At 44.1% G+C, this 55,022-nt stretch overlaps 6 protein-coding genes and 1 pseudogene across 13 annotated transcripts; 3 read left to right on the forward strand and 4 right to left on the reverse strand.

The window, feature by feature from the left end:
* The first annotated feature begins 1,497 nt into the window (after window positions 1–1,497).
* On the forward strand, window positions 1,498–10,177 carry LOC133922617 (SUPPRESSOR OF ABI3-5-like). Of its 3 annotated transcripts, none has more exons than XM_062368014.1 (16): window positions 1,498–1,726; window positions 3,047–3,176; window positions 3,373–3,413; window positions 3,636–4,383; window positions 4,478–4,549; window positions 4,637–4,729; window positions 4,808–4,887; window positions 5,789–5,942; window positions 6,403–6,487; window positions 6,568–6,659; window positions 6,734–6,802; window positions 6,884–7,054; window positions 7,444–7,612; window positions 7,761–8,696; window positions 9,043–9,233; window positions 9,830–10,177. In XM_062368014.1, the coding sequence occupies exons 2-16, from the start codon at window positions 3,129–3,131 to the stop codon at window positions 10,007–10,009; spliced, it is 3,129 nt and encodes a 1,042-aa protein (XP_062223998.1). In that variant the 5' UTR covers window positions 1,498–1,726; window positions 3,047–3,128; the 3' UTR covers window positions 10,010–10,177. The 3 variants fall into 3 exon arrangements, with proteins under 3 accessions (XP_062223998.1, XP_062224001.1, XP_062224000.1); XM_062368017.1 differs by having other exon boundaries at window positions 5,792–5,942; XM_062368016.1 differs by having other exon boundaries at window positions 3,103–3,176.
* A 1,592-nt stretch (window positions 10,178–11,769) lies between these two features.
* Window positions 11,770–13,787, forward strand: LOC133923248 (E3 ubiquitin-protein ligase WAV3-like; annotated as a pseudogene).
* Window positions 13,788–14,009: 222 nt separating this feature from the next.
* On the reverse strand, window positions 14,010–17,026 carry LOC133922618 (tubulin beta chain). Its single transcript, XM_062368018.1, has 3 exons — window positions 16,527–17,026; window positions 15,213–15,482; window positions 14,010–14,881 (listed from the first exon to the last, which is right to left on the reverse strand). The coding sequence occupies exons 1-3, from the start codon at window positions 16,918–16,920 to the stop codon at window positions 14,205–14,207; spliced, it is 1,341 nt and encodes a 446-aa protein (XP_062224002.1). The 5' UTR covers window positions 16,921–17,026; the 3' UTR covers window positions 14,010–14,204.
* A 5,588-nt stretch (window positions 17,027–22,614) lies between these two features.
* On the reverse strand, window positions 22,615–27,068 carry LOC133922619 (thiosulfate/3-mercaptopyruvate sulfurtransferase 1, mitochondrial-like). Of its 4 annotated transcripts, none has more exons than XM_062368019.1 (12): window positions 26,883–27,068; window positions 26,640–26,726; window positions 26,306–26,365; window positions 26,171–26,233; window positions 25,790–25,914; window positions 25,354–25,516; window positions 25,213–25,272; window positions 24,874–24,932; window positions 24,430–24,511; window positions 24,279–24,342; window positions 23,199–23,266; window positions 22,615–23,123 (listed from the first exon to the last, which is right to left on the reverse strand). In XM_062368019.1, exons 2-12 carry the CDS (start codon window positions 26,706–26,708, stop codon window positions 23,013–23,015), a joined length of 924 nt encoding a protein of 307 aa, XP_062224003.1. In that variant the 5' UTR covers window positions 26,709–26,726; window positions 26,883–27,068; the 3' UTR covers window positions 22,615–23,012. The 4 variants fall into 4 exon arrangements, with proteins under 4 accessions (XP_062224003.1, XP_062224006.1, XP_062224005.1 ...); XM_062368022.1 differs by having other exon boundaries at window positions 26,640–26,748; XM_062368021.1 differs by having other exon boundaries at window positions 26,640–26,787.
* Window positions 27,069–28,208: 1,140 nt separating this feature from the next.
* LOC133922620 (biotin--protein ligase 2-like) lies at window positions 28,209–37,682 on the reverse strand. The gene is made up of 9 exons (XM_062368023.1): window positions 37,223–37,682; window positions 37,056–37,117; window positions 36,516–36,664; window positions 29,831–29,951; window positions 29,563–29,718; window positions 29,322–29,367; window positions 29,022–29,088; window positions 28,869–28,945; window positions 28,209–28,691 (listed from the first exon to the last, which is right to left on the reverse strand). Exons 1-9 carry the CDS (start codon window positions 37,639–37,641, stop codon window positions 28,646–28,648), a joined length of 1,143 nt encoding a protein of 380 aa, XP_062224007.1. The 5' UTR covers window positions 37,642–37,682; the 3' UTR covers window positions 28,209–28,645.
* LOC133922621 (uncharacterized) lies at window positions 30,297–32,919 on the forward strand. The gene is made up of 3 exons (XM_062368024.1): window positions 30,297–30,378; window positions 31,573–32,439; window positions 32,547–32,919. The coding sequence occupies exons 1-2, from the start codon at window positions 30,336–30,338 to the stop codon at window positions 32,163–32,165; spliced, it is 636 nt and encodes a 211-aa protein (XP_062224008.1). The 5' UTR covers window positions 30,297–30,335; the 3' UTR covers window positions 32,166–32,439; window positions 32,547–32,919.
* An 11,904-nt stretch (window positions 37,683–49,586) lies between the features above and the next one.
* Window positions 49,587–51,845, reverse strand: LOC133920695 (protein G1-like1). 3 transcript variants are annotated; one of them, XM_062365296.1, is made up of 2 exons: window positions 51,718–51,845; window positions 49,587–50,732 (listed from the first exon to the last, which is right to left on the reverse strand). In XM_062365296.1, exon 2 carries the CDS (start codon window positions 50,673–50,675, stop codon window positions 49,920–49,922), a length of 756 nt encoding a protein of 251 aa, XP_062221280.1. In that variant the 5' UTR covers window positions 50,676–50,732; window positions 51,718–51,845; the 3' UTR covers window positions 49,587–49,919. The 3 variants fall into 3 exon arrangements, with proteins under 3 accessions (XP_062221280.1, XP_062221279.1, XP_062221282.1); XM_062365295.1 differs by lacking the exon at window positions 51,718–51,845 and adding an exon at window positions 51,196–51,571; XM_062365298.1 differs by lacking the exon at window positions 51,718–51,845 and adding an exon at window positions 51,091–51,158.
* Window positions 51,846–55,022: the final 3,177 nt, after the last annotated feature.

Raw genomic sequence — 55,022 nt, forward strand, 5'->3', positions numbered from 1 at the left:
CTTGAGTGACGAGTTGGAGGAATTTGATGCCTCCCTGTGAGGGGAAGGTGAGTGGTAGAGTTGCGATCTCCCTGCTCTCGGTCAAACCTCTGGCCCTGGATCACGCCACAGAGTTCGCGTTGGCGAAGAGAGTCGTGCAGGTCGGTGGGTTGATTGTCACAACGCGATGGGGTCTCCGAGCATTTTCCGTGGAGGGAGCACGAGATCTTTCCTGCCGTTGGGCATGCTACGAGTCTTGGTGGTCGCGACCTTCACCAGCCTTTGCGACGGATGTGGCGTTTGTCGCCACGGTTTGGCGTCGGGTTGTCTTTACTAGGAGGGTGAGGTCACGCAGCCAGGGGCTACTGGTGAACCCTCCGGTACTGTTACCGGCGGATGGTTAAGAAGCATTAGCACAGGCTACAAATTCTTGTGTGGATGTCTGGCCTCATAGTCAAGATGTCGAGTGTGGAACGACAACATATCGTGAGGAAAGGAGCCCCCAACGCCCACATGGTGTGATGGCCTAGGTGACGACACCGCCACAAACTGCACCCTATGAGGGAGTCCCTCTGGACGGTGTTGTAGTTACAGAGGCTGTATCGGAGTGCCTCCGTGTTCGGTGCTGGGCTGGTTTCCTATGGGATAACAGTCATACGTCATGTGTATTCTTTTATGTATAGTATGAAAGTATTTACAAATGTGTTTTTCTCTTCTTACAAGTCTGCTCCTCTTCTATTTATATAGCAGGAGTGGTGTACATATAAGCAGATCGTGCTAACAACGTGACCGATCTAATCCTGACGAAACAAACTGCCCATAGCTAGGGTAGGTATGCAGACCCTACACAGATCGATCGGCCTGCCTTGTCCCGTCGCCCCACGCTGCATGCTCGTCTACGATGTCATCCCCTCTGTTGTGCAGTGCAACGTCTGTCTGTCATGCTATCCCATAGCATTTAATGCTACGTGACATGACACTGCCTATCTGCACCGACCAAGACTTCATTTGCTGGAGGGGGTGACTAGGGAAGGAAAACACTTGAGTAGATAATATTAAATGCGACTTGATATGTTAAGATGAAATATCTACCCGTGACCAGTGAGCCTGGTCGCAGAGCTTACCTCCACGAGCAGAAAGCTGATCGAGAGAGTCTTACCTGGTCACGCGATAGGGTCACAATCTTTGAAAAATTATCTACCACCATGGCACCATCTGACACCCTTTGTGCAGACTCTTCTAGCAGTGGACCTTTTATTCTATATATCAATATAGTTATACTAAGATTAGAAATAATTTAAGTAGTAACTTTGACTTTTTTTCTTTTAAATAATGTTGCGCATATTGCGAGGATGCCGGTGATTCTACCGTGCACTCTATAATAATAATAATAATAATAATAATATGTATATTGCGCTAGTGAAATAATTCGAAAACACTAATTTTCTATAGAAAAAACTGGGAAAATATTGTCTTCGGGCCCAAGAATGTCAACCCAACGGTTACATCAACCCAAGTCCCCTCTGCCTCTCTCTCCCTCTAGTAGAAAAAAAGACCCAATCCCATCCTCCTCTTTTCCGCCAGCACCCACGCCGCCGAACCGCCTCCGAAGCACACCAGCCACCCCACTCGCCGCCGCCCCACCACCCCTCCCGCCGTCCTCCTCCTCCCCCTCCCCCCTTTTGCAGCATCGGATTTGCGTGGAGTGGAGAGATCTATCAGGACCTGGGATTGCTTTCTGCTGTCGGTAAGGAACCCTAGCTTGCTCGGACGGATTTTCCCAGTCGATTTTGGTCCTGGGAGATCTCTTAACAGCTTTGAGCTGTCAAATCCAAACCCTTCGCTCATTGGTACATGGTGGAGTGGAGTACTAATCTGACCCACACATCCACCCACGGTTCAGTCGGTTCTGGTTCGGTTCGATTAGGTCGTCGTCTTCGTTGTGCGCGACATCGATCGATCGATCCATCCATCTCAGTTGGCGCAATATGGGTTTGCTTGCAAACTAAAGTCAAAAGTGAAGTTTATTGTTCCGGCACTTCGATTTGCGTCCTTGCCGTGTTCCCCAACCAGGGTTTCATACTGGTATTGCTTTATGCGGGTTAAATTATTGGACAATAACGGCTGATTTAGAATGCGTCACTTTGCTTTCTTAGATGTGAAGTCAAATGATATATAATAGCCCGCTGCTTTGGTATTTAGATGCTGAAACAATTTAAATTGTAAATACTTTTTGTGAACCTTGTAGCATGGACACCAATTAATTTACATATGTTTATCCTTTTGCTCATTCTCTATTAAAAAAAATTAAGTTCCAAGGTTTAACATGAGGCATCCGCTGTTTTCTTCTCCGTGACAGATTCACTGATCAATGTTTCCCAAGATAAACTTATTATTGTATCGTTAGCTGTGCCCCCTTAACCCTTATCCTTTGTTTGGTAGGAAACTATACTCCAAAAACATATACGTGGCAAAATGGAATGCGATTAGTGCATGAAAACAAGGGAAACTAAAACTTGCCCAGCCTCAGCTAGCCATGTGTTTTTTCAATTCATAGAATTCTGAAATCCTTAGTTTTTATAATTCTTTGGGACACAGACATAAGGTCTCGTATTTTTATGTCCAATATTCGCATATATAGCATTACTCCTATAAACTAACATCCCCTCGGATAAGTTCCATTGCCAGTAAGCTTGTCCTTGTTGCTGCGATACTGGCATACTGCTGACTTCATGCTCTCGTGCAAACATTTTTTATGTATACTTAGGGCCCCATTCAGGATTTAGGAATTTCATAGGAATTCTTGACAAAGCGCTCTTTTTTCCTACGAACTCCCTCCATTCCAAAAGAGCCTAAATATTGTGTTGCTGTTACAAGATTCCGTACTATAAGAAATAAGTTGAAAAATGAGCAATTACTTCTGGTGACAGTTGGTATATGCTTCACAATGCATGCTTGCTGAATTGACTAAAAGCTCGAACATGAGATGATTATAGTGGTGGCCATATGCCTACAGTGGTTTTGTTTCTATTTGCTTAACTCTATGACACCATGTGTTTCTTTACAGGGTAAACTGAAAAAAATCTGCACCCAAAAGTCTGAAGATCACCAATAACCTTGCAGGATAACACTAGTGCTGAATTCCAGAAATGGATCATGGGCGTTATGCTCCGCAGCATGGATGGGAGAACACCAGTGTAATTGCAGCCTTTTCCTTTCCTAACTACCAAGGATGATGAAAATAGCAGATTTATTGGCCATGTGGTTGACCTTCGTGTAACCAGCTTTAGTTGTAAAGGACTTCAAGAAGAGGCCAATTCTTAAATGGAATGGATTTACCTGCCTGTTCTGTAGAATTCGTTTCTGACTCAACCTATTCTGTTGAACCTACAGGCACCTGATGGGTATGGTGTCATCAGTGAGCCAGATTTTAGGTAAGTCATTAGGCCATCCTGGTGCCATGTCAGCTGTGGTATTAATGTCCATAATTTCCTGCGATGTCTGTTGATTATTCTGTTTATTTAATTTCTCTAGAGAACCAAGATATGCTTTGTTACTGGGGTAAAAGTAATATCTTTTGTGATTTGTGACATGCATTTTCAATTTGTAGTGCTTTGCCATATTACCATATTGCCCACTATTAACTCAATTTGCAGGGCTGGTGTATCCTACAATGGTAGGAGATCTGTGGATGAAAGCTTTCCTAGAGATTCATATGGAAGGGGTGCATTCTGTCAGGATGTACATGATAGAAATATGTATCCACCACCACCCTCTGTTGGCAATATGTGGTCTCAGCCTCGGAGAATTCATGACGAAGAATATGCATCTGCCAGAGATCACAGAAGGCACGACACCAATTATCGCAATGATGGAAAGCACCATGAGTTTGATTCCTACAGAGGAGTTGATAGACTCCTTGATAATTATCATGCTTCTGACAACTACCATGAATCTGGCAGTCACCGTGATTTTGGTGTTGATAGGAAGAAAAGGATTGGAAGTAGAGACCGTGCGGAGTTTCATGGTGAGTTTGAAGACCGTTACCACAGCTCTCACCAAAGCAGAGAGGACAGCTGTGAGAGAGATCATGAGTATGGGCGTTACAGTTACGATTCAGACTACGAGAGGGGCAAGAGAGATAATAGCTGGAGAAGGCGCGACTCATGTGAGAGTGAACGTGAAAGAAGAGGGTTAAGTCGTGAAAGAGATGGAAGTCCATACATGCGCCATAGCCGTTCTCGATCACGGGGGCATGATGACCGATCAAGATCACGGTCTAGATCAAGATCTCCTCGTGCCAGAAGTCGTAGTCGGAACCAAAGAGATGGCTTTTATGATGATAATCGCTTTGACAGAAGAAGGGAATATGACTGGGATGAAAGAAGGCGTGGTGATTCAGTGGTATGGCCATACATTTATCTTTAACTTACATGCATTTGTGGCAGCCAATGTTTTGAATTTATGTAGCCATGACTTCTGGCATTCATGCTTGCAGGCCCCATCAGCCACTGTTGTTGTCAAGGGACTATCCCTGAAGACTAATGATGACGACCTATATCAGATTCTTGTACAAGTTCCTCTTCATAAACTGTTACACTGGTTGAAAGTGCATTTTCTGGTTCGATTTAATCATTTGGGGTCTGATCTCTTATAGGCTCAGTGGGGCCCTCTACGCAGTGTCCGTGTGATCAAGGAACGAAATTCTGGCATGTCTCGAGGATTTGCTTTTATTGACTTCCCTACTGTGGTACTAACCAAACAAGTGTTATTACATTGCCCATCCAAACTGTCACGTACTGTTAACAAAGCTGTATTCTTTCCACAGGAAGCTGCCCGTAGAATGATGGAAGGTACTGGAGAGAATGGCCTCGAAATTGATGGTAGGAATGTGTTCTTCGAGTACAGGTATGTGTGCTTTCCTATCTTTTGAAATATTGCAAGTCCTCTCCTATAGAAAATTGTTCACTTGCATGTTTAACTCAATCTCTGCTACAAGTGGTATACTCGTCGTAGTGTGCCGGTGAATAAATAAGTAAGCAAAGCATGATCGTGTCATTGTTTGGTTACATTAGTCTCCTAAAATTTCATGCATGTGGAATTGCTGGGTTTTTTTATCCTTTGTAGCTATATTTTTCACTCGAGCTTGCTCTTCATTTATCAAGTTCTCGGGAGGCTCGGCCAACTCTGTAACTGTATTGGCAATTTTAAGCTAATTGTATTAGCAATCGATTGATCCTTGTAGCAGGATAGCCTATGACCAAATAGGATACAGTAATTTTCTAGTTAGTTCGATGGGACATGACTACAGGAGATTGGATTGAAGCTAATTCAAATTAGAGTTCATCAATAATAAACTTAAGAAAGCAGTTGTATGATAATCTGAACAAAAGGTGGTGCTAAAATGAGGTTGCTTCATTATGTTTGCATGTGGGAGTGTTTTTGGTCCTTGTACTGCAACAAGCTTCTGTTGCAGGTCAGCTAGTCTACTGTTATCATGTTAATTATTGATAAAATTGCAGTGCTTCAATTACTTGTCCTACATTTTCCAATTCTTTTCTTTTCTAGTCCTTTTCCTATAGTGTATTACTGAATTAGGGTGATACTTCAGGGAGGAATGCTGGTCAAATTGAACAAATCAATTTCTTATTCTTGAATAGGTCCTCTTCGAGTAGCTTTAGTCTCATACAAATTTTCTTTTTGAATTTGTTTACTCGTAGTCCCTTTGTTGCTTGCATCTAACCTTTTGTGGCCAGGTATTTATGTCTATTGCTTCCACTGCAATTAATTGTAGCTGTCTTTAATGCAGTAGTAAACCAACTGGTGGGATGAGTGGGCCTTCTCTTGGACAAGAAAATTTTACAAGGCCTACCTATGGGCACAGGACTGTTGCTGCACCATGTGATTGGATATGTGCTATATGTGGATGTATGAATTTTGCCCGCAGGACCTCCTGTTTTCAGGTACTTGTAGTGCTACACTTCATCGTATCAATTTCTCTTTCGCTTCCCCCCTCTGCCCCCTTCTCTTCAATTTCACATCGCATCTTGCAATCTTGTGTCCAACCTGCTGCATTCTCTACTCGGGCCGGAAGGGGGCATGAAAGAGAATTGACTTGTGAGGGGCTATTGTACCAAATTGAGTTATATGGGGCAGTGGAAATGAGAGCGAGTTGTACTTTGTCGGAGGATAGGGCAGGGTAGGGTGGTGCGGGGTGGTGTGTTGGATTTTCTCCTATTTTTTATTTACTTAAAGAACACTGCCATAGTACACTGTAGTTCTACATTTCTTAGATGTGCGTTAAAATACCACGAGTCTACTTTGGTTCATTTTTTACTGAGTTAATAGCGGGATAACTAATCACAAGTTTTTGTGCTCTTGAAAACGTTCTGGCTAATCGGATGTTTATTCGTATTCTCATAGTGCAATGAGCCTCGTACTGAGGATGCTCTTCCAGCTGATGCAACAGGTCCTACTCCGCTGTTTGGGAGGAGGGGATCTGAACTAGGCAAGTTTTGTGCTTTTATTTATTCTGGAATTTTGTGAAGTATGTACTGTGTTGTCTTATTTAGATGCTGTCATTTGCAGGTCCAACTCATGTTTTAGTTGTTCGTGGCCTGGATGAAAACGCTGATGAGGAAATGCTTCGGTACGAATTTGCTAAGCACGCACCTATAAAGGTGGGCAATAAACTAATTGCTTGATTAAGTTTCCTTCCTTTTTGTTGACAGAATAACATGTTATTTCTCTGCAGGATATCCGCCTTGTTCGGGATAAGTTCACTCATGTGTCTAGAGGTTTCGCCTTCGTGCATTTTCATTCAGTAAGTATTGGTGGATAACAAAGTTGAGCTTTTCTTTCTTGATGTCAGTTCCTGATAGTTTTTGACATCCAAATATGACAGGTGGAAGATGCTACGAAAGCTCTTGAAGCTACAAATGGGATTACACTTGAGAAAAATGGTCAGGTTTTGCGTATAGCGTATGCTAAAAGTACACATGTACCGGTGTCAGGGGCTTCTCAGTCGAACAGCCTTGCTGTAGCTGCCATTGAGGCTGCATCATTTGCTCAGCAGGTCCGTTATAGCTTCTGTCATGATGATAGTTATATCACCATGTGATTATGTGGTTACTGTTTGTATTTGATTATTACTTCCTCCATTCTTTCTTATTTGATTCTTCACAATCTGTGCTGTCATATTTCTAAGATTTGACCATCATGAAACTGTGAAGATTGGGCATTTGAAAAATATCAGTATATTGTTTCTAGAAGCACTTTATAATGCTATAATTTTGTTAGTTCCTAATGATTTAAATTTATAAAAAGTATTTCAAAGTCAAATTTAAAAGGTTAAGATGTCAATGTTTCATCACATTCACATTCTCATATTATACTGTAGCCTGTAGTCTAGGCAGATTGTAGACATGTCGCGCATTGGTTTACTCCCTTTGCCTTTTGGACCAGTATGATGCCATAGGTTGGGCTCCAAAAGAGTACAATGCTGATGACAAACTCAATAGCGATTCGGAATCTCAAAAAGAGGGTTCTGCAGCACAGTCAGGATTTGTTTGGGATGAAAAGTCTGGTTACTACTATGATTCTGCCTCTGGATTCTATTACGATGGAAATACTGGTAAGTCTACAAATCTATTGCGGCAATTTGTTAAAACTCTTACTATTGCTAACGATTTCCATATCAAAGAGTTCTGTTACAAATCCTTTGCTGTCGGGGAATGTTTTCCGTTTATGTCTCAATATGTATAGCCTTGTGTTTGTTGCAGGCCTTTATTATGACAGTAATTCTGGAGTTTGGTATTCATACGATCAACAAACTCAACAGTATGTCCCTTGTAATGACCAGAGCAATACTGAGGCGGCTGGGGATGTGGCCAATGAAAATACAAAGTCCTCAGAAAGTAATAGTAGGAAAAAGGTTGTGATTTCTGCGCCTGCAGCCACAATTAAACAAAGCGAGAAAACTTCATTGCCTGAGGCTGTTCAAGCTGCTGCAAATGCTGCACTGGCTGCAGAAAAGAGAGAAAAGGAGAAGGCAAAAGAGATTAAGTTGGCCTCAAAAACTAGTCTCTTAGCTAATAAGAAGAAGATGAACAATGTCCTAGCTATGTGGAAGCAAAGGAATCAAGAAAGCCAGGCTGCACGAATTGTCCTTGATGACAAAGAACCGTCAAACTCTGATGATCAATCTAACAATACACACAGTGGAACTGGATTCTCATTGAAAAGCAAGCCTAAATCTGACTTTGGAAATGCTAAGGATATGAATTCAGCTGCAAGTTATAATTCTCTTGGTCAAGGAACCGCAACCACCCAGATGCTGGATTCTGATGTAAAGCCTAGACCTGTCAGTAACAGCTTAGGAACTACAGTTATGGGTGTCATAAGAGGTTCTGCTAGAGGAGTAATCAAGTCGGATACTGCATTTCATGCATTAGCTGATGCTGGAAGCACCAACTCCTGCACCACTTTATCCACAAGCATAAGTGCGTTAATGACAAATGCAGAGACACCTACAGCTTCTACACCCTTCAAAACAGATATATCTGCCTTAGTCTCTAATACTTCATCTGGAGTTTCTGGGAGTGGTAAACGTCGGTTTTCGGAGGCACCGGGACAACCCCAATACAGAGATCGGGCTGCAGAAAGACGAAATCTGTATGGATCATCACTTGGCAATGATAGTGTTGGACTGGATTCAAGTAAGAACACACTTTTTAACTTTTCACTGTGTACAATCGTTGTCATTTTTTCATTCTCATTTCTTCAGCACAAGATTTTACTAATAGGAACTTACTGTCCACCCAAAAGCATAGTTTTCATCAATATTTTGTTATTCTCATTTTTCGGCAACTTTGCTGGCAGTACGTTCAGTTTAGTATTAGTGTGTCTATAGGCCTGACTTTGTATTACTGGAATTTTTTTATTACACTACTGATATTGCTTGGATTATGAATTCCTGGACGCCCCAAAACATTATAGGGATGATATTTTCATTTCGCTTGTTCGAGATTTGTATTAATTTTCTGGAAATTACTTGTTGTCAAGCTGGTGACTATCCATCCCAAAAGGGTTCAAGTGAGATAGGATCGATGCCATTTCCTCCTGGGGTGGGTGAACGATCTAGCGGTGAAATTGGCAACAGTGAAAACTATGAGGTTATCACTGCTGATAGAGCAATTGATGAAAGCAATGTGGGCAACCGTATTCTGCGCAACATGGGTTGGCAGGAGGGACTGGTAAGTTTGTCTGCCTCATATTGCTCAATTTGTTGATACTTTTGGATGGGTTGACTGCATTTGTTTCCCCTGTACATTTGATCATTTATGCCCCTGTACATTTGCTGTCGCAGTTGCAAATGCTTCTGTGTTTGGCATGAGTATAATCAAAACTGATTTATGCATGACCATTTGTTATAAGATATCAAATTTGTTTTCATGCAATTCTTGACTGTCCTGTCTTAACTGATGTAGTTTGGAGCTTGGTAAGTTCAGTATCGATTATTGAGTTTGTCTTGTAGATCTCTTCTCAGAATAAATTAGTGAACGATATACCTGTCTTGACTAGTACATTCGACTCTATGTGCTTTCCTTTGCATCTAGACTCTACTTGGAAGGTTAAAATTACTGTATAGGAATGAGATATTACCTATATTATAGCTTGAGGGAGAGAATCTCTAGCAGGTACGAATAGTTAGTAATTTACCGTGACTGCAGGGGAATCAGTTTTCCAATATTTCCTACATTATGGAAACTGCAAAACAATTGTATTTCTTCTGACGTGAGTGTGCATTGGTATTGTTTTTGTTTCTTGCAACTACTCTGCAAATATCCAGGGTCTGGGAAAGGACGGTAGTGGCATCAAAGAACCAGTGCAGGCAAAATCCGTTGACGTCAGGGCTGGGCTTGGAAGTCAGCAGCGCAAACCTGATCCGTCGCTGGAGGCCCAAGCTGGGGATAGCTATAAGACCATCATCCAGAAGAAGGCCATCGCAAGATTCAGGGAGATGTCCTAAACTATTTTCTTAATTTTGCTGTCGCATGTTGTAGTTCATTTACTTGTGGTATTTTTTATCTTGCTTGCACTGTTTGCTTGTGCTTTGTTCAGAAGCCTAGCCGCTAAGTTGTGTATTAAATCCCCAAGGAGCACTTTGTTTATCTTATCATGTAGCTCGATACCTCTATAGTTTTTGGTCTGGCTTGCGCTCTTCTTTATGTGTGTGTTGGATTAGCAGAGGTACTAAGATATGACAGTGCTAGAGCTTCCATATGAATGGATATATCTGATTGTATCACAAAATGTTCAATGCATAAAGTTGCACCAGGGCTAGGGCTTGTGTTTATCAATTTTACTAGATTTGTCTTCAAAGAATTCGTATCAGTCTTAATGGCCAGTAGATGACAAAAAAAAAGGTTGTTTCTGGTGGCTGTTGTAAGCGTAAGGGCCCATGGGTCACGGTGGTTCTCGATTCGCCGCAGATAAAGCCCATTCCTAGTGCAAATGCACAATCCCACCAACGAAACATCCTAGGTCTAAAGGGAATGCTCGATTTTACCGCCGCGGGCGCCTGCGAGAGCTCGGGCGGTGTGGCGTGCGAAGCCGCAGGAGTCACAGCTTGTCTGCTTGTGGGCCGTGGGTGGTGAGGGGGGATGGCGACGGCAATGGCGCGAGACCCGGGTGGTCACCTCAGATAAATAAACAATCTAAAAAAAGAAGGAAAAGGTATAAACAATCTAAAAAAGATTTCACCCGCGTGACAGGCTGGAATACTCGCCACTATACTACAACGACCTTGCTGTTTGCTGTAGGCATGGTTACAATTGTTACAAATAGATAATTAACATGTGATCAATTAACACATTAATTGTTTTTCAGTTAATAAACCAAAGGGCAATTATTTACTATTGAATGGACATGTTCATGCCCTTTAAACATATATATATATGTGTGTGTGTGTGTGTGTGTGTGTGTGTGTGTGTGTGTGTGTGTGTAAAACAACAACCAATCAATAGAGACTACTCACTCTCTCAAATCACTCTTAACAACAATATTATATAATAAAGTTCGAACCACAGGCAACACAGCGTGCAAGTATCAGTGCTACTGGTAATGTATCCAGTCAAATGTTTTTCTCCAAAAACAAAGTAGCACGACAGCGCACCAAAAAACAAATAGGTTATACATCCGATCGACACAATCGGAGTCCGTATCTTTGCTCATGCCTACCTTACAAATCTGGTAACACTCCCTAGATTTTGCTAGCATTTGATTTTACATCAAACTTTGGCAAGATTATCTTCCCACTTGTAACATGGCACAACGGACCAAACAACTCTAGGCTTAGGAACGTAATTATGGAAAGCATGACATCAAACGGAAGGAAGGAAGGAAGCGAGACCGGCTCCACTTCCTTCCACTTAACCGAAGATGAAGCCAAACGAAAGGAACCCGTAACATACTCGGTTCCAGCCGGCCGGCCGGCCGCTTGCGTCTCCCACGCCTACAAGTGCGCGGCGGCAGGGAGGCACTGCCATACGAAACCATGGCGAGCAACATGAGCAGCCGGCGCGACGACTGCCACCGCGACCGCTGCATCGGCGACACGGAACCCTGGACGAGCCGATGCGACGGCTGCGGAGACACCTGCTCGCACGGCCTCATGCGGTGGAGCCGTACGGCGGGAGGGGACCCAGTCTCGCCGCCGGACAGCACGTTCTCCTTTGGCTCGCCTGCTGAGCCGTCGCCGCCGCCGTCTCAGACGGCTCTAGTCGGACAACCCCTTGGGCTCGTTGCGGCCGTCGGGCCTGTTTGGACAGCTACCTGCGGCGACGACGGTCAATCCCTTCTGCTCGCCGCAGACCTCGGGCATGTTTGGACGGCCGCCATCCTTGCAGAATGCAGCCCTCCCAGAATGTAATGTTTCAACAGCCGCCACAGGCGAGGACGATCCCCTTCTCCTTCACCTTACCTCCCTTGCAGCCACCGTTGCAGAATAGCCTGTTTGGGCACCAGCAGCCACCGGTGACGGCGAACCCCTTCTGGTACGCCCCCGCGCCGCGGCCGTCGTGCGCGGTCTGCGGTGGCGTCGTGGGCTGCGGCCAAGCCACCGTCACGTCCGAGTGCAACCAAACGTCCCCCCTGCGCTGCTTCTCCGGCGGAGTCTGCCCGTTCTGCGGGGCGCGGTGGAGCGACGCGGGGACCGTGACCCCGACGCAGCCGCTCGAACCCTTTCCAGCGACGCGCAGGGGTCGACACGTGTTCGATGACGACGAGCCGGTATAGCCGCAGCTGGACGGCGGGGGCACCGTCTTGGAAGCGGCGAGCCATGGAGCACTCGTCCTCGAGACGCACTGCGAGTACCCGGCCGTCGCGAGAGAAACGGTCCCATACAGCTTCGCGGTTCTGGTGCACGCCAAGGCCCCCGCGGCGGCCGCTGAGGCGTCGGCGCGCGCGTCGCTCGATCTCGTCACGGGGCTCGACGTCAGAAGAAGCATGCATGGCGCCAAGCCGGCGCTGATGAAGCAGGCCATGGGCTTCGTCATCGACAACCTGGGCCCCGGCGACCGGCTCAGCGTCGTGCCCTTCTCGTGCGACGCGCGTCGGGTCATCCGTCTGACACGCATGTCCGACGCCGGGAAGGCCTCGGCCAAGCGCGCCGTGGAGTCCCTCATCGCTGACGGCCAACATTGGAGGTGCTCGACGGCCGCCGGCTCAGGAACGCCGTCTCGAGCGTCATCCTTCTCTCGGACGGTCAGGACAACTATGTTCTGACTCTGGGCGGCGGTCCCGGTCGCGGCAAGAGGTACGAGGACCTCGTGCCACGTTCCTTGAGGAACAGCGCCGGCAACCGTTTCTCGGCGGTGCACACGTTGGGGTTCGGCACGGACCACGACGCGGTGGCGATGCACACGTTGGAGTTGACCGGCGGCAAGTTCTCCTTCATCGAGAACCAGGCGGTCGTGCAAGACTCGTTCGCGCAGTGTATCGGCGGACTCCTCTCGGTCGCAGTGCAGGAGGCGCGCGTCGCCGTGGAGTGCCTGCTCCCTGGTGTGCGCATCCGGCCTGTCAAGTCCGGTCGTGCCACGTCGACGAGGACGGCCGGGCCGCATCGGTGGACGTCGGCGAGCTGTACGCGGACGAGGAGAGGCGCTTCCTGCTGTTCGTGGACGTGCCAACCGCCGCCGGAGAAGATAGCGGCGTCACCCGCCTGATCAAAGCGAGCTGCATTTACAGGGATACGGCGACCGGGCGGTCGGTGGACGTTGCCGGCGACGATACCGTGGTGCGGAGGCCGGTGGAGGTGGTGGACATGGAGCCGTCCATGGAGGTCGCGCGGGAGCGGTTCCGCGTGGAGGCGGCCGAGGACATCGCGGCTGCGCGGGCGGCGGCGGAACGCGGGGATACTGGACCGGCGGCAGGAGATGTCGGCGATCGCGGGGCTGGCCGGCAACGCGAGGTGCGCGGCGTTGGTGGTGGAGCTGCGTGAGCTGAGCGCGCGCGTGGCGGACCGGCGGGAGTACGAGCGGACGGGTCGCGCGTGCCTTCTTGCCGGCGTGAGCTCGCACGCGCAGCAGCGAGCCGCGACGGTGGAGCTCTTTGGGTCAGCGGTGCCCGGGTTTGGGTCGGCGACGCCCCGTTCAAGTCCATTCGTGTTCGGGTCGGCGGCACCGTGGTTCGCGTCAGGGTACGCGACGCCGGCGATGCAAAACATGGCGGCGTCGTCGAGGAAGACACGTGAGCAGCAGCAGCCGGCGCCGACGCCCATGGAGTTGGGAGTACCTGACCCCAAGTAGGGCAGCACAGGACAAGCGGAAGCTATAGCTAGGATCATCTGGTTAAGAACCTGAAATTACGGCGTAATACTTGTCATCTGACCAAGTGCTAGTTTCGTCAATCTCAAATTTTAGGTGTATTTGCAGATGTGCTTGCTTGGTTACACGTCCGATATGAATGAACTGTGCATGGACCATGGAGAGAACTCGTTTGAATCCAAATTTTGCTGCTGCGTACTACTGTTTGAGTTTTGTAAATCTTTTGCTTCTGGACAAATTCAAAATTAACAATTCCAGGATCTAGTAGTAGGTCCACTGTCAAGCTTTGCAACATAAACACACGATCAATATAGAGCAACTAGAACCAACAAACCACCTAAAGAAGATCTAAAGGCACCACAACACAACGCACATCTAGTGAGAAGCTAGGCAGGTGGCTTAGGCAGCAACCTCTTCCTCCTCGTCGTAGTACTCTTCCTCGTCCTCGTCGGCCGTGGCGTCCTGGTACTGCTGGTACTCGGCCACCAGGTCGTTCATGTTGCTCTCGGCCTCGGTGAACTCCATCTCGTCCATGCCCTCCCCGGTGTACCAGTGCAAGAAGGCCTTCCGCCTGAACATGGCCGTGAACTGCTCGCTCACGCGCCGGAACATCTCCTGGATCGAGGTGGAGTTGCCGACGAAGGTGGATGCCATCTTCAGGCCCCTGGGAGGGATGTCGCACACGCTCGACTTCACGTTGTTCGGGATCCACTCCACAAAGTAGGACGAGTTCTTGTTCTGCACATTCAGCATCTGCTCGTCCACCTCCTTGGTGCTCATCTTCCCGCGGAACATGGCGGAGGCCGTGAGGTAGCGTCCGTGCCGGGGATCGGCAGCGCACATCATGTTCTTGGCATCCCACATCTGCTGTGTCAGCTCGGGAACAGTGAGGGCGCGGTACTGCTGGGATCCCCTTGAGGTCAGGGGTGCAAAGCCAACCATGAAGAAATGGAGACGAGGGAAGGGTATCAAGTTGACTGCAAGCTTCCGAAGGTCAGAGTTCAGCTGGCCTGGGAACCGCAGGCAGCAGGTAACACCACTCATAGTTGCCGAAATAAGATGGTTCAGATCACCAACTGAAGCAAAAGAAACAAATCAGAGTCAGATTCATATCTCACTGGTTGAAACAAGGCAGAAAATTTTTAAACAGATGTCAAAATGCTAAGTAAAAAGCATGGGTCCAACATATTCATTAACTCAATCAAGTAGTGCCAGATTGCAGTAAATATGCAGCAATGAAAAAGGACCATCTAAATTCATTACAGCAGCAGAAGAGATAAATTGGTATCACAGCATTTGACATAGAGATGACTACAATCCACTGTTTAGTACCAAGATCTGAAATCAATGATCAATAAATACTGAAGTTGAGTACAGGTACTGAGCAAAGTAGCTATTCAAACTTACAAGTGGGTGTAGCAAGCTTCAGAGTGCGGAAGCAGATGTCGTAAAGAGCTTCATTGTCAAGGACCATACACTCATCAGCATTCTCAACAAGTTGATGAACAGAGAGTGTAGCATTGTAAGGTTCTACAACCGTATCAGACACCTTTGGCGATGGGAAAACTGAGAAGGTCAACATCATCCTATCTGGGTACTCCTCCCTGATCTTTGAGATGAGCAGGGTACCCATACCAGAACCAGTGCCTCCTCCCAATGAGTGGCAAACCTGAAATCCTGCAACGACGAAGATGTAAACAGTATTTTGGACACAATTCCACAGCTGAAGCATAAAGCAAAGAATAACAGCAACTATCTATACAAATGACATATCTAATTTCTCCAGAATTAATTTTGCTACCAAATGTTGTATACATCTAGCAAAATGGAACACGCTAACCAGAATCAGAAGCACTTGTGCAACTGTGAGATAAACTGTAAACTACTCGACTAGCATGACAAATGAATGTCCTCCAAAGAACAATCATGAAATGGTAGGAAGCTCATCAATTTGCAAGGTTTCTATACACTCGTCATACCCCAGAGAGATGGGGCATAATATCCCTAAAGACAACAAGTCACAGTTGAAATAAAACTTAAGCCCAGAAGGCCAGAACCACCAATACTCACACCTATACATCATACCATTCTGGTTTTCCATTACAAAGTGCAGTGAAACTATTAGACCCTCATTGTTTCAAGTTAGATGGCCAACAAGCCATGGACGGGTAGTATCATAAGTCGAGTTACAACTCAGAACAAGGAATGGTGCACATTTGCAGCAACCAACAAAGTTTCATAACAAGCCAATAAATTATACCAAATAGATGCAGAAACGCCAAATTGAATGCCCTGGACCTATAACTGCAAGCGGAAGATAGCAAACCTCCTAATAACTACCACCAGAACCACCTGGACAATTACTCCGTACTAATCTCAGTGGTTTAAACCGCGTAACTGGGCTGTGAAACACTAATCCGTCAAAGCCATCCAAAAAAGTTTCCTCAACAACTGCACAAGTAGAATGCGCAGTGAAACCTAAACGCAATGTGATGAAGAAAAAATGGTGATCGGTAAAGGCCCAGATCTACAAGCTTAGAATAAAGCAACAATCTCCTACACACAAAAATTGGCTGGATCTACAAAAAAAAATCGCAACATTGCAACTTATCATTCTAACAGGGAAAATACACTAGATCTGCACGCAGATAACCCCCAAATCACGCCCAAATTACCGAGATTTGTAACAGAACAGCCAGATCTATGACGAGGATGCTATACCTTGGAGGCAGTCACAGTTCTCGGCCTCCTTGCGGACGACGTCGAGGACGGAGTCGATGAGCTCGGCGCCCTCGGTGTAGTGGCCCTTGGCCCAGTTGTTCCCGGCGCCGGACTGGCCGAAGACGAAGTTATCGGGGCGGAAGATCTGGCCGTATGGCCCCGAGCGCACGGAGTCCATGGTACCTGGCTCGAGGTCCATGAGCACGGCGCGCGGGACGAAGCGCCCGCCGCTGGCCTCGTTGTAGTAGACGTTGATGCGCTCGAGCTGGAGGTCGGAGTCGCCCGAGTACTTGCCGCTGTGGTCGATGCCGTGCTCGTCGCAGATCACCTCCCAGAACTTGGCCCCGATCTGGTTGCCGCACTGGCCACCCTGTATGTGCAGGATCTCCCTCATTGTGGCGGACGGCGAGGTGGGGCTAGGGTTGCGGCGAGGTTTTGTGAGGCGGAGGCGGAGGCGCGGGTATGTGTTGTGGATTTTGGGAAATGGGGGAGCGGGTGGGAGATTTATCGAGAAGGGGTGTGAGGTGCGGGTGAGGTTACCGGGTACGGAATTTGAAATTCGTTTGGAGGAGGGGTGGTTAGTGTGGGCGGTGAGAGGCAACTGGTTTACTGGGGGGTGTCAAGTCTACACTACCGTACTCTGGAATGTTCATTTTTGCCCTCTCTTTAAAGGAAAAATGAAATATTTAGAAATACCCATGTTGAGATATTTCGGGAGTTTCCCTATGATATAACTTAATCTTTTATATCTAAACCGTGTCGGTTTCTTACCCATCATTGAGCCATGTCGTAAAAAAGTTTGAAATGTAAGATTAAGCCAGCAAGGAAGTAGACCCGTCGGATCTTAGACTTCACGAGTCTTCCTAGAGCATGCATATCCTCATCCATTGTTCGCCCTGCTGCCTTGCTCCTCCCTTCTCTCCTTTTGCCTCCTCCGTCACCGGCTATGCTCATCTCCCTTGCCCTTGCTCCACCTACAAGAAACCAGATATCCTTGCCGTTATCGTCGCTCGATCACCGACGAACCCCGTCATGACCTCAGGCCTGGTCCGTTCGGATTCAGTCTTAATGTCCGTTTCATGTTATTTTTTAATATGAGGGTTACTAGGTTAGGTGATCCAAGATGGTTTTAGAGTCAATCTTTGGTCGTTGTAGATTCCGAGGCATCGAATCTAGTATAAATAGATCTCTTGATTTCTAGGAGCAAGAAAACCAGGAAGACAATTGAATTCCTTGCTTAATTGATATTACCCTTGATCTCATTAGAAAATCGACACGGTCTCCAATATAACAGTTTGACTAATAAGTGTTTGATCAATTTTTAACAGACACTTACCCACATTAATTATGTACACCAAAGAGTTCCATTGCTACCATCTTTCCCCCTCTTTGCCTATATATTTAACCTTTGAGAGAAAGGCAATAAGCCACAATCCATCATGGACACCAACGAAAATAGAAATCATCCTAGCATGAAGAAAGTCGTGTTCCACATCGATCTGAATAAGCTTCTAGATAAACAAAGCAATCTCGGCTCAAAGAAAGTCATGCTCAACATAGATTTGAACAAGTGTTAGTTTGTAGAAGTATGACCCCACCCCGACAAAGCGATTCATGATGTGATAATAGCGATGCTGAAGAGTAACCTTCCATGATTCTACTAGGTCGTGGTAATCTATTGCTGAACTTGGAATGCATAAGGTTACTGGCCATCACTATACTCAAATTATTTAGTTTTTATGCTTTTATTCGTGTAGTTCCTTGATGTGATCAGAACATATGTATTGTCATGTGTGTCTACTTATCTTATCTCATGCGTCACATGCAAACTTTGTTACTCCTATTAGTCCAACAGTAATAATAATTAGGAATGCTAATGCATGAATAATCAATCACAATGATACTGCTCATATGGATTAACATGCCATAATCACCAGAATACGTCACATCAAATTAGTTTCAACAAACCATATGGATTAACACAACATAGAGGAACCATCAGATGAGGCATTGTGGAGAACTAGATGTTTTTACCTAAAATGGCTCTAACAGTTTTCTCAGTGTGGAGTACTAAATGCAAGTATTTGCTTAGTGTGGAGTACTAGCAATATAACCATGTAATTTGACTCTAAGTTTAAATTTTGGCGCTCTCAAATGTGAAATTTTCACGCATTAGTTTGCCACTATGCTCCGAAAAAGCTTTTACTCAATCTTTCAGATTAGTACCTCAGTTCTCTTTTACTTATCGTTTAGGATATCGGCACGGTCTCCAACAAGCACATTTGATTATTATTTTTGATAACTACATCTTTATAAAAGTTGATAAAAATTGGATGATATCAAAGTATTTTTCATGAAAAATTCATTACTATCATTTCATGTGATAAATACTAATAGTTTTGTGTATATTAGTAATTAAAGTTTTTAAAATTTGACTACACGTATTTTAGGATGATATCTATTTGAGAATGGAGGTAGTAATTAGGAGAGAAAGAGTAGTATCACGAGACAACACCTTATTAATACAGTATGCTCCTTTGTCTTCCAGCACTGGACCTAAATTTACAGCTATGGAGGGCATACGAGTCATTAGCTGCTCATTAATTCATGTGCAAACACCTAAAAGGACAAATAAAACAGAAAAGAGGGAGTAGCTTAATTACTCAGTTGCGTTTAACTAGGTGAGTCTGTAAATGCCTTGTTTGGATCAAGATTCTGATCAGGTAGGCTAAGCAATAATATATACACTAACAGCCACATTGATCAATTATGTGCAGGTACTTTTCTGCATCCGAGTCCTTCCATTTTTTTAACGTCAAGCTCTCTGCTTGCATTCAGTTCTGCTGCACATCAACCTGCTACAGCGCCAGTCCGAAGAATTCTGTTCCCAGGAATGAATTTTCTAAGCCAAGACCGATGTAAGTTTTCATAGAATCGATAAGGAACACCTTTACGTGATTGTTTTCAGGGAATGCTAAAGCTTGCAGGTGATAGCAGATACTGATCAACAGAACAGATAGATCTGCTGCTGATGCAGACGTTATGCATGGCCCTCTCGACTTGAGATAGCTATCAGGAGTAGATGGTGCTTCGCTTTCAAGAGCAGCTAGCAATCTTCTTCCCAACAACCGCATCATCTTGTTCTTATCATCATTCTTAGACGGCGAAGCCGTTCGATTGAAGAGAATAAAACAAAAGCATATGATGAGCTGGGTCGCCATCGCGGTAGTTGCAGCCGGCTTGACTGATATAGCGACATGACTGCTGATGTCGATCCGATTCTCCTCGGATCTAGTTAACATTGCCGATCCTTGGTAATTTTCTTATTTGCGAGGAATTAACATAGCCGATCTAGATACCTGTACCTGCAGCAGGTGTATATTACTACTTGGGATTCTGTTATAGCCATCCGGATCTAACATTAAGGTTTATGTTGTCAGAACATCAGCATTTATAGATCCCAATGCAGGAGTTTTCTTTTTCTTTTCGCGAACGGACATGGAGTCCGATGATAAAGCCGCTCGGTTCGATAGCGTCCGCCGGGGTTTGAGCCCCGTGCGTCGCACACCCCGTCAAAAAGGCTCCAACGAAGCCTCCGGGAGGTGGCCCGGTTCTAAAAATATATATATACATATATTTTTTTCTTTTTGCTAATTTAACAAAATTAGGCGGCCGTTTAAAAATAATGACGACATGCGCCTATCGTCCCTTTCTTCCGGCAACAAGAAATAATCATCCATTCATTAAACAATTTTATAAAAACCACCCAATACAAGGGTGACAATGTAAGATCCACCATCAACATGACTTGTCACATCGATGAATAGATGATTTTCGATCATTCATCCTGTTACAAGGTTATCTTACTATGCAATACATCTTTAAAAAAAATCATAATTTTCCCACATGAACATGAATGAAGACTATTTTTATATGAAAATTGTAATCCTCCAGGAGATCTAGAATTTTATAATTGACTATTTATTCATTGAAGCCATTTGAATGCAAAAAAAAAAGTGAGATAACCATGTCACCCGACGAATGTACAATAGCCCTAACAATCGCCCATTCACCGAGCCGGCAGGGCGCCTTCACCTGCGAGACCAGCTCGGTTCGTGCCACGCTTGGGGCGAGCAACTCGATAACCGGGATGCTGCTGCAGGTGATCTGGTGGTGAAGATGAGGATGAGATCATGACATGGCAGCGCAGGGGATGGGTGGTGAAAGATGGGCCGTGGGCGGGACGGCGGTGATGCCTTCGTCGACGAGGCCCTTGATGCCGGCCTTGGTGGCGTCAAAAGCCTTGAGCTCGCTGAGGCAGCCGTAGCCCACGCTCACGAAGCGGGTGGCGACCATTGGAGCCTACAAAACACCGATACGTGCAGGAACGGCCGTATCCGTATCCGATACGACATCGGATACGAATACAGCTCGGATACGTCCTCGATACGTATCCGGAGAGTATCGGAAAAAAAAAATAACAGAATTTCGGATACCTAGGCCGATACGTTGTGGATACTTGGGCGATATGGCCCGGCCCATGATGGCTCGTGAATCCGGCCCAACATCCCGCATCCCCCTCACTAACCTAATATCCGCACACCCGCACTGACCCAGCCGCCTCTCGAGTGTCGACCTCTCTCTCTCTCGACCGGTGACCGCATCCACCAGAAGCGATGCGCCGACGCCCGGCCGCGACCGGCGACCACTTGCCGGTGACGAGCAACGAGCGGGCGAGGATCTTCACCAGCGCCTACCCCTTCCATTCCAAGACTCGGCCCAACCACGTGGTTCACGCAGGCACGCACCGCCGCCTGACCTGCAGTGGCGAGCCAGCGACGCGGACAGCGAGCACCTCCTCCTCCTGCAGTCGGCGCCCGACGGTAAGTTCTCCCCTTTCTCTCTTTTCCCCTCCCGATTGGCCAGTTCAATATGTTGGGTTTGTAGTTGAACTGAAACATGGATGAAAATCAATAATAAGTGAAGCCTTTTATAAATCACACGTTCAATTCTCACTTTTTGTTGTTGAACTGAAACATCAAAATTAGCTATTAGTTGTTCGATTTCCATAATACGTTTGGTTCAACTAGTATGTGAGTCTTGAGAAACTTATTTGGTCATTAATTTCAAATATTGATGTATAGCATTGTTAAAAAAATAAGGTAATTTGTTCCTGCTATTATTATATACATCATATTAATTATTTTTTAAAAATAGTAAAACGTATCTGCGTAGCGGGTTTTTTAAAGTAGAATAACGTATCCGCGTATCCGTATCGGTCCGATACCGACACACGTATCCGTATCGGTGCTACATAGATCGGAGGCTTGCGGCGTGCCTGGCGGTGCTGCGAGCGCAGGTGAAGGTCGCTTGTTTTGCCGGGCCGACATGCACGACACATGTTTGCATCCAAAAGCTAGAGCATTTACTTGTTAGCATGAAATATCGATGTCAAACCAACAATCGGTCCACCGGAAAAAAAATATCAAGTGTTCTCAAGGGAAAAAAAAAAACGTATCGCAGATTAGGAGCAAAAACGCCTACATGCTCAATTCATTTGCTGCAAAGGTTTTGGTGAGCCATGACATGTGGAAGCACAAACTAGTTCCCAGCTTCCTGCCCCATTATGAGAGTATGTTTGTTATTTTAGATTTCTAGATGGATAATTGGATGAAATGCAACAGTTTGTTTTTTCTGCCCCATTATGAGAGTATGTTTGTTATTTTAGATTTCTAGATGGATAATTGGATGAAATGCAACAGTTTGTTTTTTTAGATGTTGAACAGTGGAAAGGTATAAGCACTAACTATACCATATTTTCTCCGAAATCACAATCATTCAATAATTTTCCTTGGCCATAAATATTTCTAGTACAGGAACTGTCTATTTGTAGCGGATGATGTCTTTTGATTACAACTTCACGTGTACTTGTTATCAGACAGCTGACTGTTTTGTTTAATCAGAACTCATAAGCAAACAATCTTCGCATTAGATTTGCTCGAGCTACAAAAGAAATTTGCTGTGCAAGATGAAACTCATGAATTGACCCTCACATGTTGCCAGCATGAGGTAACAGCTAAGAACTTGCAGTGCTTAACTCATTTGGTTACAATGTTCGAGTATGGTAATCTATATGGTCAATATACAGTTTCCAATGATGAAATAAAATCAGTTCAGATGGTTAACATTGTTTTCAAGTCTGTATTACTTGAATAATAACGCTAGTACATCGTCAATCATAAGTTTGATGTTGGCGATGTGGTCACAAGAATCAGCAAGGGTGCACTTTCTGTTCCCGCTTTACACACTCTCTTGATTTCTATTGGTCACAGTACAACATAGAATATATTGGGCATAACTTGTCCCTATAAGCTTCGCCTTTGTTTAAATGCAAAGCTTGTCACACAGAAATGTCATCATGCTGACAATCCGAACTGAATGTTCCAGGATGCACGCACTGTATTCATCTTTTCAGAGTTGGTGGTTTTAAGAAGCTGGGGCAGTAACTTTTGGGTAATCAGAATCTGGTTGTGCTTCCCATTCTGTCCAGGATCCATCATAAACTGGAACATCATGCTTCCCAATTCTATAGAACCCCTGTAAAGAGATATTGTTAGGGATTGCTTACAAATACATGGTAAAATCCAAGAAGAGCACGGACGATTTCCAGACCAGAGCAAGTATGCAGGCAGTTACTCCAGACCCGCAGCTTACAACAATGGGGTGATCAAGGGAAATTCCTGAAGAAACATCAAATACAGTGCGCTTATTGTTATTGCTTGAGGAACTTTTCAGACTTTCTGTACACATGACTTCCCTAATAAAATTTAGAGTAAATTTCGCAAAACTACAAATACTTTGATAAATTATCGCAAAACTACAGATTTAAACAATAGTTTCACAAAACTACAGATTTAGTACTAATTTTATTACAAAACTACAGATCTTTAGCAAAATTATCACAAAACTACAGATTTAAACAACAATTTCACAAAACTACAGATTTAGCACCGATTTTATCGCAAAACTACGTATTCTAGAGGAGTTGTTCACATCCCTATTAACATGACGACCGGGCTCCGCTTGCAGTCTCATAGCAGCTAACAACTCATGAAACAGATAGTACGGGAGCTTATGAAACTATAGATATTTTGACAAAATTATCGCAAACCATAAAATTACAGATTTAAGCAATGGTTTCACAAAACTACAAATATAGGGCCGATTTTATTGTAAAACTATAGATTCTATCGCAAACCTCTTAACCTGACGGATTGTAGTCACATGAACTCCCGGATGTTCCATTTCATAAGCTGACAGCTGCTGTGAGACTACAAGCGGGGCCCGATAGTCATGGTAACATGGCTGGGAACATCTCTAGAATCTGTAGTTTTGCGATAAAATCGGCTCTAAATTTGTAGTTTTGTGAAATTGGTGCTTAAATCTATAGTTTTGAGATAATTTTATCAAAGTATCTGTAGTTTTGCGATAAAATCGGCACTAAATCTGTAGTTTTGTGAAACTATTGCTTAAACTTATAGTTTTGCGATAATTTTGTCAAAGTATCTGTAGTTTTGCGAAATTTACTCTAAAATTTGATTTCTCAATATTTACAAAGTAAAATTATCAATGTTGTTGTCCTGCTTCTCATATTTTGTACTTTGGAGAAGTTGTTTGCTTTCTTTCTTGCCAAAGACAACAGCAAAATTACTAGTTTCAGAATAGAAAAGTGAGCTGCAACAGAATCCAAACCTGCTTGCTGAAACTTTTGCCTCAGATCATCTGCTGGGAGAAGCCTTGGTGCACCATCAAACATCTGGTACAAGTCCAACGGCATCATTTCTTAGCAATTCTTGGTTATCCAAGTATCATGTGATGCACTGAATATTTGCGTTAGACCCACCTCAGGGAATGGAACACATATGCTTCCTGGTATATGTCCACTTCTTACTCCTTTCCGTGGTTCTGGCGCTACACCATCAAACCTGTGAATGAAAAGTTGATAGTTTTCATACAATAATAAGAAACTGCATGCAACTCAGAGAAAGGATTAACGACAATGAATGGTATCATGTACTCGTGTAGTGAATGTATCTATTAACAATTTGTTTCGAGAATAACAAATTCACAAAAATTGAACCTCTTTTCAGTAGTACAGATAACCGTTTAATGTAATTCCTTTGAACTCATTGAATGAGGTAAAAAATAATCATATTTACTTGAAATTGGAACACAGCCTTTACTAACTTAATTTCGTAAGAATTTCACATGCCACATTCAGTTACCATCAGAACCTCTATAATCTGCTGTTACAATCTGAGTAACTAAAGAAGGTACAAGATGCTACCTGCCCTTTGCTCGGGCATCTACTTGTTGGTAAGTCTGAGCAGCAACATTATGCATGACCTGTTGCACGAATCAAACAGTTCAATTCACATGGGAATAACCAAGAAAATTAATGTTTCACTTAGTGGTCAGTCTTCATAACTCCTTTTCGAATAATCCATATTATTTGGGGGTTAAATTTAAGATCATATTATAGGGAGGTTAAACAGTTCCACCTAACATTGAGTAGCGGAGCAATGTTAAAATAAAGACAGCACAAGCTTTCATGATCAGATTGATGCATATCTCTATAGCCTATGCATGCAAGACTAGAATTTTCAGGTAAAGAAAAGGGACTAGCCTTTTCTAGTGTCCAGAATAACTGAGGCTGAAATTCAGTCTGGAATGTGACTGTATTTGTCTGCAAAAAATTAAACCATAATTATCCAATAAGCAAAAAGGAATTTCCATCATACGGATGACGTCTTTATAACTCACTCACCAGTTCACCATTATAAACCGTTTCAACAGCCTTATTAGCAGCTTTTGATTTCAGAACCGCATCATCAGGGCTGGCACTTTCCAGATCAAACCCAGAAGCTTGCCACTGAGGTAGACCTCCATCTAACACCCAAACTTTATTGTGTCCAAAAACTCTAAACATCCTATTAATTGACAAAGTAAGCATAAATGTTATCATCGTTTGCATGTCAGATGTAAAGCATGTTAGTTAAGTAAAACAATGAGTGGTCACTCTGGTATGGAAAAGCAATCAGTTCACTGACAAGAGCAAGGTAGCTGATATACACTAACAGAAGACAACAGAATACTCGGTTATATCAACATTACTTTTTACCACTTTTCATATCAGCTCGACTGAATAGCAAGTGTAGCCAGTTTCATCATTTTGGTAATGTGAATTCAGACATTCTGCTTACCACCAAACACGAGGCGCACTGAAGAACCCTTTTCCATCATAAACAATAACTTTATCCTGATTTCTGATATCAAGTGCAGAAACTGCTGCTGCAAAAGCCTCTTTCGATGGCAACATGTGTGGTAACTGAAAAAAATTGCGTGGAGTAAACATACATGATATATCAGATACACCTTAGAAAAAGAAGACAAAAGCTTTATATAACCATCTTATGGAAACTAACTCAACCCTATCCAATTGATGCAAAATTAAATACATGAGATTTGGCTATATCAGTTACCAAAAAACCAGGAAATCAAACCAGGAAATCCATGCTGCTTATCTGCTCAATAAAACAATAGAAAAAATGAGGATGGAAAGTATGTCCAGAAACGTTTCTCACATCAGTTGTCCGATCAACTATGCCATCTATGTCGAAGAACAGCGCGCCAGGGATATGTGCCACCTGAGTATACCGGAATACTTTAGCTCCACGAACAATGTCACGAAAAGGGAAACAATATCTGCTGCAGGAAACCTGGTATTCTTGCCATGGGTCCCTAATCTCTTCTGGCATGTACCAGGAAGCATCCAATACCTAAAACAAGTAGACAAATGTTAGCACAAAAACATAGCCTTTTACACTCCCTAATCCTTCTGGACAGAATAAGAACTTAAAACATGCAAGGAAGTAAAATCAAATTAATATAGCATCACAATTGCTCTACTGGCAAACTGTTCTCAACATACTACTTACATGGGGATAAGAAACCAAGAACAGAATACTACTTCTACAATACTAACCATTTTTTTAAAAAAAGCATCTCTGAATTGGTTAGGAACATGCAAAGTAGATGTCATTTTTTCCCCACCTTAACATCAGGCAGTCCCAAGTGCTGATGCAGCCACTGAGCAGAAACAACTGGATCATCCTGCGCCATTGTTGACCTGCGTGCTAGCTGCCAGATTGAGATGACCGAACTGGATTAGAAGATGAGGCTTGCAGGTGAGATTGCCAGCCTGAAAGGAAGCCTCCAAGAACAGTAAAAGAAGGCAAATAAATCAAATTGACAGCAGCAGTAAGCCATGAGGGCTCAATATTGGATGGAGCTTACCTGGGTGAGCCTGAGGAGACGTGGTACTGCCAAGAATACTGGAGGGCTCAGGAAGACGAGGAGAGAAGGGAGATGAGCCGATTCGGACTCGCGAGGCAGCGCCGCCAAAAAGGGGATCCAGATCGGCTGCAGTCGCTACTACTACTGCAACTCAAGCAGTGACTCCAAAATCTACCATTCAAAATATAGCCGACGCTCACGATTGAAGGCTGGCCCGTTTATTTCTCTTATCCCGTCCCTGAGAGGCCATCTGACTTTATTCGGGTGTGTTAGTCTATCTTCAACAAATACTTAAAAATTCATCATCTATAATATTATTATAGTATCTCGTAATACTATTACAATATTTCTTATTTTTTTTATCACTAACAACAAACGTATTTCCTAACTTTTCTTACTCTTCTTCTCTCTTCGAGGTCACAGACCTACTCAGTGAACAGTATTGGATTTCTAGATTTTGCAGCCGTTGGAGATAGCCTAGCTGTACTGAGCCGAATTTTGGTAATTTCATCATTTGACTTCCATTTAGTTTGTCAACAAGAATTGGCTATGCCCCCCAAAAATTTGCTCATGCCCAACTACAATCAACGGCAATCCTCGGCACGGCTCAAGCCAGCAAAACGCCAACCCAGAATTAAGTGCTTTGCATTTTGGATTTTAAATGACTATAATTTCTAAACAACCAGATTTGTATTAAATAGGTACTAACATGCGGACCACGTATCATACTCACAGTTTTGATACTACCGTAATTTTGACATGTTTGCAACCTCACCTCACTTTCTAAATCAAATTTTAGTACTACCCCAACATTGATGCTGACCAATATTTGGTCAGGCTTTTTGTGTAACAACCAAACAATCCCTTCTTCCTCCAAGCGAGCGCTGGCGTGAGTGCGTGCCGCCGTTGCCACCGAGACAATTGGGTTGCTTCTGCAGGGACATTCTTCGTGGATCCTCCAAATGCCACTTGTAAGCAGAGGTGCTGCTCGGCGGAGGCCTTGTTGATACTGTCAAAGTTCAGAAGTGGCCGTGAAAAAGGAACAAAACGGAAGGAACGGCAATGGCGCGCGCGCGCTTTCGGGGTAGAGACTCGGCGAACTGTGTGTCCATGTTTGTGTGGACGGCTGGAATCCACGAGGAGGGAGACTGCGGTGTGCAGTGCAGATTGGTTCGAGCACCTGCTGCGTGCTAAGCAATCTCGAACACCTAATGCGCATGTATAATGCATGCATAGTTGCAGGTGACAAGAATCAAATCCAAGCTTAGTCCTGTGCAAATAGGTGATAAGCAAGCAGAGACAGCGTGTGTGATCTTCTCTACACCATTGTGACATTGTTCTCTGCGCAGTACACGTATAAAATACTTTCAAATTCAATTCACGAAACATGATCATTACAAGTACTACTACTACACCCAACACATTCAGAGCAGTTCACATATCAGCAGAGGCGTTGCATAATTTCCTGCCTCTTCCTGTTCATTCAAGCGTTGTCACTTCGGTCCTATAACTTTTCTTTACTTGACGTTAAAATTCAGTCTTCGTGAAGTTTAAACTTTCAAGTATCTCCAAGCAGTTGTTCAGACCTGTCATGAGAACATATCTTCTACTATGCTTTTTCTTCGAAGAACAGCTTTTATGTTTTGGAGTACCCAATGGGATGCATGTGAAGGTGCTGATATTTAGATCACGTTCTCATTCCATTCATAACTATCTTCCATCCCCTCTGCAATCTGTGCTGTACCTATCTCTGTATTGATGCACTATGCTTCCATCTTTCTCCTCACCAATCCTTTGAAGAAATCAAAGCTGCAGTGCACACATATTGCGTCAGATGTCCGTATGCCATAGACCATAACATTTTCAGAACAGATACTGGATGAGAAGCATACAAAATATGGTCTCGATACCAACTACCGAGTAAAGATATACAAGAGAAATATCTTAATGATGGATAGAAAGGGTTAATGGTCTAAAGGACAGGACCTGTTGCCATCAGGGTGCAACTCATAGCTTTCGCCATCCTGGCCAATAGCGTATAAATAACCGGCCGGTGTAAATCCCTGAACAAAGACTACTGCTGTTAGAAAATAGGAACTATCTATTCAACTATCATACTTAAGTAAGTTTAGTGCAAACCTGGATAGTGACGACACTGCCTAGAGACTGGCCTTCATGTACATCTTGTACGACAACTTTCTGGCCACTGCATAATAGTGAAGATTGCAAAGCTCTTTGATGTGAAATAACAAAAAACCATCATATATGAAATGCAAGGTGCTTTTTTAAGATAAACCATTTTAACTTTCAAGCACTTACTTTGGATAGTTTAAAACAAAACTTATATGGCGAACAATTAAATCTGAGATGGTAACATTGAGTCCAAAATTTAATAATTGAGGCTTTCCAATTAACCAATATTGAGATAATATGTCATACCTGTGAAGCCACGAGTCGTAGTATTGCTCTTCAAGAGCCTGAAAACCTACAAAAACGATTCAGAAAATTATGTATACAATTTTACCACCAAAAGGTAGAAATTTCAAGTTAAGTTTCAACCATATGTTGCCAGCTTCTAAAATAATAATAATAATAATTCATCACCCTTTTAAGACAAAATAAATTTATCTAGAGTAACATTAAGCAATAAAAATTATCAAATATTAGCAGCAGAAATTACCTTGATTTGAGAAAATCTCAAAAAGAATTTCAAATTTGTTGAAGAAGGATGCTATTATGTCTTCTCGTTTCAATCTTGGTGAATTAGCCTTTATTTCTTGAAGTCCAGCATTCAAACATGTGGTAGGCTTTTCATTATCAACATTCAATCCAATACCTGAAAACAATCCAAGTTTGTCGTAAAGATTAACAAATGACTAAAAACAACATCTGTTGATATTATTTATCCCAAATATTTGACAACAGCAACAATCGAAATGCATTTTTACCTGTACAAACATTGTAGACTTTTGGTTCGTAAAACGAGGTACATAGAATCCCACCAACTTTTAGTCCTTTCAGATAGAGATCATTAGGCCACTTTATCCTTACATCAAGTTCTGGTAGTCCCTGAGTTTTATCACAATATGATGTCAAACCTGTTAGACTGATCTCTCACTAATTAAGCCCAACGGCTTAATTAGAACCTTGACCCGCGCCCTGATCGGGGGCGTCCAGCCCATTATGGCTGGTGGGCCCCCGTCGCCAGCGCTATAAAAAGAGGTGGGGGCCGGGGCGCTCGGTACGAGGTTCACCGCGCCGCTAGTCACCCCACCGACACCTAAACCCTAACCGATCTAGAGGAGGGGGGCGCTGTGCCGACGGGAAGCTTCACCTGGCCCTCTGCGTCACGCCCTGGACTACGTGCGCCTACGTCACCATCGTCGGACGCCGACGAGCACTTCTGCCCCGACCGTCGCTGCCCTAGCGCAGAGCTCCACCGACGAAGCAGAGATGGCGGGTTCTAGCAACCTTACTCCAACCACTGGAGTCTCAGGTATGAACCCATCCATCTCCCCCCTCTCTCCCTTCTACTCTCGGTAGTGCGGTCATCAGATTGTTGAAGATGAACATCACATGTTCTACCAATGGCATCAGAGCCCACAACCAAACCCTAACCCTAACAGTTCATCTTCGACTCGGGGGGGGGGGGGGGATCTCTCACCTCTTCTGGCCGTAGATCACCGCCGTGGGCGGTAGAGAACTCGCACCGCCGCTCGACGGCGTGCGGCACAGAGCTGAGCCCCGAGCGCCTCCTCCGCGGGCTCAAGGGGTCAGGCACCACCGTGAAGCCACTCGACGGCGGCGCGCTCACCCCTAGGGGAGCGCGCACGCCGGCGAGGAGCCTCGCGGCGGCACCGTCTCTCCTCTCCGGCGCCGGTCGCCGCGGAGCGCCCCGGCCACCGTGTCGCCGCTCGGTCTCGCGAGAGAGAGAGAGGAGATTGAATAGGTTAGGGTTAGGGCGAGGGGCGCGGCGACGTCGGGTTTTGTTCGGCCGAGATCGCCGCTGCGCCGTCCGATCCAAATGAATGGCTGAGATCGACGCGGGCGGGCGGGGGGGCGCGCTGATGGGCCGAATTGGCGACCCAGGCCCAGGTTGCGGCCTGGGCGCGCGTCGGCCGTCGCGGGCGCGTCCGCCGCGGGCCGCTAGCGGGCCAAATCTCCGGCTGGGACCAACAGTAACGGGCCGAAAGTGAAATGGATGGGCTGTCAAGGCCGAAATGGCGTTTTCAACAGTATAAAAGTATCTATACTGTTTAGCATTTTCCAGAAAGTATTTAAATTGAATTATTGGTGTGATTTTTATGCAAAAAAAAATTATCCAACGATAATTTTGCCCAGAAAATTATAAAGTCTAGAAATAATTCTGGAAAAATAGTATAAAGTATTTAAAATTGTTTTCCGCTGCGTATTTTCATTATTAAATTCAAACCAACGGGAGAATTTAATTCTGGAAATGAAAATGATGATTATTATTATAATTTTGTTATTATTCTGACCAACGTTGATTAATAGCAATATTATAATAATATTAATGTATAATCTCATGTATTAATTCTATTTTGCCCAACGGTGATATAGAATTAGTGCAGGGAACAGTTGTATGTTTTGATTTTAACCAACGTTGCAATCAAGGCATGCAATTGTGGTGTCATTTCATGTTCTCCCATTATTTGAATTGTATTTTCAGGAGGGTACAACTTGATGGGTTGTATCAATGAGATTCCAACTCTGAAAGGTGACAACTATTCAGAGTGGAAAAAGAAGATCGACCTAGCCTTCATCTTGGCTGAGGTTGATTGGGTAGTCACCACACCGTGTCCTACAGATCCTGTGGCACCGGTGAGGGAGACAAACGAGGCTGATGCCGCTTGGGCAACCAGAGATAGGGATTATCAATCCCAAAAGATGGCCTATGACCTTGAGCATAGGAAGTGGGTCACTGCCAACAAGAAATGTTTGGCAGTGATAAAGAACACGATTGAGCCTGCTATTGTGGGTTCGATCTCAGAGTGTGACACTGTCACTGAGTACCTGAACAGAATAAAGAGTCAGTTTACTGGCTCTTCAAAGACTTATGCTACCCAGCTGATAAAGCAGCTGGTAACAGAAAGATACTCAGGTGGAGGCAGTGGCATAAGAGAGCACATACTGAGGATGAGCAACTTGGCATCCAAGCTCAAACCAATGGATCTGGCTCTAAAGGATGAGTTCCTTATCCATTTGATTTTTGCTTCTTTGCCAAAAGAGTTTGATACATTTGTTGTAAACTACAACATATAGCCCGAGAAGTGGGATTTAGAGAAGCTCATTGCTATGTGTGTGCAAGAAGAGGAAAGGATAAAAGCTTCACATGGTGGTTTCATCAACTATGTGAAAGAGAATAACAAGAAAAAGAATTTCGATGCCAACTCTCCAAAGGGAAAGGGCAAAGGCCCCATGCAGCATCAACAAAAGAAATTCACAGTGGAGAAAGATCAGTGTCTTCATTGCAAGAAGACGGGGCATTACAAGAAAGACTGTCCCGAATTCTTGAAAATGATAATGGCAAAGAAAGGTGAGAACATTATTACGTTCATAAATGAAATCCTGTATGTGAGTTATTCGAAATCTACATGGTGGATTGACTCAGGAGCAACTGTTCATGTTGCAAACTCATTACAGGGATTCCGTTCGACGAGGACTACGCAAAGAAGCGAAAGACACGTTAAAGTCGCAAATGGAGTCCAAGCAGATGTTGAAGCCATTGGCGACCTTCCTCTGGAGCTTGCTGATGGATTCACATTAATTCTTAGAGATGTGCTTTATGTTCCCTCTTTACAGAGGAATTTGATTAGTGTTTCATGTTTGGACAATGATGGATATGATTGCCATTTTGGAAATGGCAAATGTAAGATAACATTCAATAATGCATGTGTTGGGATTGCTATCTTACAAAATGAGTTATATTTGTTATCACTACGTGATGAAGTAAATGTTATATGTGATAGTGAAAACGTATCCTCGTCTGCGGATGTAAACAGAAAACGAAAGCGAACTCAAGATGCGTCGTCGAAATTATGGCACTGTCGTTTAGGCTATATTTCGAGGGGGAGAATAGAGAGACTAGTAAAGAATGATATTCTTCCTCCATTAGAGTTCGCAGACTTAGAGCAATGCAGAGATTGCATAAAAGGAAAATATGTAAAGAAAATTAAGAAAAATGCCAAACGAAGCACAGGAATATTAGAAATAATCCACACAGACATATGTGGTCCATTTCCTGTGAAAAGTGTGGATGGTTTTGACTCGTTCATAACATTCACAGATGATTACTCCCGTTTTGGCTATATTTATCCAATTAAAGAAAGAACAGAAGCATTGGATAAATTTAAGATATTCAAAGCAGAAGTTGAGAACCAACACAGTTTAAAGATTAAGATAGTCAGATCTGACCGTGGAGGGGAGTACTACGGTCGTCATACCCCGTATGGACAGATTCCTGGACCTTTTGCAAGGTTCTTACAAGAAAATGGAATAGTAGCCCAGTATTCGACACCGGGCGAGCCTCAGCAAAATGGAGTAGCTGAAAGGCGTAACCGTACCCTGATGGATATGGTGCGTAGTATGATGAGTTACTCATCCCTACCATTGGGTCTATGGATAGAAGCATTAAAGACAGCAATCCATATTCTCAATAGAGTACCAAGTAAATCGGTGCCCAAGACACCGTATGAGTTGTGGACAGGGAGAGTACCCTCACTAAAGCATTTACGTGTGTGGGGGAGCCCAGCTGAGGCCAAGGTGTTTAACCCAAACATTGGGAAGCTAGATCCCAAAACAGTTAGTTGCCATTTCATTGGCTATCCTGAAAGATCGAAAGGTTATCGTTTCTACTGCCCTGATAGACATACAAAGTTTGTGGAAACGAGACACGCAATCTTCCTAGAAGATGAGATGATGAGGGGGAGCGTGGTAGCTCGAGAGTTTGACCTTGAGGAGAAGCGGGAATATGTGCCCACTCCGTTGACTCATGAGCCATTCTTCTCACTACCCGTTGTAGCTGCACCGACAGTGGAAGACACTGTGATGCAAGCACCTGTGGTTGTCCCTCCTGTGGCAACAACGAATGAAGATGTGGAACCTGTGCTTCAGGAACCCATGGAAGCTATTGCCATAGATCAAGGGGAGCAACAACAGCCTCAACTTGAAAATGTTCCAAATGTAGAGGCTCCTAGAAGGTCTCAAAGAGTGAGAAGATCAGCTATCCCTGACGATTATAAAGTGTATAACATTGAAGAGTTTCAAATGGAAGGTGATCCTACCTCGTTTGAAGAAGCCATGAGAAGCGAACACTCATCCAAGTGGCTTGAGGCCATGGAAGATGAGATAAGATCAATAAGTGCCAACGAGGTTTGGGACTTAGAGGTAATTCCTAAAGGAGCCAAAACAGTGGGCTGCAAATGGGTCTACAAAATAAAATATGACTCCCAAGGGAATATAGAAAAGTATAAAGCGCGACTTGTGGCAAAAGGCTTTACGCAAAGAGAAGGGATTGATTACAATGAGACCTTTTCTCCAGTCTCATGTAAAGATTCCTTCAGAATCATAATGGCGCTGGTAGCCCACTATGATTTAGACTTGCATCAAATGGATGTAAAGACAGCATTCCTTAACGGGGATTTAGACGAGAGTGTCTATATGGCACAACCGAAAGGCTTTGTCGTAAAAGGAAAAGAACGTCTGGGATGCCGCTTAAAGAAATCCATTTATGGGTTGAAACAGGCTTCAAGGCAGTGGTACTTGAAGTTTGATAAGACAATAAGACAGTTTGGGTTCAAAGAAAATGTAGAGGACAATTGTGTATATTCAAAGTTTAAAAGTGGAAAGTATATCTTTCTGATCTTATATGTGGATGACATCTTGCTTGCGAGTAGTGATGTCAGCCTAATGAAAGAAACAAAGAAGTTCTTGTCCTCGAACTTTGATATGAAAGATCTCGGTGAAGCTGCATATGTTCTGGGAATTGAAATACACCGAGATAGAAGCAAAGGGGTATTAGGACTGTCACAAAAGGCATACATAGAAAAGGTCTTGAAAAAGTTCAGTATGCATAAGTGTAGTGCCTCACCTGCACCCATAGTCAAGGGCGATAGATATGGGGATTTTCAATGCCCAAATAATCAATACGAGATCGATCAAATGAAAGTGGTACCATATGCTTCAGCTGTCGGAAGCTTACAGTATGCGCAAGTTTGTACACGCCCTGACATAGCTTTTGTCACCGGGTTACTTGGCAGATTTCAAAGTAATCCAGGACCAGAACACTGGAAATTGGTAAAGAAGGTCTTGCGTTATTTGCAAGGCACAAAAGGCCTCATGCTAACGTACAGAAAATCAGATTCCTTGCACATAGTAGGGTACTCGGATTCTGATTATGCGGGAGATGATAGAAAGTCCACGTCAGGGTACGTGTTTACTCTCGCAGGAGGAGCAATATCATGGAAAAGCTCCAAACAAACCGTCACTACATCGTCCACAATGTATGCCGAGTTTGTAGCATGTTACGAGGCAACGGGGCAGGTGAACTGGCTAAAAAAGTTCGTACCCGGTTTAAAGGTGGTTGACGACATCTATAGACCACTAAAGTTATACTGCGATAATTATCCGGCAGTACAGTACGCTCACAACAATAAGTCAAGTGGTGCTGCCAAACACATTGACATAAAGTATTACGTTGTGAAGGATAAAGTCCGGGATCAAATCATAAGTCTCGAGCATATAAGTACAGCAAGGATGCTCGCGGATCCGCTAACGAAAGGCTTACCACCCAACGTGTTCAAGGAACATGTAGCCGGCATGGGGTTAAGGGATAGCCTGTGATTCCTGGACTTCTAGGGCCCAAAAGTCAAAGAATCTGTTTCAAAACAGAGACGTGCTTGTAGCTACCAAATCTATCGGCGATTGACCGTGACGATGAAGTATGCTCTATGCAACTATCTGTGATGGAATGGGATAAAAGTAAAAGTTTAAAAGTAAAAGTGTAGAGTGAGATCAAGGGGGAGAATGTTAGACTGATCTCTCACTAATTAAGCCCAACGGCTTAATTAGAACCTTGACCCGCGCCCTGATCGGGGGCGTCCAGCCCATTATGGCTGGTGGGCCCCCGTCGCCAGCGCTATAAAAAGAGGTGGGGGCCGGGGCGCTCGGTACGAGGTTCACCGCGCCGCTAGTCACCCCACCGACACCTAAACCCTAACCGATCTAGAGGAGGGGGGCGCTGTGCCGACGGGAAGCTTCACCTGGCCCTCTGCGTCACGCCCTGGACTACGTGCGCCTACGTCACCATCGTCGGACGCCGGCGAGCCCTTCTGCCCCGACCGTCGCTGCCCTAGCGCAGAGCTCCACCGACGAAGCAGAGATAGCGGGTTCTAGCAACCTTACTCCAACCACTGGAGTCTCAGGTATGAACCCATCCATCTCCCCCCTCTCTCCCTTCTACTCTCGGTAGTGCGGTCATCAGATTGTTGAAGATGAACATCACATGTTCTAACAAAACCAAGTAGTCAGCCTACGAAAATAGTCATAATGAAATTGATGGCATCACATATGCATAAAAGCAGGAAACACAGCTATACTAAACTTGGACCTCACCTTAGCACGGCATAGTTCTTTGATGGCTTCGGTCATGGAAAGACAGACAACATATTGCATAAGGGGCAACTTCCGTGCATCCTGCATCTGTGATGTGAAAGAGAACATCAGACATCCGGGTGGCGATTCCCACACATTCTTCGATCGGCCTGCATGATTTGTTTGGAGATTAAAATTTAACATCACGATGTCATATGGTGCGTAGTAATTCAAAGAAAGCATTAAAATGCTTTGCATAGTCTGGTTTTAATCAAGAATACGTGACCAAAGAATTTCGACAAGAACACAAGGTGGAATCAATGAAAACTAAATTTTCATAAAAGGTGTCCTACTGTATCCGAATTCCGAAATCATATTTGTTTAACAATAATGCATTTTTAGCAATTTATTGAAGGGATCAGGTAGCAGACACCTCCATTAGTTTCATTCAAGGTATCAGAGGCGAAAGAACATTAGCAAACTTGCTCACTAAGGCTGCAAATTCGTAAGACTGGAACAATAGCAGCAACAAGCAAGCGCAAATTTCACAATCAAACGCACCTCGCCCTTTGAACTGCACGTCAGCGACGCACACGACGCCCACCGGAAGCTTTGAGAAGTTCCTGCAAACATGAGCAAACGCCGACGCAAAGAACGGTAAGGGGACAAACAAAAAGTACAAACACCGGGCCAAAGGGGGAAACAAAAAGGAGAAATCGTGCACTCACTGCACCACGAGGTCTTGCGTGGAAGCCAGCCTCGGCGACCAGAGCAGCCACCTCCCGAAGCGCCGCGCCCGGAGGGCGCCCATGTACGCGCCAGCGTCGAAGCCGCCGGCCACGGGCGCGTCGGAGGCGAGCTCTACGGTGAGCTCCCCGCCCGCATCTCCATCTCCTAGGGCGACGGAACCGGCCGCGGAGGCAAGGAGTTCCTGGTCCTGCGGCGACTTGCCGGAGACCACGAGCGTGGCGCCGGCGCCGGCGGCGCTGCTGCTGCTCCAGTGCGCGGACGTGCTCGCGGAGGCGGGTGACCGTCGGGTCGAGGACAGGTACCGGCGGAGCGCGACTGCGGTGAGCACGGCGCCGGCTGCGGCCAGCACGGCCCCGGCTGCGGCGGCTGGCGGCGGGAAGTGCACGGTGAACGGCATCGGCTGTTGGTTGCTTCGTTTTCTCCGTCACTTTGACTTTTTTATCCTATATATAAATGGGCCGTGGAGTCCCATTTTTCTTCCTTTTCCGAATCAGCTGTGGACTCGAGTCGTGCACGAGGCCGCTTCTGCTCTGGCACTTTGCGGCATGCGAGATGGGCCGCGGATATTGGTGCCGAACCAAGTCTGTTGGTTCAGGTCAGGAGGGGCAATGCCGGACGCAGAATGAACCGCTAGGCTCATATTCGTCTCTCTCTTTTTCTCCTTCCTATCTCTCTTTCCTCTTTATAAAGCACTATAGGACAGAGGGTAGTGACGGAGCTTACACCAAAATTAAAAGGGAATCATTCAAAGGATTGTATACCAATCTTTATATGATTAGATGATTTATTACCTAACATCAATGTTATATTAAGAGTTTTGAAGTTATTAGGAGAGGCCAAGGCCCCCTTGGGCTCTTTGATCCATCCAATCATGAGGTAATACGTATAAAGATAGCTCTGGTATTAGACACCTCATAAGAGCGAAAGCATATAGACATACTATTGATTGGTGACGCCATCAGACGAGGATAAGGAGTGTGATATAGGCGTAGCTATGCGTGATGATGATAATTGATATCGTGCAGACCGTCAGTGATGTTATCGTCGACGTGATGTAAATGATGTAGATGTGGCTGGCTTGATGTAGTTGTACGACCAGCTAGAGGCGATGACGATGGTGGTGACAGTCTTTGCTCCACACAGTGCCTCCCGTGTGATCGGTCTAGGGTTTTGGATGTAAGGGCGTGTGTCAGTCTCGCGATATGGATTATCCCGAGACCCCGGTGTTGGTCCTCTTATATATGGCGTTGGTGGAATGGGACCGCAACTCATACGTTGGTTGCACCCTCGACTAGGACACGAGTGGTAGGGACGAACTCCCTCTGAACTCTCGGTGAGTTTGTTAGGCAAACGTTAGGAGCTAAGATCATATCCAACATTCTCTCTTTTGATCGCAAAGCTAGGACCATAAGCTCGTTCTCAATAAAATAGCACACCAAGGTAAAGTGTTACAGCGGCTAATAAAATACCACTAAAACTCAAATTCCTGTAGTGTATCATTACATCTCGAAATGAAAATTTGTTATTCCTAATGGGAGTTGGTTTGCATTATGATCCTCTTATCCTGAGGCTGCCGCATGACAGAGAAACTAGAGAGGGAGGCGGTCGAGGAAAATTAGGCGGTGGCAAATTGTCGGCTGTAGCGAAAATTGTCCTATTAGGCTATGATTATGATTTTAATGATTAATAATAATATAATCATTGTCACTAACATGTTTGTCAAAAATATATGTTAGTAGATCTCATAGATACAATACATGAAGAAATCATCTTTGCTGGAACAAAGTTTGATTGAATTGGAGAAGTCCCAGGAGAATTGACCTCACCGGAAGGTCCAGTACAAAGAAGTTTGCACTCACTAGAATATTATGCACAGAGACTGATAGCCTCACCAGATAGTCCGGTGTTCTGTGTGTTGAACTTGCTGGAGTATTTCTGACAACATGAGAGAAGGTTGAGGACCTCACCGGATAGTCTGGTGATCTGCAATATGTAATATCGATGCATTTCTTGTATAGAAGAATGCAAGTGCAGAAGACTGAAGATCAACCCATCGGAAGGTTCGGTGCTTGTTTTGTGCACACCAAAGTATAACACCGGAGCATTCTTATAGAGGCGACTGTAAGTGGTGAAGAATGAAGATCAACTCACTGGATAGTTCGATGATCACATAAATAGTTACACCGGAGCATTTCCCAGCAAAAGAAAAGAAGGTTCAACTTACCAGATAGCCCGGTGTGAATGGAATGGACACCGGATGAATGCACCAGAGTATTTTCCACAGAGAGACTGCAAAAGCTCTGATGGCTCAAGATAACTCACCAGAAGGTCTGTTAATGGATTTGAAGGCATATTGGATTGTACGGTGTTCACAGAGGCATTGAGTGGAGTTCCAATGGCTAATTTCTGAGGTTATATTCACCGAATGATCTGGTGCTAGTACTACTGTTCTCACCAGATCATCCGGTGTCAATAATTTTTCTGAGCTGTTGGAAAAATGACTAGTTGCTAGGTATGAGGCTATAAATACCCCTCCACTTAGTCATTTGAAAGTGTGGCATGCTGTTGGAGTCTAGAGGAAGCTCATATACACTTGAGAAGACATCCAAACCATCAAAGTGCTTAAAGTGATCATCTAAGGCAATTAAACACAAGATTAGAGAGTATTTAGTGCTTATAAGCCTAGAGTGAATTATAGCTAGGTGATGCAGCTCGAAGAATGGATCAATGAGTGATCCTAGCTTGTACCAAGTGGTACGTCGACGCCTTGGAGTCTTGTTAATTCGCCAACATCTTGGGCCTTGATACCTCAAGCATGTTGACCATTCGACTTGGTATGGAGCGATGATAAGACACACGTATAAGGACGTTGTCGGTGACATGGGAACCAGGGGTCCCCGAGTCCCGTGGTCAGAACAGCGGAATGCCACGTGGTGCCATCCCTCAGGGACCACCTCCCCGAGGGCCGAGAAAAGACAATTCCGAGAGGGATGCTCGGGACCATGAACAGTTGGTCCCCGAGTATCCAGAGTTCCCCGAGGATCCGAGAAGAGCTAGTTCCAGGAGGGGTAATCGGGGTCATGAACAGTTGGTCCCCGAGTACCTAGAGTTCCCCGAGGACCTGAGAAGCCCCTTGCCGGTGGACCTCACAAGGGCTCCACGGTGAGGTGTCAATCGGTGGGAGGCCCGATACTGCATTTAAGAGAGAGCGTGGCCTATCACATCCAACCACTCCCCCCACGCATGTCGTACTGAGCACGTCAGTCCCTGCCACTGCCTGCCAGGAGGCGTGAGGATATTTAATGCGACGGGTCCCATCGCACGTCACCCTGCGGGGTCCATGAAGGAAACGGCTTGGAGATATCGTCACTAGGCTCGAGGCGTATCGCCTGCCCCCCTGCCACGTCAGACCGTGTCAGATTTGCTCTGACCAGATGGGCACACGGGGATATGCAGCAGCTGCCCGGTGGGTCCCCCCTGCACCTGCTAAAGTTTGGGCGTAATGGGCGACGGGACCGGCTGAAGGGTGCATTTTCACACCCTGTAACATCAAACTGTAGACCCATGATGATTACTTTCTATTTATGGTGTACAGAAACTTGTACCCCCATTCTGGGCACGCCGAGCCTCCCCCTGGTAGGATAAAAGAGGGGGGAGCACTTTGAAGAAAGACAAGCTTTTAGGGTCCGTTTGGTTGGGAGACAAAGTGGGATGGGATAGGGCCATCCCTGTTTTTAGGGATGGGATGACCCTGTTTTTTGTTTGGTTGGTTGGATAGGATGAGTCTCTTTTTTGTTTGGTTGGAGGGACGAGGACGGATGAGGATAAGAACCATCAACTAATTATATCTTTTAATTTTAAATAATAATTATTAATAATACACTAATCAACATGCACCAACATGTATTAACGTTACTCTTGCCATAATCATTACTAATTAACAATAAAATATACTAATTAACCATAATCATACTCTAATTAGCTCATTAATTAGCAATAATTAGTACATTAACCCTTACAAATTCTAATCTCGTAGTAATATGTACTAATAAGTAATACAAGTATACTAATATCATTAATCATTTTACTAATGTGCATGATTAGCAAAGGTGGATGGCTTCATCCCATATATTTTGAGGGATATCTTCATCCAGCATATTGAGAGAATATTCCTCAGGAGGGATCATCCCATCCCTGCTGCCCCTGAACCAAACAACACAAAAACAGGGATCGCCCCATCCCATCCCACATCATCCCTTGAACCAAACGGACCCTTAGAGGTCAAGGTCGAAGAGGTCAAGCTTTGAGAAGTCCAAGCCAAGTAGAAGCTCAGAGAGATCGGCACTTGAAAATCGAAGCTCAAGACTTAGATAAAAAACCTTGTAACGCAGAGATCCAGAGAAAGGCATTCCAAGAGCATTAATAGCACATTAGTCACATAGGCATAGGGTATTACGCTCCGTGCGGCTGAACTTGTCTAAAATCCCTTGAGCATTTACTCCTACTAGCTGACGATCATCCGTCCCACCTAGATATCATACATTTGCATCAAATCCACGTACGAGGTAGATCCAGAATCAGTCCCCCAGCCAAATCTCAAAGGGGTCCCTCAGGATCCCCGCTTGCGGTGTTCATCCACCGACAGATGCGAAGACCCTTGCTTTGGTGGCTCAAGCTCTGAAGTGATCACAACGGTAAGTGACCGAAAGATAGGTTAGTGATGGGACCTTGCTTTGGTGTTTTGGTGGTTTATCGTGCTTGAGATCTTGCCTTGGTGATTTAATAGCTCAAGAGCCGTGACTGGAAGAGACTTGGTGACCGAGATCATATCCTTTATGGAGCTCCAACATAGATTAGGGGTGATATTCATGCTACCGATACCACGGAATAAAAATCCTTTATACCGAGTTTGTCTCTCTACCTTATTTACGTTTTCGCATTTACATACTTGCAATTTACCTTGCTAGAGTAGATTGCAATCCTATCAAGCAGTAGAGTAGATACACTAGATAAACCTAGAGTATATTTAGATAGAAATTGAGATAGATTTATCTTTTGAAGTTTTTAGAGCTAATTTGTTTTGAGTTCTAAGTGTTCTAATTCACCTCCTCTTAGAATGTTACCATTCCTCACAGTTGGTGAAGATGAGAGAGAGAGAGAGAGAGAGAGAGCGAGGGGATAGAAGAGTAGAGCTACAATGAACCCCCCCTGGGTGGGTTCACTGCAGCATACGTGCGGTGGCTCCATCGAGCTGATCTTTGGTGGTTTTGTGAGGGCGGCAGGAGCGTGCGGTGGAAATGAGACGAGCTCCGGCGAATCTGCGACACATGCAAGAAGACGGAGCCACATGAGGAGATCTAGGCAGAAGGATCCGCACGCGACCGGCGCTGAGGAGGGGAATCCACCAGAGGCAAGGATGAAGCAACTCAGGTGGCCTCGACGGTGACAAAAAACATCGCAAAACCGTAAGTAAACCCACCTTCATTAGCTTTAGAGTTCAGAATTTTGGGTTCAGATTGGGGATTTTCTTTAGGATTTGCGTTAGGGTGTTTCGGGTTTCCCCAATTACCCTCCTTCTTAATGCTACTTGAGGTTTATACATGCTTAAGGCCCTCAAATCGATCCAAATAGCGCATAAGAACGCACATATATGTATAAATTACATCTAATCTGAGCCTAAAACCCCATAATTCTTGAAAATGCACACTAATACAAGTCTAATTAGGGCTAAGTTCACTTGATCCGAGACATACAACGCCAAAAAACATGATCATAAGCATTAATCCGAAGCAAAAGGACTTAATTCATCAACATTAATCATAAACCGAAGCAAAAAGGGCATAATTTCCTCTGATCCGAAACAAATTCACTTAAACCGAGAACAATTAGAGCTAATTTACCACTAATTAACATGATTCTGCTTAATTATTCACAAATGGTGTCATCCAAAACTAATTAAACCTAATTGGGTCTAAGCCATGGCCAATTAGGCTCTGATGTCAACTGTTTGATCTAATCATGAGCTAATTCGCATAAAGATAGCCCTAGCATTAGACACCTCATAAGAGCAAAAGCATGTGGACATACCATTGTTTGGTGACGCCATCAGACGAGGATGAGAAACATGATGTAGGCGTAGTTGTGCGTGATGATGATGGTTGATGCCGTGCAGACAGTTGATGACATTGTCGCCAGTGTGATATAGATGTGGTCGACTTGATGTAGTTGTACGAGCAGCCGAAGGCGATGGCGTGGTGGTGGTGGTCTTTGCTCCATGCAGTGCCTCCTGTGAGATTGGTCTAGGGTTTTTGATCTAGGGGCGTGTGTCGCTCTCGCGATATGGATTATCCCGAGATCCCGACCTTAGCACTCTTGTATATGGAATTGGTGGAATGGAACCGCCACTCATGCGTTGGTTGCGCCCCTAATTAGGGCGTGAGTGGTGAGGACAAACTCCCTCTAGACTCTCGATGAGTTCATTAGGCAAACGTTATGAGCCGAACTTATATTCAACATGGTCTTCACTAAGCTCCACCAGTGGTAGAGGGGTTGTGACCCTTAGAGATCTGCCCCTGGGAGTGGGCATGGTACTGGCTGGATCGCAGTGATGTTCATAGGAGGAGAGCACAAGCATGGAAGGTTTTCAATCTTCCCATCAAAAGAAATAGAAAATTTCCCTAAAAAGGAAAAGGAAATAAGAAGAAGTCGGTTGTTCATCTCTCCATTCATGCATTGATCATCAAAATGTACACACACGTGTGATGTTCTGAACTCTGGTCGATAGGCTCTTGCATGCATGGTATAGCAGCAGACCAGCCGTACTAGTAGTAAGATCTACGGAGGCACGCACGCACGTACGGGTTAACGAGACATGCATGCATGCGCGCACGCGTTATTGCCGCTGGCCATGCTAGCTCCACATGAATTGATGCCGACCCAGTCCGATCGATCGAGTAGTACTAAATGTTTTGATCATATCGCTCGATGCGGCAGACGGATTGGTTCATGGATGGACGATGAAGGGTCATCAGTCCATGTTGTGATCAGAGTACACTGGCTAGTACATAGATCTCATCTGCAAAGCGATCGAGTTGAAACGCTGCTCCTTGCAAGGTCAGTCGTCGTCAGTGGAGTTCACAGGCTGCGTCGTCGTCCGTGACCACCGTGACTGAGGCAGAGACAGCGCTGTCAACGAGCCGTGCTAGAGCAAACCCGTGGTCTAGCTTGAGTTTGAAACTCGAATCTAATTTAATCCACATTAAAAATTTGAGATTTGAACTTAGCTTGCTAGAATCTCGAATTAAGAATAGAGTAAATTGAGTTTGAGCAGCTTGCAAGTCTTGAGTTTTTAGTTAGATGTGTAGGTAATCATGTGATTTTGGGTTAGGTGATTAAACTTTAGGTTGGATAGTGAGAATAAATAAATAAACTTGACTAAAGTAAATAAATACTAATTTTGTTTTCACGAAAAGTAGTTGAAATTACTCGAGTTTTTAATGAACTATTCGAGTTTGATACCCTGACGAGCTTGTAGCTAGTTTGAGTTTGTCTGCCGATCGACCGACGCCAGCTGCGTGCCTTGTGTTAGAGCAAGCTCAGCATTGAGGCCATGTCATGCCGCCGGCCGCCGTGGGATTGGCCCGATCTTGCGGTCCTCGTGTCCTCGCGCTTGCTGTCGCCCATCGTACCGTGAGAAAGAGAGAGAGAGAGTTGGGGAAGGGAGGAGAGGACGTGGCTCTCCTCTCTCTCTCCTCCACTTCACCAAGCAAGATGACACGGGCGGGTCCCACGTGGCAATAACTCTATTGCGCAGACATGCCACGTGTCGACGATGGGACGGCACACAGCGCCCGCCTCGAAGTCCGACACGTCAGAGCCATGGCAAAACAAAAATGTGATGCACCCGACCCGACCAGGGACCAGCCTAACCTCTTGAATTTTCGCAACTCTCTCCACAGTCAAGAGATGACACGTGGCATGTCTGCGCGACCCGTCACATCTGTACTGCAGCACTTGTCCTCTCTTCCTCGACAAATCTGCTTGCTCTGTGTCTCGCTGGGGTAAAACAGCAAAACAAGAATACAACGCTGTGACAAAATTCAAGAGTAGTATACTGCTGTAGTACCGGCACGAACAAAGTTTAGGCATGTTTGGTAGCGCTTTTTTATTTAATTTTTTAAAAAATTATTTTTTAAAGAAAATGATTATGGAATTAAAAATGATTTTTGATTGAACTCTATAAATGAAGTGACAAGTGAATAAAAAAACTATCTTTTATTCTTAGTATCTAATTTATTCTATAGAATCACTCTAAAAATAAAAAATTGTAAACTACTAATTGACATAGATCTCAGTGATTCCACTCTAAAAACTGGTACAGAGTGTTGCTCAACAAATCCGCATGTTTACCGTTGAGAATGCTGGTTACGGACGTATTCGAATAAGTATACCTGAAAATGAAGATTTGCTGCCGCCGTTCCAAATTCGTAACGCGGTATTTGGTTTCCAAATGCTCGTTTGCCATACTCGTTTGATCATTTTTTGGGTAAAATCGGGTAGGTTGAGTCAACGGGATGGGCTCACATGCATTTGAAAATGGATGGACTATATACTGTACCATGTATGGGTGAAAAGACAGGACTGGCTGTCGAGTACTTCTGCGTTGCTGGATTGCCATTTTCTTTACTGCTCGTACATCTGGAACGCGCGCAGCCTGGACGACACTGGAGCAGCTGCTTGCCAATTGAAGGCGATAATCTCTCTCTACCTACCTATCCAGGTCCGTTCATCCATATCTTTTCAAATCACTTCACTTGTTTGACACGTTTGAGTGAATCGCGTGACAAGACATGCAATATCAACTGCCCTCGTCTCCGTTTCCTGAATGCATGCCATTTGCAGACATGAGGCTCAGACACTCACGCAGCAGCGTCTGAAATGGTACTGAAAAGACATCCACGCAGCATTTGAAATTATACTGAAATGACTTTGATGTGCCCATGGATAAATATAACCCGATGTACAAATCAGTGCTCAGGTAGGTTTGTTGGAGACAAAAGTAGTATCTTGTTTGCGGTAAGCAGCATGAGAGAAATTCGTGTGAAATAGAACGCCTGAAATAATAATGTATTTCTTTCTCTCTGCCGGACTAAACCATTCGAGACATTCTGCATGAGAAGTTAAAGCCGGGGATTTCAGATTAGAGCTAGGACCACCCAGCCTTCTCCTTCATCGGACTACTTTGGAAGGATGCCAGGATGGCATGCATGGATGGATGACGCAGATGCATTTGGATCACCTGTGAACTGTAATGTCTTGTCCGTGGTCGACTGACTGGTTGAGACGCAGAAGAATCTGCGGAACAGAACGGCCACCAAAAACCAGAAGAACAGTGGCCAACGTCATTGCCAGTGGAGCAACAATCCTGATCACTCTCTCCAATGTCGTTTTAGTGTTCGTTATGGTCCTAAAATACATCTTTTAACTGTATAGCAAAGTTATATTATCGTGATACGGAGTTCAACAAATCTAACTACATCATTTTCATATATCTAAACTTAATACATAGAATAATACACAACCCAAAACAATACTTAATATTACTGGAGGGAGTAGTAGTTTGTAAATTTGGAAAATACATAATTTGCTCACATCTCACTTGTTGAAGTGGAGATAAGACAACACTAAACCATGATAAGAAGATACCGTGCAAGAACACGGTTTTCCAATCGACTAGCATTGAAGTAGCTTTGAGATTCATGTTGTGAGGTACCTATTATATAATTTTTGTAGCTAATGCAAGAAGATTCGACATATCCTGGCTTCTATTTGGTACCCACATGGATGTACGCAGCCAAACCTATGACATCTTTATAGCACAAATCTCAAAATCATTTCAACGCCAAAGGTAATACGTACAAACGCTACGCTTGAATATATAGTCAGGAGGTTCACATTTTGTCGGAAACAACACACTATATCTGCATCTTTAAAAAATTACCAAGACGATCTGGGACACTTGGTACTAACATTCGGTACAACACAGTGCACAAAAAGGCCACAGAAAGCATGCACTCGACCCAGGAATGCACACTAACTTTGTTAATTTTGTTCACCGCGAGAAGACACACACGGCCTTTCAAGTAGGACGAGGATGCTCTGATATTGTATGCTGTCACTGATACCCACCCGTCATGATATCGTGACATCGACATTAGGATCCGGATCCTTCAACCTGGCAGGCCATTGACTCAAATCTTTCACCTTTCTGGGAGATAAGATACACGTCCATCAATCTCTTCTTTACCCCCTCTCCCTTCGGAGGTACCCAACGGACTATGATTAACATGATGTTATGCGCTGGAATTACTGTATACCGCTGGGTACGGTAGCCGTATATTACTGTAGCACCAGCCAGAGATAAGATTCAGATTAGATTAGCTAGAGGTAAGATCTTTAATTAGTCTTAGGGATAAGATTAGTTAGAGGTAAGATCTTTAATTAGTCTTAGGGATAAGATTAAAGATTAAATTAGATTAGTTAGAGATAAGATCTATTAGTTAGTCTTAAAGATAAGATCGATTAGTTTAGATTATTAGAACCGGCTTCTATATAAAGAATGACATAATACTATTGTAATCAAGCCAGAAAAATAGATTGAGTTTTCAGTCCCCTTCTTTAGTCTCCTCTAATATATTATTTTTTCAATTTATGATCTAATCCCTTCTTTAATAGCTGACGTCGTCCGGCTATCCTCACGACGGATAATTACCCTAATATTTGGTATCAAAAATGCTACGTTTCAAATCCAATAAGGTTCTATTGCTCCTGCAGAGGAGGGATACACCGCATGGCCGCCACCACAGCTTGAGGACTAAATGTCTTGCAAGGAAGAGTGAAGCTGTTGTGCTCGAATTACTGTTTACCATGGATAATGTAGTCGCATGTTACTGTAGCAATAGTTAGGGATGAGATTAGAGATCAAATTATTAGTTACATATAAGATTTATAAGTTAGTTTTAAAGGTATGATTTATTAGTTTAGATTATTAGGATCGACTCTTATATAAAGGAGGACACATTACTATTATAATTAAGTAAGAATAATAGATCTAGTTTTCAGTCTCCTTCTCTATTCTTCACTAAGGCTAGCACCTGAGTGCTACAGTACTCCGCAAAGTACTGTAGCTCTGGGAATTGCACTCCAGCAGTTACCTCATCCAGTGCTGGAGATAAAAAAAATTAGGGATGCTGTAATAGTGATAGAGGATGCTGTAATAGTATTTTTGATGAAGAAAATTTAAGATAAATACTGAGAATAGCCTAATAGATTGTCTCCCTAATCTATTTTCTAATATCTCCGCTAGCAACCAATATTGCTCGGCTATCATCCCGATGGATGATTACCCCAATATCAAATCACTCGATGGGAACATTCATTTGCTGGTCCATGAGTCAGCTTGTCAAGTAACCATCTACTATACCTTTGATGGACTCCTTAGCAGTATGTTTCTTTCCGTTGTAGATGGTAAAAACAGTATGTAAATTATAAAATGCAAGAAGTTGAATTATGAAAACTGCATTGTACAATATGTATATATTGGTGGAAGACATATAACTATATTTCTATATAAACTGGTGGAAGACATATAACTGTATTAATACAATCTGAAAACTAAATTGTTAAAAACTATACTGTACAATCTACATGCTTGTTTCCGCTTTGAGATTCCACTTTGAGATTGGGCCTAAATCAGCTAATGAACCAACCCAGACACTTCATCCACAGACGTTGCAAGTGTATAAGTGTATAGAGGTTAAGAAATATGTATAATAAGACGAATGTTGCATCGATCATCCTCCTTTTTCCCCAAGGAAAAATGTTATCTTTCACATGCATTATGCATACACGCACTCTCTCTCTCTCTTCATACATACATACATATGGAGAGAGATTATATATATATATATATATATATATATATATATAATCTCCAAAAATACAAATCCGACTAGAAAAGTCACGTGCAACTCTAAGATATATATATAATCTCCAAAAATACAAATCCGACCAGAAAATTCACGTGCAACTCTAAGATAGCAGGCACAAGATTATTGCACTATTGGTCCCGACAGTTGAAAGTTGAGCTAGCTCCGAGTCCATTGCGTGGGAATTAAGTAGGTAGGCGCCTGACCTCCACATTTTATTTGACAAAGGTCCCAAAATTTCACCCGCACAAGATTGCTTAATTTGGCCAAGTATATAGTACCAAGGTCAAATGAGCAGGACAACTAATTAGTTCACCAAATTAGCCAATAAACTTTGAAACGCAAGGTGTGCCGATCAACCACGTGACAACAAGATGCAAAGTGTACATTAGTGTAAAGTTCAGTGGATGGATCAGAAACATTACACCGTACAATAAACGAAATCCCCGAAGTAACTTGGAGGATTAACAAGGCATCTAATCCTCACATTTCATCTTAGCGTACACAAAACCATGTGGATTAATTATACCCAGAAGGCAGAAGCAGTTGATGATGTACTATTTCAAAAATTAAGCCGGGAAGATCAAACGGCGCTACGAGACCAGCATCGATCGCCATCAACAAAACCTGCACTCTTGCGCCTTCTTGCATTCTTGCTACGTTCAGGGAAGCAGTGGAGCTAAGCTTGCTAGTGGAACACGGACAGCGGCATTATGCACGCGGCCGCGTGCGCCTCGGCGATGGCAGCCGCCATTGCCAGCACCATGTCGTCCCCCGTGCCGCCCGACGCGGGGTCAGCTGGCTCGGTGGTCGGAGCCAGGAAGTGGCCGTGGAGGAAGTGCGCGTGCGGGATCGAGAAGTGCGGAGCCGGGTCCGGCACCTCCGGACGCCTCTCGGCCATCGGCGGGACTGGCGCAGCGGCGTCAGCGGGAGCGTTGTGGTGGTGCTGGTCCTGCTCCAGCTTCGGCTGCCTGTGCGCCGGTGGGTGGCGCTTGCGGCGCTTCTTCTCGTAGGCGATGCCGCGGGCCTTGGCCTGGCTGTCGCGGACCTCGCGGAGGAAAAGCCGGACGGCGCGCGCGCCGAAGGGGTTGGCCTCGGGCCTGCCGCCGTGCTCCTCGAAGGCGGCGCGGAGGCGGCCGACGAGAGCGTCAAGGCTGCCCCACGCCTGCCTGAGCGGGCACCGGCACGGCGCCGGCGGCGAGGGTTGGCCGAAGAACGGGCACCCCGGCGCGTGCACCTTGGTCTTGCCGAACTGGTCCAGGTAGCGCAGGAACTCGAGCACGTGCGCGCCGCTGCACCGGGACAGCTCCAGCGGCGGCCGGTGGTTGCGCAGGTACTGCCCGAACGTCTGCCAGTCCCGCCGCTTCTGCGACTCGTACCTGCTCGGCCGCGCCGCTGCCGCTCCCAGGCTGTCCGCCACCGCCGCGACGCCGTCCATTTCCATCGGTCGCCTGACCTCCACGCGCGAGCGCGGAAGGGCCTTGTCAGCTCAGATCTGCACCTGCAGGCCACCATGCCGGGCTGTGACTGTCAGTCCAATGCATTGACCAATAGTCAAACAAGAAACGACCATGAATCATGGGCTGATCCGACCAGTCGCTTCAGTTCTTGACCAACAGAGCAAGGACGGATCAGAATTCTGGAAGAACTACGTTTTATAGCTGCCGCCTACCTATTTACTGCTAGCTACCACGGTTGGATTCCAAGTTTAGAGCAGCTGCGGGCCTGCGGCAGCCATGCAAGAACTAACGCACACTAAAACATGCAGAAACTAACGCGCAAGGTGAAGGCGCAGAACGAGTTCAAGCAAAACAAAACTGCGAAGAAACCGATAGACTACCAAAAAGAAATTAACTTACTGGAGCCAAAGTAGTGATAAACAGAGGGAGCAGTACTAGAGATCAAGATAGTTTCAAACAAAACTGCGAAGAAACCGAGAGACTACCAAAAAGGAATCAACTTACTGGAGCCAAAGCAATGATAAACAGAGGGAGCAGTACTAGAGATCAAGAAAGTTTCAGTTTCATGGTTGGTTCAATGGACCTGGCCGCTACGAGCACTGATCGGCTTTGGCTTGACTGGTGAGAGAGAGCAATATCAAAACGGGAGGAGGACTGTTGAACGCCAAACTACTCGAGAAGGGGGATTGATCTCCAAACTCCGAAATGAGGGCCGCCGTTCATTTAAAGGCGGAGTGAACTGTTGCAACGACAGGGCCCTTGATGCATGTGTGTACTGTACATGTAGGTATGCATACATATATGTAGCCTAGGGGCATGCACGATCGACCAATGGATCAAACATGGACAAATGCTTTGTCTAGTACTACGACTACAACCCATGAACAACCACATGCAGGGTGCAAACTGAAGAACAGCAAGAACAATGACGCACCAAATACTATACATGATCAAAATTTAGGGTCCATGTATGCAGGCATGCAAGCGAACTTGCAAAGCGATCGATCAAGTAACAAGAGAGCGTACCAAGACGAAGAAGATTGGTAAAAAGGGAGGGATTTGACGGGGCTCTAGAGGGACAAGGTAGCTTTGAACTTGGCGTCTTGGCGAGGGACGGCTGAGAGGAAGATATCGTGGGATATGTAAAGAGATATGGAGGAGAGAGGGGCCTACAGATCCAAATCCTCTGGCTTGACAACGGATAGAAGTAAGAGGGGAACAATATTTAGTGTAGCTCTAATCATTATTTTTATTAGAATATAATTATAATATTTAATAAAATATAATATTACGAAAATATGTTGAAGACAAACGTACACGTGTGATTTTTTTCCAAACTAAATGTTTTAGAAATTATTAACGATTAAAATTTTGATCAAATCTTAATCAAAATATAAGTACCTATAACCAGAGGTACGTCGATGTGTTGTGAGGTACTGTAGCGATCACACTGTTTACAACTGTAAAGATGACTTCGCTAGAGGACATTTTTAATAGTTAGAAACTATGTTTAGCTCTTGATCATCCTTATAAGGCGAGAGGTGGTTAGATTATCTTCAACTATATTCTCTTTATTTTATTTCTTTTTTAATTTATTTTTCTCATTTTCAATAATTTTCTTTCAAGAGAATCATAAAGGAAAAAGAGAGAAAATTCCGTTTTGAAGAGAATGACTTTAAAAATCTCGTTGTGAAGAGAACCGTAAAAAAAAAATCGTTGAAACGCTGAAGAGAACGAAAATCTATTCACTATAAAAATATAACCCTGAAAGGAATCCCTTAGAACTAGTCTTAGTGATCTGCTCGTACTATACCTTTTCACCTAAGCAAATTTTGTAGTGGACGATAAGATTTCTATAAATTTTTAAAAATATGATTTTATCTAAGAAGTAGCACCGCTTTACCTAAGGTAGAATTTGGTTTGTGAGATGTATTTTATTTTTAGTTATTTGGATGAAGAGTATATGATAAAATGGTTTAAAATCAGATAATATCTTTAAGGATTTAAGACGGAGCCGTTCCAAAAATATTAAAACACAACCGTCTTATTCTGGACATGATATTGATAGTGAACACAAAATACTAAAATAGACTCATCATATCCTATCTTAAAAAAACATTTACATATAAATAAAATTATTGCATTCGTAAATATATAAATAAAATTTTCACTTGTTATCCAATTAAACAATACCTAACTTAGCGATGCCATTCAGAGGCGGCCGGGAACCAGAGTGGGAGGAGACAGTGTGCGGGACCCATACGCGGCGCAGATATCAACCTCGTGGGTCAGTGAGACGGACAGAGGAGAGAGAGAGAGGGACCGACGATTCTTTCCCATTATACAAAAGGTTGTCACCTCAGTTGTCACCTCACACACTCTCTCTCATCCATCCTCCGTCTTTTCGCCATGGCCGGTCTCTTGTCTGCAGGGCGACGCATTAATGCTAGGGGTGTGGGAGGGTATGGAGATGTCACCTCACATCGATCGCTCGGCCGCAAGTGAACAAACAAAGCGCCAAGGGAGGACAGGATCACAGCAGGACGAGGCGCCGTGTTTGCCAAACCTCAGATATCGTCTAGATACGTACGTTGCTGAGACCTGTGAGTTCGACCGCACACCTAGACGCGGAAGCCAGTTTTATAAAGGGAAAACTGCAAAACCCCCCCCAAAAGTCACTTGGATTTTGACTTTCCCCCCCAAAAGTTATTTTGTTGCAAAAAACCCCCTAAAAGTTTGACTTTGTTGCAAAAAACCCCCTAAAAATTTAAAAAACTAAAAAAAATCATTCAAAAATTCTAAAAAAAACTAAAGACAATTCTAAGACCTTCTGTGAAATTTGTTTTCAAAAATAATATCCTTTGCATCATATTTCATGGAGAGGAAGTTTGGAAAAAAAAGATAAATGTGCAACTCATTTATTAACTCATGTTATTTTAACTTTTTCATGTCTACCATTATTTTTCCTACACAAATAATTGTTTAAGTAAACTAATAAAAGTGGTTTCACTAATTTTGGGGGTGTTATGGATTAGTTATGAATTAATCTATCTGTAACACATTTACTCAATTCTGCACGTTACAATAACTAATTCAAGATTTCATGTATTTTTACAAGATAGAGGATCATGTAAGAAGACTAGAAAATTTTGTTTCATGATTTTTGGATTAGTAAATAATTAACTATGCATTTAACTCGAATTAATAAATGAGTTGCAAGTTTTTCTTTTTTTTCAAACTTACTCTCCATGAAATATGATGCAAAGGATATTATTTTTTAAAACAAATTTCACAAAAGTTCTTATAATTGTCTCTAGTTTTTTTTAGAATTTTTTGTGATTTTTTTTGAATTTTTGGGGATGTTTTTGCAACAAAATCAAACATTTGGAGGGTTTTTTGCAACAAAACAACTTTTGGGGGGGAAAGTCAAAATCCAAGTGACTTTTGGGGGGGTTTTTGCATTTATCCCTTTTATAAAACTCGATCTTTCAAAAGACATGTTCTCTTTATCCTATCCTTTTTCTCTCTCCTGTATATAAGTTAGCAGTTGAATAAGGAAAAAACAATGTACATCAAAATTTCACGAGTCTTTCGTGCGATGGTTTTATAAAACTTCCTTCCCCTAAATATCATTCTTGCGCCTCTCCATGTGTACTGAGATATGTGCATATTTATGTTGTATATACACTATACGCTATTGGAATTTTGTCAAAATTTCAATAAAATCTTACTAATTTCAAAAACTTTAGAGAAAAACGAAATAGTTAATTTTAGAATTTTCTTTTATTGACATATAGGAATCATAAAGAAGAGAATGAAAAATAATTAAAATTTTGACGAAGCTTTACGAATCGTTTGCCAGTAAAAAAATTTAAAACGAAATTAAAATCCATATACACGACTACGGTATCACAGCGGGAGATTCTGCGGGATCGATCCTGGTCGAATGTTTTTTTCTCATAATTACGCATGTCTCTTTGCATAACAACGACAGGAACAGTCTAAAAAAGGGGGCACAGGATCGAGGTGCAAGTATGAGAAACATCTAAAAATTAAAAGTCCTATGTATCAATGAATGGATCGAGTACTAAGTACTGATACAGAACTGATCATCACCAATCAGACGATTAATAGAAAAAAGTTATCTCTACTGTCAATATTTTTAGGCTTCAACCACTGAACAGTTAGCTTTGTGAAAAGAGATCATACTGCGTGTCTGAATAAATGGCGCACCGCGCGCACGTGTGTGCGTGCAGCAGGTTCCTGCTTAATTAGTACGTCGTGTGAGTTGCAGACATGGCTCTACTCACTGTATTGCATGAATATATGAC

This window comes from Phragmites australis, chromosome 6 (assembly GCF_958298935.1).
Source record: "Phragmites australis chromosome 6, lpPhrAust1.1, whole genome shotgun sequence".
NCBI classification, from domain to species: domain Eukaryota; kingdom Viridiplantae; phylum Streptophyta; class Magnoliopsida; order Poales; family Poaceae; genus Phragmites; species Phragmites australis.

Coding starts and splice junctions, on each gene's coding strand:
- LOC133920695 (XM_062365296.1), bottom strand. CDS start 50,675: ATGGAAATGGACGGCGTCGCGGCGGTGGCGGACAGCCTGGGAGCGGCA.
- LOC133922620 (XM_062368023.1), bottom strand. CDS start 37,641: ATGCCGTTCACCGTGCACTTCCCGCCGCCAGCCGCCGCAGCCGGGGCC. Junction 29,952..36,515: donor AAGAACTATGCCGTGCTAAG/GTGAGGTCCAAG, acceptor GATAAAACTCAG/GGACTACCAGAACTTGATGT. Junction 29,368..29,562: donor TGAGATTTTCTCAAATCAAG/GTAATTTCTGCT, acceptor TCGTTTTTGTAG/GTTTTCAGGCTCTTGAAGAG.
- LOC133922618 (XM_062368018.1), bottom strand. CDS start 16,920: ATGAGGGAGATCCTGCACATACAGGGTGGCCAGTGCGGCAACCAGATC. Junction 15,483..16,526: donor GAACTGTGACTGCCTCCAAG/GTATAGCATCCT, acceptor TCGTCGTTGCAG/GATTTCAGGTTTGCCACTCA. Junction 14,882..15,212: donor GAAGCTTGCTACACCCACTT/GTAAGTTTGAAT, acceptor CTTTTGCTTCAG/TTGGTGATCTGAACCATCTT.
- LOC133922619 (XM_062368019.1), bottom strand. CDS start 26,708: ATGGCGCAGGATGATCCAGTTGTTTCTGCTCAGTGGCTGCATCAGCAC. Junction 26,366..26,639: donor TGGGACTGCCTGATGTTAAG/GTGGGGAAAAAA, acceptor TACTTGTTTTAG/GTATTGGATGCTTCCTGGTA. Junction 25,517..25,789: donor AGTGCGCCTCGTGTTTGGTG/GTAAGCAGAATG, acceptor GTCAATTAATAG/GATGTTTAGAGTTTTTGGAC.
- LOC133922621 (XM_062368024.1), top strand. CDS start 30,336: ATGGCGGGTTCTAGCAACCTTACTCCAACCACTGGAGTCTCAG. Junction 30,379..31,572: donor TCCAACCACTGGAGTCTCAG/GTATGAACCCAT, acceptor TTGTATTTTCAG/GAGGGTACAACTTGATGGGT.
- LOC133922617 (XM_062368014.1), top strand. CDS start 3,129: ATGGATCATGGGCGTTATGCTCCGCAGCATGGATGGGAGAACACCAGT. Junction 4,550..4,636: donor ACGACCTATATCAGATTCTT/GTACAAGTTCCT, acceptor GATCTCTTATAG/GCTCAGTGGGGCCCTCTACG. Junction 7,613..7,760: donor CTATTACGATGGAAATACTG/GTAAGTCTACAA, acceptor TGTTTGTTGCAG/GCCTTTATTATGACAGTAAT.